We start from the raw sequence: 65,581 nt of genomic DNA on the forward strand, positions 1-65,581 counted from the left end.
TGGATTGCATTTTGGTTATTTTACCTTCTAGGCATTCCCCTACTGGAATATTAATGCAGAGGGAAGATATTATATTGGAATGGATATTTTTACCAAATAAACCAAATAAAAAATTAAAAACTTATGGGGAAAAAATCTCTGACTTGATTTGGAAAGGAAAATTGAGACTTCGTCAATTAGCAGGAATAGACCCAGCAGAAATTGTCGTACCTTTAACTAAGGAGGACATTGAAAAAATATGGACAGAAAGTGAACCTTGGCAAAGAGCTTGCAGTAATTTTTTGGGAGAAATTAACAGCAAATATCCCAAAAGCAACAGAATTGATTTTATAAAGAGAGCTGAATGGATCTTGCCTCGAATTGTACAGCAAAAACCCATATCTGGAGTTCGTACATTTTATACAGATGCCAATAAACAGAGAAAGGCAGGTTACAAATCAGAAAATTTAAGTAAAGTGGTACAAAGTCCTTATAATTCAGTGCAAAAATCAGAATTGTATGCTATTCTGTTGGTATTAATGGATTTTTCAGAACCTCTCAACATAGTAACTGACTCTCAGTATGCTGAAAGAGTGGTATTACATATTGAGACTGCAGAATTTATCCCTGATGCTTCAGAATTAACTTCACTATTTATTCAATTACAAGATACAATCAGGAAAAGGAGTCATCCTTTATATATAACTCACATCCGATCTCATACTGGTTACATCTACACATATGCATTGATGTTTTATCTGAATGTATGTGTGAAGGTGTTGAATCCCCTGGAACTGGAATTACAGACAGTTTGAGTTGCCATGTGGGTGCTGGGAATTGAACCTGGGTCCTCTGGAAAAGCAGCCAATGCTCTTAAATGCTGAGCCATCTCTCCAGTGCCCCCCCCAACTAGCATTCTTAAATATTGAAAACATAAGATACTCTATTATTAAAATCAAGGAAAATAAGCGCCATTAATTACAACTTATATTCCACATTGTACCATAGATTTTTCCTAGTTTGTAAAATAAGAACACCACAAGAAAATGGCCCACAGATTCAACTAACCAGGACTCACAGAGACTGAAGTGACAACCTTGGAACATGCATGGGTCAGATCCAGGTCCTCTGCATTTATGTTATGGTTGTGTAGCTTGATGTTCTTATGGAGCTCCTAACCGTGGGAGCAGGAGCTGTCTCTGACTCTTGCTGGCTTTGGGGACCCCTTTCTTCCTACTGGGTTGCCTCGTCCAGCCTTAATATGGCAGGATGTGCCTAGTCTTGTAACTTGATATGCCCTGTTTGGTTGATGTCCTTGGGAGGCCTGCCTTTTCTAAAGGACGAGGGGGAGTGGATCTGGGAGGAAAGGAGAGAAGAGGTATGGGGAGGGACTGGGAGGAAAGGAGAGAGGAGAAACTGTGGTTGGGATGTAATAGAGAATAAAAAAAAATGGAAAGAGTTAAAACCGACAGTATTCATTATCAATAACAAAAAATTCAAGTTAATACACAGATTAACCTATACAAGTTTGTACGTAGTTAGCTACATTCCTTTTGTGTATTTGTATGTATGGCATACTCAGGTCTGCACATGTGCAGACCATTCTGTACTGGCAATTCACACGATTCCAGTCAAGTAGAGCAACACCACTTTTAAATACTTGACAGGAAAAATGTTACTGGGTTCACCCATGCATCTGTGTGAATAACAACACTCCAAACGGTCCTGAGGTATCTAACCACACCTGGTACTGGCTTCTGCTGAACTGCCTGCAAAATTGAGAAACAGTTTAAGACTAGCTTCCTGGACCTAGAGGAACTAGGAAAAAATAATCGTGCATCATTTATTTTACAAAGGCAAAGAAGAAAACCACAAGGCAGTTAAGTCTCCAGCCAGTCCACTGGTGAAGCAGTCGGAATTCCAACATTTCCTGCCTGTTGGCATGTTATGGCATGATGTTTGTGGGCTGGTGGCGTGCCTCAGTGGGTAAGAGTACCTGCCACCAAGCCTGATGACCTGAGTTCTATTCCTGCAACCCATATGGTGGAGAAAGCCAGCTGCACAAAGTGGTCATCTGACCACTCCATGTGAAATAGCACACATTAAATAATAGTATTTATAAGACATGCTGAGGTAAGCTGGAGGAGACATAGTGAAAAATTCATTTTATTTCCTTTAAATTATGAAGTAAAACACAAAAATATCAAGGAAAATTACACATCAAATATTCAAAGGTACATACTTTTCTAACATTCTCTCAGTATATTTGATGTCTGAAATAGCAACTTACAGTTCTTAATCAAGTCTTATTGATATCTTCAGTTTCTTTTGTTTTTGAGACTAGGTCTCAACATAGCTCAGGTTGGCCTCAAACTAGCAATGTAGCTAAGGTTGCCTTTGAACTCCTGACCCTCCTAAGTACTGGGATTATAGATGTGCTATCAAACCTGGCCTTAACATTTTAGGCACTGTGAATAAATTTAGAAGCATAATCGGGTGGCAATATATAAAATTACATTTCTTGTGTGCCGGGGATGGCATATAAGATGGCTGACGTGCCACCAGCAAAGATTGGAGAAAAGGGGACCCGAGATTGTGGACCATCAAGCCACTGTGTATTCCCCTCCGGATCTTCTGCTTAGCATGCCTCTAGAGGACCAAGGCAGAAATGCCTACGTGTCCCAAGGTCATGCTTTATGGCATGCACATGTCATGTCCTCCTCCATATAATTACTTCTTGTAATACTAGTCTTTTTCTTCTGTCTGATCTTCATGTTCTGTGTTCCTAGATCAATGGTGATTTCTGTGATACAGGAAAGGAGTGAAGTAAATTTCACAGGAAATTAGAAATGATCACTCAGGCTGGTTGAGGCAGTTATGCAGTTCATGGAAAAGAACCTGCAGCCTGGAGAAGCTTTTTAGGCTTGGATAAACTGTACTGAATGTATGATCAACTATAGCATATAGATGATGTGTATCAACATACTGGATTTAAATTGGCCATAATTCAGTTTTTGAGGATATTCCAAGGACATTGTGTAAAACTTGAGATCCTAAGGGGTATTGGCTGAAGACTATGGATGGAGTAACATATAGATGGGATGACAAACTAAAGTGTGGGAACCTAGAATAGGAGGAAAATAGTGGCCTCCACCAAGAAAGGGAGATGGCAACTTTAATCCTGATATTTTTATTCCTCCTGAAGGAGTGTGGAGATAATGTGACAATCGATGGAGTGATTGCTACAAGCTTTATTGGGTTCCTAGGTTGAAAAGAGCTGCCAAGAAAGGTGAGCTTCCTTTCATGGAAGCTCTATAAATTAGATTAGGTCTTCCTTGGAATTGTTGGATATAGGACAGAAGTTGCTGACTTGCAGGGACAGATTTCTTGTCTGAGGTCATTGTGGCCCACCAGTCATGGACTTGGTGTTTGCAGAGGGCTGAAGAGGAACTTAAGCTGTTGCAGGGGTCCTGAGGTCGGAGCAGACTGTGTGAGAAGGAAATGACTGTCTGGTACACTGACCACTGTTCTTATTTTTACCTTTTTTGCGAAATTGCATGTTGCTAGCCTTTGGGTCAAGTGCTCAGAAGATTGTATAATCATTAATAATAAAAATAGATTATGCTTGCTTTGGTGTTAAGTCTGGGATAGTTCCCGTGCTTAGTAAAAGATGATGAAGAATATATTGGAGATTTTCTAAGAATAACCTTTGGAATCATGAGAATAGTTCGTATTGGGTGATTTCCTCTTTTTTTCTGTTCCCCCTTTTCTTAGGATAATAAAAGACTGAAGTCACCAGGGCAAAAGCAGAAACTAAAGAAGCTGTAGCAAAAGCTAAGAGAAGCTAACAGAAGCTTAGAGAAAGTAAGAGAAGCTAACAGAAGCTTAGAGAAAGTAAGAGAAGCTAAGAGAAACCAGGGAAGCAAAAGAAACTTAGCAACTGCAGAAGCACGAAGTGACCTGTCGGTTTGCACGAACATTGTCTCTGAGTTGTTATTGTGCCTTTCAGGTATCCCATCCTTCAGACCCCTGAAACTGCTGAGTCTGGGCCCCGGCAGTTTGTGTGTGTGTGTGTGTGTGTGTGTGTGTGTGTGTGTGTGTGTGTGTGTGTGTGTACACACCATAACACACATGGAAGTCAGAGGACAACTTCATGGAGTTGCTCTCTTCCTCTACCATATGAGTACCAGGGATTAAGCTAAAGCCATCAGGCATTAAGCCATTCAACTGTCTCTTGGTGTTGGGTAGTAATTTTTTCTTTAACTACCTTTATCTTGTGATGCCAAAGGTTGCATCTAAGACCTCACACATGCTAGGCAAATGCTTTACAAGTCAGCTATACTCCCAACCTATGTGATAAATTTAAGGTAATATTTTACAATCATTCAATAATTTTTCAGAAGCTAAAATTATGTGTGAAAATCAGTTCAGTGGCTTTTATTGATAAATGAAAACACTTAAATTCTTATTGATTACTAATAGTTATGCCCTACTGTGGACACATTTTTTGGAATAATCAGGGCCACCAGATTGGATGCCTCCATGTCAGCTGCAAAGGTTCTAGTTGTGGTGTGGAGCTGAATCTACTAGGATCCAATGCCTCTGCACCTCTCACTCACCTCTCAAAAGTGCTGTGTGCTGGGCTCCATGGTACCTGGAACCCAAATTCTTCTAGATGCTCCACTGGACTCTTTGTCACTTGGATAGTGAGGACATTTGCAGAAAGCCAGGTCCTCAGACATCTGCTGGGTGTTGCTCAGCCTTTCTAGGGAAGCAGTAGCTTCCAGGTGTCACCACTATCAATAAGAAAGAACCGGGACCACCAAGTCAGGTTGAGATCCTCAGGGGAAAAGGTATGGCTGAAAGCTAGATATGTTTATGTAGATTTCCACTATGCAAAGCCCTAGTTGGCTCAGGCCCCTTTGGTCAACAGGGAAAGTGATTTACATCAATTTTCTTCGTGTCTTGAATGCCACTCCTTCCCCAGTCTGCTGAGACCTTGAGGAAATGTAATATACATCATTCACTTTGACCTACCTTCAAAACAACCTTGAAGGAAGCAGCTCCAAGGGCTTACATGCCTGGGTCCTAGCCCAGCTGCTCTAAAAGGCTCAGTGATCAGCATCTCACAGACTATCTATAGCACATGTGTAACATGAGGTCATAAGAACCATGAATGGGCTAAGATCTTAGCCTGCTTGCAAGCTAACCATCTAGCCTAGCACACAGCCTAATAGTTGATGGCACTCCTGGTCAGAGGTAAGGACCTCTGTGTGTTTGCATCTGTTGCACTTGCCTCCCCTCCCAAGTCCCCCAAGGAGGTAATGGATAGGCCAAGTGGATGCTGTACTCCACGTGATCTCTATCATAACTGTGGCATCTCAAGGTTAGGAAACTACCAGAAATACATTAAGAGCTATTCTACTAGTCAGCTTGACCGACTATTGCCCTGTAGAAAAACAATAATCTTTATTATTCAAAGCAAATCCTGCCAAAGTCTGACGTAAAATCTTCACATGGTATGTAGAAATGCCGTGGAAAATTGCCCGAGCAATCCTGTCTGCTCTGTTGCAACTGGCTAGGCAGCCCTGCTTTCCCAGTCCAAGAGGGAGGGCATCCCCAAAGGCTGACAAGTTGTCTTGATGGCACAGGGCCAGCCACACCTCTGCACCTTGCTGGCAGGGCCAATGAACCGGATGAGGTAGTCTAGGACCTGCTGGCCACATCTAACACCCGCAATTCTAAGATAATGAATATTAGTAAATTTACATCAACTAATGAGGACTCACATGTTCTGTCACTACTGTAATAAGTACCTGGACTTTGCAATTCCGTAACTTAAACCTGAACTTGGTGTTTTTAATGTAGTGGTGTGTCTTTAATTCTAAATCCCCCAAATGAAGCACATTTGAGAATGTAGACGTGAAAATCATATGTCCTCTTAGCCAACAGGTTATCAACAGTTTCTGATCTCAAAAGGTCTTGGATCCCTATAGAACCTCAAGTGTTTTGCAAAGAACCAGCAGGCCAGGCGGTGGTGGCGCACGCCTTTAATCCCAGCACTGGGGAGGCAGAGACAGGCGGATCTCTGTGAGTTCGAGGCCAGCCTGGGCTACAGAGTAAGTTCCAGGACAGGCTCCAAAGCTACACAGAGAAAACAAAAAGAACCAGCAGAAGACAGAGTCAACGTGTCTGGGATACCTTAGCTTGGTGGCTTGGGACACAGGAACTCAAGCAGAGGCCTCCCACATCAGGCCTGTCTGTTGTGCTACTTGTAGTTATGAAATACAGTGTCATGATAAAAGCCCAAGAGTTGGACACCTCTGGCTCAAATCCCAGCTCCCATGTCTTCTGTTAGTGTAACTGAGCAACTCGGCCTTACTTTTATCACTGTCAAGTAGGCCTTCCAGCATAACGGGTTTGTTGAGAAAACAAGCTGCTGCATGCAGAGCTGTTTTCTGTTACAAAGCCTGACACACAGTGAGTTCGGGGTACGGGTTACCTGTTACAAAGGTGAGTTATGCTAGCGCTCTGCTTTTTTGTTTTGTTTTGTTTTTTTGAGACAGGGTTTCTCTGTGCAGCTTTGTGCCTTTCCTGGATCTCGCTCCATAGCCCAGGCTGGCCTCAAACTCACAAAGATCCGCCTGCCTCTGCCTCCCGAGTGCTGGGATTAAAGACGTGTGCCGCCACCGCCGCCGCTACCGCCACCGCCACCACCCGACTCCTCTACTTTAGTTTTTTTTTTTTTTAATATATTTTTTTTAAGATTTATGTATTTATTATGTATACAGCATATGTGACTGCAGGCCAGAAGAGGGCATCAGATCTCATTACAGATGGTTGTGAGCCACCATGTGGTTGCTGGGAATTGAACTCAGGACCTCTGGAAGAACAGCCAGTGCTCTTAACCTCTGAGCCATCTCTCCAGCCCCCTCTACTTTAGTTTTAAGAAAATATTATTTGTATGTGTTTGCCTGTTCATATGTATGTATGTGCGCTACATGGGAGACTGGTGCCCGTGGGAGCCAGAAGAGGCTGTTGGATCTCCTAAAACTGGAGTTGTTAAGACACCATTAGAGTGCTGGGTCATAAATCTGGGTACTCTGCAAGAGCAACAAGTACTCTTAATCATTCCACTATCTCTCCAACCTCCTCTTATTTTAATATATATATATATATATGTGTGTATATGTGTATATATATATATATATATATATATATATATATATATATATATTCGGGATTGAACCTAGGGCCTAATGCTTACTAGTTAAGTGTGGGACTCTATTTCAAATCATAATTCCCAAACCCAGTTTGATGGCTCATGCCTGAGTCTCAGCATTCTAGAGACTGAGGCAGGAGGATCACAAGTTTGAGGCTAGCCAGGGCTCCAAGACTTTGCCTTAAAAAAAAAAAATCATATTCCTAAATATTAAGCGGGTAGGTTCCTTTCTGAGTCTTAATAGCTCTGACCATTAACCAGGGGAAATAACTGTCAACATTTTGGCTAATCCCGTCTCAGCCTCGCTTTCTAGTCCAGCTATATAGTTGTGTGTAAGCACCTGTATAAACAAGCTTGGGGCCGGGCGTTGGTGGCGCACGCCTTTAATCCCAGCACTCGGGAGGCAGAGACAGGCAGATCTCTGTGAGTTCGAGGCCAGCCTGGGCTACCAAGTGAGCTCCAGGAAAGGCGCAAAGCTACACAGAGAAACCCTGTCTCGAAAAACCAAAAAAAAAAGCTTGGACCATACACTGTCTACAAACTGCTTCACCACTAAACAACACTACTAAAATTTTAATGCCACTTATTCCAAGTCATTGACATACTCCTTAAAGAAGCAGTCTGTAGCAATCAGAAGAATGTTGCACATTATTATGCTGTCAAGGCCTACTGCATATCATGGATCAGTTTTTAACCTCATTTCAGTCTTATGAGAGGGTCAAAATTGGAATCTTGTTTTTTTTTCCTCTAATTGAATCTTATTCCATTTTTATTATTTTGGTTTTCAGAGACTGTCCCGTGTATCCCTGGCTGGCCTTGAACTTCTGATTCCTCGGCTGACACCTCTCAACTTCGGATTATAGCCATGTACCACCACCGTGCCCACCTTGGAATCTTACTGTAATACAGATCCTCTCGCGAATCCCTGTCCCTTCTCTGAAACAGTCCTGGAGATGCTGGCGTTGCGGAAGCCATGTACTGTGTACAGTCTCCAGGGGAAAAGGTGCCTTTGCATACCTGCAAACTGGGTCGACGCTACTAGGTTAAGAGGTGAGGATTAGTCATGACAGATTGTGACCACTTAAGTCATATGTTTAGTAACCTCCTTGCATCACCCTTGTTGTTTAATCTCGATATTATGCTCTGCTTGTATCTCTTGATAATGACCCCCACCCTCCAAGCAACACAGGCACACACCCTGTCAGCATGCATGAGTGCTGACCTGACGGCCAGCCACTGTTTATTGAGCATCGTGATACAACAACCGACATGATACAAAATTAAATGGCTACCGTCTGGCACCAACAGCATACATTTCACTATCAACTGTGAAAGTTAGAAAGGTAAGTTCTGTTAGCATTTTTTATAAATAGATTGATTTCTGAAAAATATTGTTAACTATATTTATTGTATGAAAAGTTAAAAAAAAATATGTTGATTAGAAGGAAAAATGAAAAAAACTATTAAATGGGTTATACGTACAAGAATTTAAAATGATGAGTTTGTGCTGAGTTCTTGAACTCAAGGTTTTGAAGCTAGAAACTTCCTGGGGTTACTGGTAGACTAATTAGGAAAAAGAGAACACTTCTATTCTTTAAAAAAAACACTGTTTATATAATAATTATTTTGTAACCATCCCAAATACTATTTCCAGAATCAAAGGTCTATTTATTAAAATAAGTATCAATTGTCCATCTCAGAAACCCCAGCCAAGCACAGTGAAATCACACTGCTGTCACTAACAGCAAAGGTGAATGGCATGCTGATTTCAATCGAGGACCAGGAGAAAAATACTGGTAGATAGACAAATATAAACATGTTTATCAAAAAGAAAAGGTGAATGAACGCATACATTAATCACACAGGGCACTGGATTTAACACCAGCAAAGAACCTTGATATATTCCATAGAGGTCAGGGTTACCCCTTCCCTGATGTCAAAGTGAAATGAAGTGGCAAATTCTACATGGCGTGCGTCCCGTAAAGAATTTACCCGTAAAGAGCAGTGGTGGCCATCAAAACAACAGAAACAGTCTGTGAGCTGTGGACACAGTGAGGACAATCTCATGACGGAAAGATAACAGGCCTGTGGCAGGAGAGTAGACACGCCAGAGGAAACGTCTCCAGGCCTCAGTCTGTCCTGTAGGCCATGCCTGCTCACCAGCCTATACACGGGTCTGGACAGTCCCGCAGGTAGCTTTCATAATGACCTTTGGCAACATCGATCAAGGTTGTGAATACAGTGAGCTGAAAAGAAAAAGTTATTTTCATTTTAACGATATTTTCAAGTCTAAGATCTTGTACATATAGCATCTGTATCCCCCCAAGAATCTGCTTTCTAGTGATGTTTAATAGTAATCAATGAACCTTTAAGACTCACTCCACCCTCTCCCGTGTATAAGTGGCACAGGTACAAAGCCTGAGGGTACACTATGGCACAGAACAGCTTGGCTTTGGCCGTGCTTCCCCTCAATGCAGTCCCGTTGCAGTAAGGAAACTGTAGGCGCACGGAGGACCGAGCAGACACCCAAACCCTCCAGAGCATGCAGACCATGGCATGCACCCCACTGTGAAGCCACAAGGAGATACTGTGCAAAGGAGAAAGATGGTAGGTGGACTGAGACAAGTCAAGGAGGGCCGTCCCTGGTGAGTTCCAAACGCTAAAGGGAAGGAGGACTGTTCTGGCGCAGGTGATGCAGGCTGTTTATGTTAGGGAGGCTGGACAAAACCAGAGAAATGGGACAGTCGGGGGCAATAGATCCAGAATGTTCCTCTGTACATAGAAAGACTACACAAATGGGACGGGCAGGTTTCTTGGTTGTGGTGCAGGGTGGGGGTGAGGGGAGCTAAAGCTGAAACAACTTTGACGGTGTTGCCAAGTGAGCGACGCCCTTACTTCATTCTTAAAGTTGTGGTTTCAGGCACACAACAATAGTTTTCAAAAATGAGCACTTAAAGATGATTGGGCAGTGCCTGTCTGTAATCCCAGAACTCAGGGGGCTAAGGCAGAAGGACTGTGCCCACTTGACGCCAGCCTGGGCTACAAAGTGAGTTCCAGGCTTGCCTGGGACACAGACAGACACTGCCTCAAAAAAATGAATGAATGAATGAATGAATGAATGAATGAATGAACCTGAAGTTGGACATAACTAATATACTCAAAATGATGTAAGGTAACAGAGAAAGACAAAACACAGAAGCACATTCTTCCCCGAAAGCAGTACGTGTGTGTGTGTGTGTGTGTGTGTGTGTGTGTGTATAAATACCTTGTTGAGGACGGGTTTCGTTGATAGGACGTCATATATGGTTGCAAACGAGAGATTCTAGACACAAAAACAATTGTATTCAGTAGATGAAATACAGACCTTCAGTTGCATTTACCCATACAATGGGCCACCAAAAACTATTTGTCAGTCTTCCTAAGGCATCTTCCTTGGAGTCACCCCTGGTAACAAAGGTGACCGTTCTCACGTATCATTTCTTTCTCTCTCCTCCTCCCCTTTTGTAATTTATTCTTTCAAAATTTGTTTTTGAATTTGTTATTTAACTTTACAGAATTAGTGTAAGGAAGGAAAATCACAGCAAGAATTTGTTGCTTAAGTTCAATAGCAAAAGCTCCAAGAGGTGTGTCTAGAGATACTCAGTAGTAGGTTTACAAATTCTTCAAGGTCAAAGGGAAACACCAGAACTAAGATCACCCACAATGGGGACAGTGTCTTTCCGTAGGTGACAACGCAAACGTACCTTCTGTGTCGTGCGATTTAGACACATCTTGGCAGGCGTCCTGCGGTCATCAAGGAACAAGGTGTTTTTCCACCGGTCATAGTTGGTTTGGACCACATACCATCTGCCATGCTGAGGATCGAGTCTAGATACAAAAAGAGAGCTTCCCTCTTAGGGTTCCTGTTGGCTGGGCTCCTGTTCTCACTTATTTCACTCATCAAATGTACTCACTCGTATACATCCAAAGACCCTTTTCTCTCTCGTGTGATCACGCAGCCTTCTCCAGACTGGTTGCCTCCCAGGATAAAATACGCTGGGGCCATTATCTTGGTCTTGGTCAGTGTGTTCTTGGCTTCTTCATAACTGTATAGGGACATTTTTAAAAGAAGAATTTTCAGGTGACTTTGAATGATGGGTTTCAGTTGTGGGAACTAAAGGGAAACAGGTATCTTAATGGAGTTACTTAACTGGATGTGGACACACACAGTGGGCAACAGTGAAAGCTTTCTGAATGTGCAATGGCCACACATTCGTTCTAAACCCCACAACTGTGAACTGAGGCTGAGGCCTTGCTGGGGTGCTCTCCTGAGCGGCCTGGGCAACTTCGCTGCAGCCCTGCTTCTGAACGTGCGCTTCGCACTGCTCCGGCTGCCCGCCACACAAGGCCAATGGGTGCTGCCTCAAATACCTGTGCTCACACCCAGGGCGGCGGCTGGAATTAAAGCCCTGTTACAAACTGAAGTGTTTTACTACCCATCCTAGGTTTTCTGCTCACACAGAAACAATGGTTTAATTAAGGGAACAAAACCTTTTAATAATCTTCTGCTATTACTCCTCAGCTGTAAGTATAAAACTAATTCATTTTTTGGTGGAATTGTGTTAGAATGTTTAGGTTTTTTTTTTAAATATTTATTATCATGTGTGTGTGTGCCTGAATGTGTGTATGTGCACCACATGTGTGCATCAGAGCCCACGGAACTGGAGTGGCAGGTGGTTGTGAGCTGCCATTTGGGTGAAGGGAACATAAGTCAGGACCTCTGCAAGAACAGCAAGTTCTTTTAAACATTGAGCCATCTCTCCAGCCTTGAGAACATCTCATCTTAAATGCCCCTAAATATATTTCTGCCTTTTTATACAATGTCAAGTGGCATTCTGAATGTTGACAATCAACTCTGAAAAATGAAGATGCTTTACGTCCTGTGGTAACAAATATTCATCTTCATATAAACGAGTACATCCCATGTAGTTAGTAAGTACATTTGCTTGTCTTTAATGAATGGTAAAATCCTATCTATACCAAAGAATTGTTTTAAAGTTAATTTATTTACAGTAAATGTTTGATTTTTATACTACAGTAAAAGTTTGATCTGTATACATATTTTATATACCTATATCCTTGGCATCAAATAAGGCATTTTTAGACAAAAAGGAGCTGAATGGAAAAAGGTGAGGAAACCTCTGGTTAAGGAGCATGCTGTCTTGACATGGGTGGTGAGCCACCATCCTAGAGGACCAATGATCTTTACGTGGGAATTTTGGGAGAACCCCAAATCTGAAGGAGCTCTCAAGAGCCACCCTCTAGCCTTTCTCTTTATGTCTTTTGTTGAACAAAAGAAAGGGAAATATAACCACAGTGCTGGGGAGGGGCAGAGTCCTGGACAGCATGCACTCACAGCACCACAGAACTGGACACGGTGGTGCCTGTTACTCCTAGCACCAGAAAGTAGAGGCCAGAGCACCAGGAGTTCAAGGCTGTCGTTGGTTACATAGTGAATTTGAGACCAGCAAAAGCACACATACACACAAAACCCTACCAGACTTGGAGAACAGAAAGTAACTTTGACAATGAGGACTATTAAGAACGGGAGTTGATAATCAAGAAAGACAACCAACTTTTCTTCCCTGGAGAGTGTTAAATGGAAGATCGATGCTTGTTTTCTCCAAGTCATGTGGACAGAGTATGTGCTAAAGACAATTTGGTATTATTTCACCACTACAACAGACCATAACTTCTAGGTTAATATGATTACAACTTACGTATTTTTTTCTGTGGCAAGAAACTGAATGTATTGCCATTTATATAAAGATTTTACTGTCTAGCATTGCCTATACACATGGTATGGTTTTTTTGTATAACAAAAACTTAGATTTCTTTCCTAGTGTCAATATCTCTAATACTGCTACTAATAATTCAACTCATTGCTTTATATGACAACACAGAACACACAGAAAACAGGAATGATTCCACAGGAATGTCCAAGGATCACCTAAGAAATACAACAACAGTTCCTCAGTGGCTGTAAAGCTGGGGCTTGGCAAACATTTCTATATTTTAATATGAGTTATTTAACAGATATTTGATAATAAAGCAACAAACCTTGTACTATTTTCTAGAACTGATCTGGTGATAAACCCCACCCATTCGGCATCTTTTTTTCCCAACATCCATTCTAGGATACCTGGAAGAGATGAAATGTAGACAGTATCACAGGACCAAGAGGTTGGATTACTGCCCTCCCTTCCAAAGACAGATCCCCATTGCATCTCCAGACATTCCACTCACCCAGAAAACCACCGTTCAGACTGAAACGTTCATTTAGTGTAAGACTAAACAGTCCCTGAGAAAAAAACAAAACAATACCATCAGAAATGTCATCGTGCTCTTCAGGGCCCCATCTCTGTACCAGGACAATGGTATAGAAAGACCTGAACTGGGTACTGGAGGATTGCAAAGAGAAATCAAAACCACAGTAACACTACCAAGACTCTTCTTTTTTGTTTTTTTGTTGTTGTTTTTTCGAGACAGGGTTTCTCTGTGTAGTTTTGGTGCCTGTCCTGGACCTCGCTCTGTAGACCAGGCTGGCCTCAAACTCACAGAGACCCGCCTGGCTCTGTCTCCCAAGTGCTGGGATTAAAGTGGTGCGCCACTGCTGCCTGGCTACAAAGACTCTTCTAAGTTCAAAACATTTTCACACGCACTGTGTGAGGTGAGTTAAGTGGGAAATCACTGCTTGTAAATGAAGAGCAAAGAGTCCATGCCTTGAACGCGTCAAGAGACCCAGGGCTGACCCCCACTTTTACTTGGAGATTTTGACAGTCAGCCACATGCTCTTTATCTTCAACGGGCACAGAGACCATCCCCTTTCTTTTTTTGTGCTGTGGAGTCTCGTACTGACAAAAGTGATGAGGACAAAGGACTAAAATAGGGCTTCACATTCTTTTTGTCTGTCTATCTGAGACAGGGTGTCACTATGCGGTCCTGGCAGGTCTGGAATTTACTATATAGACCAGACTGGCCTTGAACTCACCAACATCTGCCTCCTTAGGATGGAAGGAGTGTGTCATCATGCCTACCTTCATATTCTTTATACATCCTCAGTTTCTTAGACTCCCAGACAGTAAAACCAGGACACAAAACTACTTAGAAAGTTGTATAACATATTTCTTACTGGTTTGAATCCTGTCAACATGCCCACATAGCCGACAAAGCTTGTAGCCTTGAAAACAGTCTTATTGTTTCTTTGGAAGTCCAAGTTCACTGATAAAGGCTTTAATTCTTCCGTAACAACCCAAGTGTTATTATTTATATTCCACCTAAAAAAGACAAATGTTGGTGACAGTCAAGACAGAGATGAAGGTGAGAGGCAGGCATTACACAGATGCTGTGTGTTTGTGGCTGCCTCTTGCTATGGAATCCAAGATAACTTCAAACTTGCAATCCTCCTGCCTCAACCTTCCAAGGGCTGGAATTACAGGCCTGAGATTTCATGTCTGGCTTACAGGTGCATTTTCTGCCTGATCACTTAGGATAAGCTTTAACAAGATCTCTATGAGTGTGCCATGGTTTGGATCTGAAGTGTCCCTCCAAGGCTCATGGGCTAACGGTCCCATCCCTAATAAACCGCTGTTCAGAGGTGAGGAGGCTTCGGGAAGTGATAAGAGTAATCCACTGATGGGGTAACAATCTGAGAGATTACTGGGAGATGATACAAACTCAGGAGGAAGCAGGACCCTGGAGGTACACCCCTGGGGGCTATATTTTGTCTTTAATGCATTCCTCATTTTAGGAGGTGAGCAGCCTCCTCTGATATCTGCTCCCACCAAGAGGATGCTCTGCCTTACCAGCCTTAAAAACAGAAGAGCCAGTTGACCAAGGATTGAAATTTCTGAACTGTGATCCAGAATAAACTTTTCTTCATCCAAAACAGGGCAGTTTCATCCCTTTTCCAGGTGGCAAACTGAGGCTCAGAAAAGTTGATTAACTCTGGTTATATAAATAGTGAGATCCAGACTCAAATAAAGACCTCTAATTACAAGGCCATTATTTTTCATAAAGGTCATGATGACAGATTTCTCTAAGCAATAGATGAAAATAAGCACTTGTGCCCTTCATGCATGGTCCCAACTTCTGCTCACTAGGTGCAGTTTCTGAGATACAACCCCTAAGCAACTGAGAGGCCACCCAGTGTGCCTGCCTTTCCACCACTAAAGAATCCAGTCATCTTCATTCATGGCCATCTTCTGCACAGAACAGGGGCTTACTTTTTTCATCAAGGTAAGACTATAGTCCACACTTCTTACAGAGTAAAAGTATGTCATTACTTACTCACCCAAGAAATATTCCAAAATCCATGTTTCTTCCATGTAGTAAGTGACCTATTAGGAAGTAAGTAAGAGACATGTATCCAGTTAAACTACAATGGTGTCTTAATCACTGATGTACAGAGAGATGTGAACATCTGTTCCCAACTGTATCACCTAGCAATATATAATAATTAAGAAGCCTGACAGTCAGAATAAGGCTTACCAAGTTCACACTAGTTTACTATCACATTGGGACATTATCTAACATCTGAGATCTGGGGCTCTGGATAAGATCAGCTATGGAAGCAAATCCTTATTTCTTGGACAACTACAGTTCTACCAGGACATAGATATCTTCACCTCTATTAACGTGACTTACCTAATTCCTTAATTACCACTTAGAGATGGCGATCTCAAGTATTAGATGTAGGTCAAAAGTCAGAGTGAATGAAGGGCAAGTCACCTTGTGCCATATATCTTGGGGACCAGCCAGGAAAACATTACAAAAGTAAAGGTCCCATACACAGTGCTTGTTGGCTGGGAAATTATGAGAGGATGTTAGTTCTGGGTCTCCAGGAAAACATCTGTCACTGCCTGTGGTGGTCTGAATAAAAATGGCCCCCATAGGCCCATATATTTGGATGCTTAGTCTTTAAGGAGTGGCACATGTCTGATTTACAGTTTAATACGCACTCTAGTTGTCTTAAGGCTAATTTCAGTGTGTTTATAAAAATTTACCAGGATATACTCAACTGTACACAGTATACACATAATTTAAATAGCAAGCCCCATTAATAAATGTTCTAATTCTCCTCTAAAAAAGCTTTATTCTATACTGTGTTCTGCACTGCCATGTTCCTTAGCAAAGCTTACCTTTATTGTCTTCAGTTATTATTGATGTACACATGGTGAACAATTCATAGAAAATGTTGAACGAAATAATCTCTCCTGTGAACAAAAGGAAATTTTTTGTTAATAACCATGGCAGCATAAAGAAAATGCCATTCCACTTTTAACCTAAAGATATGTAGCATGTTTTTCTCTGTCTTGTTAAATGCTGACATGCTGGGCTTAACATGCATTTTTACCCCAATATATTTTATTTTCAGTTAATTTATGTTAATACATTTTTCTCTAAAGATATTTATATTTGTTAATTACTTGTGAGAGCTCTTTTTATATTAAGACTTTCTTCTCATGTAAATGGTGAATATATATTTCCAGTATGTTATCTTTTTAAATTATTTTTCAGTTAGATTTTTTTTTTTGGAGACTTATTCTGTAGACCAGACTGGTCTTGAACTCAGAGACCCACCTGCCTCTGCCTCCTTAGTTGCTGTAATTAAAGGCATGCACCACTGCCGCCTGATAAAATATTTCTATATTTATTTATATGTGCATTTATTCACATGTGCATCTACATGATGTGTGCATAGGTTTGCCACTGTGTGTGTAAGCGTGCCATGGTGCACGTGTGGTGATGAGAAAACAATCTGGAAGTTGATTCTTCTCTCCTTCCACCATGTCAATCCCAGGAATCCAGAACACAGGTTGTCAGGCGCGGCCCCTTTACTTGCCGATCAGTATTACCGGCCCTTTAAAAATCATGTAGTGAAGGGAAAGAAACAAAAGCACGAGCCAGCTTCGTTGAGAAACTACAGAGATGTTCAATCAATTCTCTTGTGAAAAGTACCACCGGTTACATAAAATGGTGACTCCATGGCTTTGATTACTTCTCGGTTAATGAGAAAAATCTTTTTCAATAAATGATACAAACTGAAAGCTGAAACTAAAAACTTCAAAAGCTGGATAAGGCTGGATGGATTCCATGTCCAGAATCCCATCACCCTTCAGGGGGAGAAGGAGGACCCTGAAACTGGGGCCAGCATGGCTACATAGCAATGAATGTTTGTCTTAAAAAGGGAAAAACAAAAACAAGAAGACAGAAATTAGTTGCCCAAAATATCACTGCCTAAGAATAGTTTCATGAGTAATACATAAGACCCTTTCTGACCACTGTCAAGGTGGCAGGCTGATTATACAGCATATGGGGATGCAGAAGAACAACAGGGATAAGACAGTGCTGAAGGAAGGCACGGGGAAGGATTACACTGTTAAAATGTACCCACTGTAAAGCTTTAGTAACTGAGACAGCATGAGACCGATACAAGACCAAGACAATGAAACGAGAGAAAGTTCACAAACAGAACCGGATACAGAATCACCTGCCTTACATCCAAAACAAAGAGTCTCAATTTTAGTAAATGGTGCTTCATCTGTAGCAATGTATGAAGAGACCTTGACTAGTGCTTTGCCTTTCCCCAAAATAGAGGAATAAAGAAAAGTCAAACTGAAAAAAAAAAGTCAGTAACTCACCAGGGAAATGCAGTGTCAACGAGAGAAAATTAAATTTCTCATGCTATGCTTGTCAATAGGTCTGTTCATTGTAGGAATTGTCTTGCAGAATTTACAAGGCTAAGTACATTGGTAGCTACCCTATGACTCAAAAGTTCATTTAAAGAGAAATTAGTGTATATATCCACTAAAAAACATATGCAAGAATGCATGCAAACACATACATCAAATCTGAAAACAACCCAGATGGTCAACAACCTATATTGATAGGATTAAGAAAGAACAGCAATTCAAATGCTCAGTTTTATTTTTAACATAAAGGTGAAGGCAGAACAGGGTTATTGTATGTAAAGGGGCAAATGAAACATTTTGAAGGACTGGAATTCCTTCACCTTTTATGAGTGAGATGTGCATGCGTGGATACATACGTAGACCTTCAAAGAGCTGCTTAAACCTAGGATTTGTGTGCTTTGTTGTAATATAGTACATCAGATTTCAAATACATCGCAGTGTTTTATCAAATGTTTTAAGCATTGCAAGGTAAAATTTACCTAAAGGAATCCCAGTAACATCTGCAATTCCCTTCATTTCATCTTCAAAAGGGCCAGGCATCTTGCCAAGTAGACCAGGCTGAAAAGAAAGAAACTAATGACCATTGAACTTAAACCCATGCTTTGCGATCTGGTTTTCTGACTACAGCTCTTTCAGATACTGTTATTGCAATAGGAGATATGTTATTTTTAAAGCATTTAATATCATGCATTTCTAAAAGGTTCTATACAATGCTTGGTGTTGGACTCCTATGGAAACTGTGATTCTCAGATTCTGTTTTTCTATTGATATCTTTGGCCCGGTCCCATAGAGAAGGGCGCTGGAATCAGTTTACCTACATGACTATCTAGATCAACAGGAGCAAAACTCTGCTCATTCATTCTTTAGAGACTGGCAATACTCAGCAACTAACACATAGCTTTACCACTTCCCAAAACTGTCTGTCAGGGTTAATAGCTGGTCCTGACCTAAACTGCATCAGTGGCATTCAATTAGCAAACAACAGTTAAACAATTCAATGACGGACATTGTATCTTATTTTCAACCTCAGCTAAGCACAAATACAGAGAGCACAATTTATATCCCCCGGCTAAGACAGTGTGTTTAAACTTCACAAGTCCTGTATTTACTTTTGTTGTTGTTGTTGTTGTTGTTTTACTGCTTATTTATCTTGTGTACAGGGTATGTGCACAAACATGCCACAAGGCATGTGTGGAGGTCAAAGGGCAACTTGCAGGTGTTGGTTTGCTCCTTCAGCTGTGAAGGTTCTGGTGATGGAACTCAGGTCATCAGGCTTGGCCATCTCACTACCCCAACATCCTGTTTTCACCATCTGCATAAGGTGACCCTACTAAGCATAGTATTTGTTTCCCTGTGAATTCAAGGTATTGGGAATGAAATGTTCCAGCCAATTTAACAAATATGACCTAATGAACACGTGAGTGATATGCCATTTAGTCCTCACACTCACCATATGAAATATGTATTGTTAGTAAATGCTATCCTTCCAAATCAGAAAACTAAAGTTTCATAGGTGCGTGACAGCCTTAAAAGGCATAAGACCGGACTCCAAACCATGGCATCAATGCTGCCTCCCTATGGACATTCAGAACAGAGGCAGGAATTGGGTACTGGGGCATGTGAGGACTCATTCTGCTTTTGTTTCTACCAACTTTTATTCTGGGTACATCCAGTACGTTTACTATATGATAACTCTGGTGAAGAGGTGAGAACATACATGACCCCACAGGCTTGCTGGCTGGCGCGTGCAAGGGTCATATGGAAGGAGGAAGCGCTTTGATCATCCAGTCCCTAGGACTAGGGCAGTTCTGGAGGAGATGACAAGGTCTCCTTAAAGTTTTGGTTGTTAGAACTGAAGAAGAAAGCAGTGGGTAGCCGGGTATGGTGGCTCACACCCCTAATCCCAGCACCCAGGAGGCAGAGACAGGTGGTCTGTGAGTTTGAGGCCAGTCTGGTCTACACAGTGAGTTCTAGGACAGCCAGAGCTACATAGTGAGACCCTGTTTCAAACAACAACAAAGAAAGCAGTGGATAGAGGCCAGACTTGCAACTTAATACCCTAAAGTACCAGGCCAGCCCCCACGGCAAAAAGTATTTGATCCTAAAGTCATTAGTTCCCCAAATCTGCTCTAGAGCCTTCCAGCCTCGCCATGACCTGCACTTTGCAGCAGCATCTGAAAAATGATAAGGATACCTTGAGGGTCTGATTTGTGGGCAGTTAGGAAGCATATAGGAAAACACACAGATGGTGTTCTAGTCCCTAGATAATGAAGATACCTGGTTTGAGGGCCAGTCCCTAGATGATGAGGATACCCTGAGGATTTGGGGGGCCAGTCCCTAGATGATGAGGATACCCTGAGGATTTGGGGAGCCAGTCCCTAGATAATGAGGATACCCTGAGGATTTGGGGAGCCAGTCCCTAGATGATGAGGATACCCTGAGGATTTGGGGAGCCAGTCCCTAGATGATGAGGATACCATGGGGGTCCTGGGGGCCAGTCCCTAGATGATGAGAATACCTTGGGGTCCTGGGAGGCCAGTCGCTAGATGATGGGGATACCTTGGGGACTTGGGGGGGGCCAGTCCCTAGATGATGAGAATACCTTGGGGTCCTGGGGGGCCAGTCGCTAGATGATGAGGATACCTTGGGGACTTGGGGGGCCAGTCCCTAGATGATGAGGATACCATGGGGGTTCTGGGAACCAGTCCCTAGATGATGAGGATACCTTGGGGGTTCTGGGGACCAGTCCCTAGATGATGAGGATACCTTGGGGGTTGGGGGGGCCAGTCCCTAGATGATGAGGATACCTTGGGGGTTCTGGGGGACCAGTCCCTAGATGATGTTTCATTGGCACCACCTAAATTTAAAAGCATTGTGAAATCTTCCTGCATGGCTGGAGGTCAGGGAAGGAAGTAGTTCAGTGATTGCCTAGCCACAAGAAACATTCAATACAATGGAATTTCAAGGGTCAGAGGTACCAGTGGACTCCAGAGAATACACCGTTAGGATGAACATGCATGTCATTTTATCTTTATTTAGAGAAATCTCTTGAGTTTCTTATAGAAAGTGCTTCTAAAACATGAACTTTTTCTTTCTCATTTTGGGATCAAATCTGGGGCTTCCAACATGCTACCCATGGTGCTCTACCACTGAGCTGTTCTGGTGTGTGTGTGGGGGGGGGGGAGTTTAACTAGGTTTTCAGTAGCATACCTGTATACCTAACTATAAAAACAAGAAATCCCATACTCCTGATGAAATCTGTGTGTTTTCCTATATGCTTCCTAACTGCCCACAAATCAGGGAGCAGTTAAGTACTAAAACCTGCCATGCTTTGTATCCTGTGACTCTAATAATCCAATCTCAAGTTTGGCAGTGCTTAAAAATAAATGTAAATATCCCTAAAGTCCTTGAGAAAAGGTCAGTGAATTATTTCTTATTTAAACAAATCTCATGCACCATATTTTTCTTTTATTGAAAATAGATTCTTTTCTCATACAATATATCCTGATTACGGTTTCCCCTCCTTCTACTCCTCCCAGTTCCTCCCCACCTCTCCTCTCCTCCAGATGCACTCCCTTCTGTCTCTCCTTAGAAAAGAACAGGCTTCTAAGAGCTAACAGACAAAGATGACAGAAGGAAATATGGTAAGATGGAGCAAATACTACCGTACTAAAGACACGGCAGCTCAACAAGAAGAAAAGAGTCCCAAGAGCAGGCACAAGAGTGAGAGATCCACTCATTCTCACAGTCAGGAGTTCCCTAAAAATACTGAGCTAATAGCTATACTATATACACAGAGGACCTGGTGCAGACCCTTGTAGGCCCTGCGCTTGCTGCTTCAGTCTCTCTGCACCCAAGCACAACTTTTTAACTCTCTCTCTGTGTGTTTATATGTGTGTCCTTAAAATTAACTACAGGAAATATTTCTTACCAACTTTTGGTCCACCATCTGCATTATTTTTCCACTTGGCACAAATGCATTTACTAAATTCTTGAGGGAATTCACTATAGTCCTCACCTGAAAAAATAAATAAAAAGACATAAAGTAACTACTGAGATTTAAGATGAATATTGGTGTCATGAAAACCAACGTAGACCTTCTGACTTATTCAAAACAGATAACAAGCCGGGTGGTGGTGGTGGTGGCGGCGGCGGCGGTGGCGCACACCTTTAACCCCAGCACTCAGGAGGCAGAAGCAGGCAGATCTCTCTGAGTTCCAGGCCAGCCTGGTCTACAAGCTCCTGGAGAGTCAGAACTGTTACACAGAAAAACCCTGTCTTGAAAAACAACAACAACAACAAAAAGGTAACAAAGCAGTTCAATTTGGAAGTATTTTCGATGACTATGTAAACAGTTTTCTCTTTAAAGTAGCATTGCTTCTTAATCATTTAGATGGAGGGAGACAGTACAAAGGGAAGGAGAAACTTTTCCCCGCCAAAAGCTACAGGGAAATGACATATTTTCCTCTATCAATTACTATACATGGCAGAAGAGCATCAAAAAATATACCTTTAAACTTACTAATTTTATTCATGTGTATGAGTATTAGCATTTATGGATAGGTACCACATGTGTGCCTGGTGCCCACCAAGGCCAAGAGGGCATCAAAGTCCCTAGAACTAGAGTCACAGGTGATTGTGAGCCGCGCTGTGGTGCTGTGAACTGATCCTGAGTGCCCTGAGTGCTCTCAATTGATAAGCCCCTTTGGTAGTATTTTTGAGATAGGGTCTCACTATAGCCAAGACTGCCTTGGAACTCATCATGTGGACCAGGCTGGCCTCCACACCTCACACTTGTCCTGCCAGTCTCCCAGCTGCTTAAAGGATGGCTATGGGCTTCCATACCCAACTTATAAAGTACTTCTTAAACAGCAGAGTTATATTCTATAACATCAGAAGAAGATTTAAGATTTATAACATACCATTGGTGCCTTGTGAGCTGCTAATTCTTGCCATCTTTTGTAGGGTGGTAAATCAAGATTTATGGTATACCACGGAACTGGTCCTCTGTATCTGCAATGAGAAGGCATCATCTTGAAATTTGGAAAGTGACTTTCAGGAGGAGGTCATAGAGCTGAAAGGATGGACTAGACACATATCCATAGCAACAGTATAGAAGTTGGTTACTCAAGCAAAATCTCCAAAGGAAGTTGAGTTTGCACCCGGTGCCTCAGCCCTCTTTTGCATATACAATCTGAAGTAGACTCAGGGATCATAGAATAGATTTATACATTCTGAACCAGCCATAGTATTCCCAGTACTCAGGATGCTGGGCAACATCATGAGCCCTGGCTCAAAGAATAAATCATACAAATAAACAATTATACCTACTGGGTCTGGAAGGTTAATATGACTTGGTAATGTGTGAGTCAACTGTGGTTCAAGAGCTACAATTTCAAATACTTAAAATACTGCTGATAGAAAATGCCTGCTTTTGTTTTTTTCCTAACTATAACAATTTAGTCTAGGCCTGGGCCACTAGACCCTTCTAGACATTAGGACACTTCACCACTTGGTTTTCCAGTCTGGAATGCTTTGTCAGTCAGCCTAACACTATTGTCAAAGCACTGTCTCATATGATGGCTTCAGCGAGGTCACCTTATAAGCCCACAGTGGCAACAAACACAGGCCTCCCATGATCGACTCTCTGATTCTCCCTATGCCTGTGGACTCCTCTTATCTGCCTCGAGCAAGTCCAAGTCCAAGCACCATTCTGTCACACACATTCTCAATTTCCTGCTCTTACCCACGGCAATCTCTGCTATGAGGATATAGCAACGTCCACCCCTTATTAATGGAGCTGGGCCATTTTTCTGGTGGGCAAACTCTACAATTACTCCCACTCATACAGCAACTCCATTTTCTCACCCATTTGGGGACCGGGGATTGAGACAAGGTCTCATATATCTCAGGCTGGCCTTCATCTTGCTGTGTAGTTAAGGATGGCTTTGAATTCAGGCACCTGTACTCTTTCTGGCTCCCCCCACCACGCACTGGGATCCCTTCCATGTGTCACCACATTCCTGTCACCACACTAGCTCTTCTCTAGTAATTTTAAACAAATTGAAATAGCTTTCGAGGGTGTGGCATTCAACGATTTATCAGATTAAAACTAAACCTAAAAACATCCATCACTTGAGCCATGTATTACTGTAAGAAAAGGGTAGGGTACATACTGGTGTGTGTTGCAATGCTACCAGGCTCTTACCAGATCATCTAGCCTTATATTTACAGCCAGAAAGAGGTTATTTCCTGAAAGTCATTTACTGGGTCTGTGTGTAGACTTTATTACCATGAATATCTGGTTCTCTAAATGGTGCTGAGCTTGGGACCCAGGTATATGTACAAGATTTTATGGAACTGTTAGCCAGTACCCATTCATGTTGTGATACAGATGTGGAGAGAAGTGTACTCAATTTTAGAAATATACATTTAAACAAAATTACAATGACTTAATTATAATTTTGTTTAAATGTATATTTATTGTATGTATATTTATCATATGTATATAAAATATATAATTAATTTGTTGTTCTTTTCAAGTTCCTCAGTTCCTTAGAAGCTGATACCTACATGAATACTTTATACTTAATATTTGTATACTTAAATATCTGGGGGGAAACTCTTTTCATTATGAAAATTCTAATTCTCTTCCTCTTCTTTTTGACTAACCATGCTAAATCGTGTCCCGTGGTTTAGTAATCTGTTACCCCATTTATGGGCTGATGGTACTAAACCTTTCCTTCCTCCAGGCTGAGCATCTGGATTCCCATGGCTAGATGCAATAACCAAGTGTTGCACTCCTGGAGCTCAGCACATTGGTGGCTGGTGTTCTACCTGCGAATTCCAACCAGCTGCTCCCTCTGAGCATCAACAGAGTCAGCACAGCCCTAGCACCTTCCATAAATTCCTGAGTCTTCTTCAGCTGAGTCTCAGATAGGCCCAAGCATTTGACAGAGGAAATGGAGAGCAGAGAAGCTCACTATCAGAGAGGATCAGTGTTTTGTGGGAAGAGAGTGACCTGGGAAACCTTGATAATAAAACCTCACATTGTTTTCATAATTAAAGCTTAATTTAATCTGATATTTTATCTCACATTAAACATTTCTCTAAGGTTTTTTTTTTCAAGACAGGGTTTCTCTGTGTAGTTTTGGCGCCTGTCCTGGATCTCGCTCTGCTGGCCTTGAACTCACAGAGATCGCCTGCCTCTGCCTCCCGAGTGCTGGGATCAAAGGCGTGCACCACCACTACCAGGCTGGTATTCTTGAATTTAACAACTGCACCTACCTTATGAGGGTAGTGAAGCTTGCATGAAAGATGTAGAAAGCACTTAGCCTTAGTGATCAATAAATACTCCATAGTATGTTTTGCTACTCTACCTTCAACAGTGTAAATATCATGTGAGTTTTTGAGATTCAGCGTTTGCTATCCCAGTCACTGTACTATCAATCATAATATCTGAACCCAGCTGCCTTCCTAGGTGGCTTGCAAACTCACCCAAGTGACACAATGCATACATATACAAATAAGAGCAGGTGCAAAGCAGCTAATGAGCAGCAGAAAAGAAATGTTTAGAGGAATTCCAATGGATGTAGGGTGATGTGGCTGTCAGTCCCTTGATAGCTGCCTTGATGAGACTGGTCAGGCCAGACAAACAGGTGTCCCTTTCCTCCCTCACATTTGCTGGTGTATCCTACCTAGATTCATGCGCTTGATTGAAAAGGATGATCTCACAGGACTACGAAGACACTCATCAATTAAAGGTACGTGAGTGTCATCCTTAGCTCCCAAATGCCAAGAGCTATTGGTGTACAGTTCAGAAAAGAAAGGTTAAGAAAAGGGCAGAGGATTTCAGCGTTGAAGAGTGGGACAGTGAAACTGGACAAAATACAGCAGAAATAGCAAAGAGCAAGCCAGGAGAGAAAATACACACAGCATATAGGTATGGATGTAACACACACACACACACACACACACACACACACACACACACGCGGTAACAAGTTGTGTTATGTCTAATCGGGAAAGGTTTATAGTTTGTTAAAAAAAAATATATCCCCAGTTATATGTAAAATACATTCAAAAGAGGGTAGATTTAAAAAAAAAAAAAAAAAAGCCCTTTTATAGAAATTACTCGCTAAATTGTTCAGTGAATTGGGCAGTAAGACCAGTCAAGAGACACAATCAGGAAGGCAATGAAGGCCAAGATGGCACCAGTCATGATGGAAAAAAAAGACCTTCCCTGGGGTGAGCAGGAACAGCATTGGCTGGAGAATAATACTGCAGCTGGTTACTCAAATCTTTTCATAAAGGTGGGTGAATGAAGGCAAGGTGGGTTATCACAGTTCTTCTCAACCAACAGTAACTGATGCTCCATCAGCGGTAATGACCTTAGAGTATTCTTCCACTTTACTACAAACCTTTCATCCTTTGAAGCGGCATTCCCTATGCCCAGAACATTCCATAATCACACCCGCCAACGTGGCTCACGGTTGGTTTGCAATCTAATTCAAAGGACAGAACACCCTCAAGGACAAACAAGACACACAGATACTAAGGACTTCATGAGCAGCAGAAATGCTTAAAAGGGTGGACACAGGGTGACACTCCAGTGTCCCAAGGATACTGTGACAGAGTACAATCTAGGAAAGGGGCCGATTAGCCCTTATAATGTTACAAAAACTGAAAGTCTGAATTGTACTCTGCTTACCCATCCCCACCCCTCCAGTAGTCTACCGCATCTGGAGAGAAGGACCACTCCCTACACCGTTCCTTCACCCCGCATCCTGTTCCCTCCATGCCCCTCGCCTATACCTGCCTGTTCCTCAGGCTCATTTCATCACTAAGATCTGGAAAGACAAAAATGTAAACTAAAAAAAAGTTAGACTAAAATAAAACATGGCTTCTGTCCTTGTCTTACAGTTTTTTTTTAATCTTGTTTTGCCTGAAAGCTTTATCAAGTCAGGATTTATTTCTTGACTCTTTCAATGCAGTCTGAGGGCTTTCACCCAGGCACCACAGAATATATGGAGCTCAGGGGGTATACATGCCTCCATTCGTTAGCAGAAAAATGCTTGCTAGGGCATAGAGTAGTTTGGTGAGGGCAGGAATACTTCGCTTTCCTATTAGTTTCGTGGACAGGAAATGGACTTTTTTTTTTTTTTTTTTTTTTGGTTTTTCGAGACAGGGTTTCTTTGTGTAGCTTTGTGCCTTTCCTGGGACTCACTTGGTAGCCCAGGCTGGCCTCGAACTCACAGAGATCTGCCTGGCTCTGCCTTCCAAGTGCTGGGATTAAAGGTGTGCGCCACCACCACCTGGCGGAAATGGACATTTTAATCATATTATCTTCATATCTGCCTGAGTCATACACAAGAGGAAACCAAACTTTGTCTCCAGGTGGAAGACACGGCTTAGGTTTCCTTTACTACTGTTATTTCTAGAAGATCATTACAGATCTTTGCAGATCCGTACAGAGATCATTACAGGATCTGTGCACAGGACAATGGTTTGATCATCTGAGGTCACTCACGTTGGTCCAGAAGGAGGATAAGTTGATTTTCTGCAATCTTCTGTCCACTAAAAAACAAAGGAAATGAACATTTTAGAAAATTATAAATGCTTACCAGTTGAAGCAACCTTTTAAAAAGTATTATTTACTAAAACAAAACCATCTTTTTAGACCATTTCACTATCTTTGTTTGAGATTTATTATTATGTAGCTCACCCATGCTTACCTCAAATTCATAATCCTCCTGCCTGAACTGACTGAGCACTGAGATTATAGGAATGCACCACAACACTTGGAATTCAATACCTTTTTAAAAAAGATTTAGGGGCTGGAGAGATGGCTCAGAAGTTAAGAGCACCGGCTGCTCTTCCAGAGGTCCTGAGTTCAATTCCCAGCACCCACATGGTGGTTCACAACCATCTGTAATGAGATCTGACACCCTCTTCTGTGTACATAATAAATAAATAAATCTTTTAAAAAAAAGATTTAGGTTTTTATTTTATATATAGGCATTTTGCGCATGTGCACCACATGTGTGCTGATACCAGAAGGTGTCGGAATGGCCTGGAACTGGAGCTATCATTGGTTGTGAGTCACCATATGGTACTGAGAACTGAATCCAGATCTTCTGTGAGAGCAGTATGTACTTTTAGCCTCTGTACTATCCTTCCAGGACCAGCATTCAATCACTTTAAAGATAAAAGTCTTGCCTCTCAAATCCCCCAAACCATTAATGTTTCAATTCAGTTTACACAAAGACTAGGTATTACAATCTGGCTTTTTAAAATGATTATATTGGGTAAAGAAATGTAGAAAAGGAGATGGGAAATATTTCTATGTGTTGGGATAGCATGTCAATGGCTTAATAGGATGTAGCTTTACCTCAATCTTTGAGGCAACTCTATTGTATCTTGACCTGAGATTTGCATCTCAAACCAGATTTGCAGGGCACAATGCATACAGTATTTAATGATCTGGCCACAACCTACCATCCTAGTCTTGTTCCGGACACACCTCCGAAGAGCACGGGTACAAGCAAACACTTCCGAAACCTCCTACGCTTCCATTCTACACATGCCCTATGTCCTCTGCCCAGAATACCCACTCCCTGACCCGGGGAACTTCTAAAACCCAATCCAGACACTTCCTTCCCCCGCTTCCCCACCACCTCTCTCTGTGAAGTCCCATCTCCCTCCGGTATAAACACAGTCATCTCCTACTAGATATCCCATATTTGTGCACATCTCCACCACAATACCACATCGTGCTATAATTGGCTGTGTCTTCTCAATGCCATACTGTGTTCCCCGATAGGAAGGCAGTCCCAACACTGAGGTCACTGCTGGAGGCAAGGAATGAATAAGACTGCTTCAGGGGTAACTGTTCACACTCAGTGGCAAAACTGAATTTTCTCCTAACACAAAATCAGGCAAAAGAAGTTCATGTAGATTTATGACTCTTGTTACTTCTTCCATGTAGCAAGTATGTTTATCTCCTCACCCCCAGTGACCTAATACTGTTAAAGTAAAATAAAAAGCACAAATCTGCACTAAGAAGAGGTCGAGTAGGGAGGAAGCTACTGAAATTATATGGGGAGCTCAGACTAGCTGCTGAACTCGTGTAGGAATGGAAATCTCAAAATTAACTATTGATAGCATGGCGAGCAGTTAGAGTCATTTCACTCTTGACAAAATGGCCTTACCATTGGAGAGGTTTCTTGTTTAAGCATGTTGCAAGTGAACTCCTTAACACATAATATTAAGTCTATAGCAAAAAGTAGTTTGTGTTAAATACTATTGATCGTAAAAAGTTCTTGCTCAAAAATGCCTCAACCTCAGCTTGGACCGTAAAAAAGAAAACACTTTAGTGTTACCCAGCTGTTAGGTGCTGTCGTGTTGAAACGCCAGGCTCTCTGCTTCAGTGTCTAGCAAAAGTTCACAGAAACTCTGATGACTATGTCCAGGGGAGGCTCACAGTCTACAGGGCTGACAGTGAAAACGTAAGTAACAACTATAACTTTAGTTCAATACAACACAGTTTGTTTGAAACAGGATCTGATGGTGTGGCCATAGCTAATCTGTAGCTCACTATGGAGACCAGGGAGGCCTTGAACTCATGGAGCTTCCCCTATCTCTAAATGCTAGGACTGAAGGCATGCACCCCCATGCCCAGTGACACCCTGAATTTTTTAAAAGTTTTATAAATGTTCCTAAATAAACTTTTTTTGCTCAGAAATTTCTTTATTACATTTATTTATTGTTAGTGTGTATGTATGGGACATGTAAAAATGGCATTGAGAAATAAATGGTGCAAATATTAACCTGGTGATAATTCCAACAGGAATTCAGTAGATTTTTAGGAAGAATAAAAATATATGTTAAGAAAACAAACCAGGAACCTCAAAACATAGAGGGGATACAGGGGTGACATTAGCTTGGGTTCTTTTAGCATAAGAAAAAGGAAGAAACCAATTATAAATTCCAGGGGACAGGCCTACAAAGGTAAGGTACAAAATAAATATGAATAAAACTCAAGAGTTGCTGGGGATATAGAGCAGTGGCAGTAGCATGCTTATTTAGCTCTGGGTTCAATACCAATAATGCTACAAACAAACAAAACTGCATGATTTTGGACAACTGGTAGAGGACTTCAGAACTATAGGTAAATAAATAAAATCAAGGCATACTGGACAATGACCAATACTGACAAGTAAAACAGTTTACCATTTCCATTTTCACTGTTCTAAAATGAAACAGGTAACAACGTTCGGAAGGGGGTATTATTACCATTGCAATGATTCTATCAAAATTTACTAAGCAAGAGTAAAAACAAAACAAAAAAGTAGAACTGAAAAAGGAAGGAGAAGAACCCAGGGGAGACAATGATGTCTGGGATGCTAGCCAAGGCAATAAGGCAAGAAAAGAGCATCTGAAATGGAAAAGAGGTAATGTTTAATGTTGAATACAAAACTCCAAAGGAATCCATTAAAAACTTACTAGAAATATTAAGCATAAGTCTTCAAGACTCCAGATCAATTTACCAAATTAGCAATCATATATCTATAGAGTGAAAAGCTAAAATAAGGGAAAACTATCCCATTTACAAAAACATCCAAGGAATGCCTATGGACAAAGTACACATGTACAGTCCCATTCCATTACTGCATGCTGAGGCAGGAGGATCATAAGCTCAAGCCAGTCTGAGCTATAAGGGAGACTGTCTCAAACACAAACACAAAAAGGAGAGTATTTAGAAATAAACCTCGCCAAGGAAATTCAAAACCTGTACATCTAAAACTACAAAACACGGCCCAACAAAATTAAAGATAACATAGGTAAATAAAAGCTGTCAGGTTCATGGGGTGAAAGACTTAATTCTGTTAATGTGGCCAGATACCTAAAATCAATCCACAGGCTTCAGCAGTAAGAATGGCTAAAATAATCTTGGAAAAGAACAAAGTTGGAGGACTCGGTTTTAAAACTCCCTATAAGAAATGGGACTATGTGGGAAGGGAAGGGGTCTGCAGGAGGAGGGGGGCACAGGAGATGGAAGGGGAAAGAGAAAGGTAGGTATCGTGAGTCTCGTTGACCCCCACTATCACACACACACACACACACACACACACACACACACACACACACACACCACGAAAGCAGAAGGGGACTCTTTGGGGTACAAAGGGACCAGTGGAAGGGAGAAGGAAGACAAGGGACGGTACTGGAACACAAACACGAGAAAAGAAAAACGCTACACATGCACGAAAATGTCATAAGGAAACCTATTATTTTGTGGGCTTGCTAAAAACATTAATTAAAATGAAGCTAAAAATTTCCTACAATAGTAAGTGTAAGTTACTATATGATCTTCCCTCACTTAAACAAGAAAGTGGAAATCTTAGGGCAATCATATTAACAATAAGTCTTGACCACACTGGCTGACAGTGGGTGCTATCATGGGTATAAATACATAAAACAATGGAATAGAACCAGAAGTCCAGAAGTAAGTCCATATTTACAATGCTGCATATTGTATAGCTAACAATATACACCTATAACATTAAAAACATCTTACAACTTAGTAATAAAAAGGCAGCTTGATTTTTAAAACAGACAAAAGATCCGAGTAGACATTTTTTTCCAGGAGATATGCAAATGGCCCATAAGCACAGAAGAGACGCCCAGCATCATCTCCGCCTACTGTGATGAGAAACAGTAACAGCACATGTTGCTAAGGGCATGAAGAAACCGGGATCACTCAGGCTGAGAGCAAGATACAAACAGCAGCTGCTTTACCAAACCATCTGGTGGTTCCTCAGTCAGGTAAACAGTGCCATAAAAACCAGCAATCCTGATTCCAAGTCTATCCCAAGAGATAAGAAGACATAAGCTCCCACAAAAACATGTTTGTGATATCTACAGGAGTGTTACTCATACCAGCCAAAAAGTGGGAGAGCCCAAATGTCCAGCAACTGCAGGACAGACAAACAAAATGAGGTATGTCTTAGGATGGAATATTATTTGGCAAGAAGAAATGAAGAGCTGATACATGCTACAAGAAGGATGAGCCATAAACAACTATCCCATGTAGTAGATGCCAGTCACAAAAGACCATACACTGTATAGTGCCCTCCGAAATATACAGAACAGGCAAATCCATAGTGAGGTTGCTTAGGCCTGGGAGTTGGAAACTAATGGGTAAATGAGGAGGGCTCCCTCTTGGGGGGTAAATTGTCCTAAACTAAATGGCAACAATGACTGCACAATTCTGTGACGATGCTGAAGCTATTTTAGTGTGTGTGAGTGTGTGTAATACACACATGTGCATCTGTGCATCACACACACACACACACACACACACACACACACACACACACACACACACACTCATCTACTATGAAGGCCAGAGGAGGATACTATGTGTCCTGCCCTATCACCCTCTGCCTTATTCTTTTGAGAAAAGGTCTTTTTTAATGAACCTGGAAATCTGTGTTTTGGCTAGGCTGGCTTGGTTAGCCATCCCCAGCAATCCTCCTGTCTCTACCCTGATGGGATTGTGGGAGGACATGGTCACAATTGGCACATGTAGAGGCCTGAGGCAGATGTCTAGAATCACACTCATTGCTCTTCCACCTATTGACTGAGTCAGGGCTATTAATCAAACTCAGAGTTCACAGATATAGCTAATCTTGCTGGCCAGCTTGCTCTGGGGATCCCTTTTCTCCACCTTCTGAGCCTAAGAACTGCAGGCTGGTTATCTCACCCAATTGGCATTTACATGGATTTCTGGAGTCTTGAACTCTGGTCTTTGTAGCAGGCTTTCTTTGAGCAGCCAACCAGCTCCCAAGTCAAGACACGGAGATTTCTTGTTAGTTATGAACGGCCTTAGTGTAGCTTCGTTTCTTGCTAGCTCTTATAACTTAATTCAACCTGTTTCTCTTCATCTACGTTTTACCTAGGGGATTTTTACCCTTCTTTCATCTGTATGTCCTACTCTGTGTCTGTCTGTCTGGCCCTGGGAGTCTCCTTCTGTTTCTCACTTGTTCTCTCCCCTTCTCTCCTCCTTGAGCCTAAATTCCTCCTCCTATTTATTCCCTCTGCCCGCCAGCCCCGCCTATCCCTCTACTGCCTAGCTATTGGCCATTCAGCTTTTTATTGGACCAATCAGGTGCCTTAGGCAGGCAAGGGAAAACAACAACACATCCTTACATAATATAACAAATGCAGCATAAACAAATGTAACACATCTTTGCCTAGTTAAACAAATGCAACATAAACAAATGCAACACACCTTTACATGCCAAAGTAATATTCCACAACAGGTCCTCACAGTTGCATGGCAAGTGCTTACCCACTGAGCCATTGCCTCAGTCCTCCTAACTGTATATTTTTAATGGTGAACTGTACTGCATGAGCGCTATCTCCACAAAGCAATCAGAAGAGCAGAGACAGTGGGAAGGGTGTTTAAAATAAGCTCTCTATCCAGCATTGAGTACGATAGGCAACACCTGGACCTAATTAATTCTGCCATATATAGTACAACCACATCATCAGTATCAATATGTATAAAGATAACTTATTAATTTGTAGTGCCCCACATATCACAGCTGCAAACAATCAAAGAAGCTCAGCTGTAAAAACTTAGTGTGCCAGGAGACACCTGCTCTGGATGAACTGATACTGAGCAGGTAATTACCTGGTCAGCTAAGAAACGACTGAAGGTGGCTGTTCTCAGGAGTGGACTGGAGGAGAAGGAATGGGCCGGGAGACTAACTTTTCATAAGCCTGTCCATGTTATCCCACTCTCTTTACCCATGTACATCTGATATATATTTCCAAATATTAATTCTTTGACTTGTGTGGTTTTATTTTATATTATATGGGGAATTTTCAGAGAATTATTCTGACATTTTTAGATGTTTGAAACTATCGTTATCTGAAGTTATTGTAAAGCAATAAAAGCTCCCGCAAGCATGGCAAGGTGGTGCACCCAGTACTCCCAGCATTTGGGAGGCCTAGGCAGGAAGATCATGGGTTCAAGGTCATCTTTGGCACATACTGAGTTCAAAGCCAGCTGGCTATTTGAGTCCCTGTCTCAAATAACAGAAAGAAGGAAGGGGAGCCTGGGAGATACCTCGGTGAATAAAAGCACCAGCTGGGAAAAATAGCTGTGAGGACCTGAGTAAGAATTCTGAGAACCCTATAAAAGCATAGCACCGAGGACAAGAGGCTGTAACCCCAGCACTCCTACGGGGAGATGGGAGACAAAGACGGGAGAATGCCCAGAAGCTGGCGAGCTGCTAGCAAGGCATGTGAAAATAAAATGACCCTGTCTCACACAAGGTGTAAGGCGAAGACCAACAACCAAGGTTGTCCTCTGGCTTCCACATGAGTGGTGGCATGTATGTGCCTGCATTTAAACACACAAACGTGTGTACACACACACACACACACACACACACACACAGAGAGAGAGAGAGAGAGAGAGAGAGAGAGAGAGAGAGAGAGAAAGAGACAGAGAGACAGAGAGACACAGAGAGAGCCTAGTCCTTGTTTAATAAACTTTAGGATGGTCACCATAAAAGTAGTACTCTATTAAAGAAAGTCATTTTCAAAACATCATTTAGTGGGGGCTAGAGGGAGGGCTCAGTAGTGAAGAGCACTGGCTGCTTTTCTAGAGGACCCAACTTTCCAGCACCCACATGGTAGCTCACAACCATCCGTAACTTCAGTTCCAAGAGAACTGACACCCTCTTCTGGCTTCTTTGGGCACTGCACACATGTGGTACACAGACATATATACAGACAAACTACCCATACACATAAAATAATCAAACAAAAATAAAAGCTATTCTTTTAATAAGGTGAATAATTACTAACTTTATAAATGCAATTCTGATTTATATTAACATGAGCAACATAAAATTCTTCTAAGTATCCATACTTTTAGTTAGTGGACCTGAGAGCTAGATGGCTCAGGAGTTAAGCATGAACAATGCTCTTGTAAAAGACCCACATTTAGTTCTCAGGACCCATGCTAGATGGCTCACAACCACCTGTAGCTGGACCTCCAGGGAATCTGAGGCCCTCTTCTGGCTCCTGAGGGCATCCTCTCTTATATGGCACACACTCATACAAACACATAAATAAAAATAAGTATTAAGAAATCTGACTTGATTTACAAACATCCCATTTCTGCCCTTTCACTCAATTTCAGATGACTGGGGACTGTACAGTCATGTTCAGAGTGCTGGGCTCAGCTCCACTAGCCATGACACACTGGTGACAGATCAGAGCCCAGGGCTTCCCCTGCTCTACCACGGCTACCTACAGCATAGCAATAACATCAGTGCTTCCAGGATTGGGAAGACAGCTCAGGGAGTGGATAAAGTGCTTGCTGCTCAAGCATGAGTGCTGTGTTTAAATCTCCAGCTCACACAAAGAAAACCAGGCATTGGTGGCACACGCCCAAAGCCGAGGGTACATAGAAGCAGGACAGACCTAAGGACTTCCTGGCCAGCCAATACAGCTAAAATGGTTCAGGGTAAGAACTTGTCTCAAATAAGGTAGAGAACAATATAGATGAGGCATAATGTTACCCTTTGGCCTCCATATGTGCACACAGAGGAGTGAAACACACACACACACACACACACACACACACACACACACACACACACACACACACACTGCTTCAGTTTGATTCCTAACAGAGAATAAACTGCATATAGTCCAGATCTTTTCATGATAACCAGACTAAATTAAGCAAATAAATAATGAAACATACCATCCCTTCTTCATTATATTTGCATGCCATAGGATCTAAAGCTAATATAAAAATCAAATTACAGGCACATCTCTTATTGGACATCTGTGAGGGAAACTGAAAGTGGGCAGTCAGGTCTTTAGGAATTAAGCTGACCTGCCCAAGTGGTAAGAACTGAAAAACAGCTGGGTGTTGGTGGCACACACCTTTAATCCCAGCACCCAGGAGGCAGAGACAGGTGGATCTGAGTTTGAGACCAGACTGGTGTACAGAGCAAGATCCAGAATAGCCAGGTCTGCACAGAGAAACCTTATCTCAAAACACACACACACACACACATATGATCTGATGAAAATAACTAGAGAGACGTCTAGAAGATGAGCCAGGATATGGGGGTCTAGGAATAATAAGAACATTTGAATCCACTGGAGTATACAAGCTCTTCTACAGAGCATAAATGAGAAAAGGAGAAATAGTCAAAAGCCTAGTGAGCTTCCCATGTGTGTCAAGTAAAGAAGAGCCCAGCAAAGTTAACGCAGCAGCCCAAATGGGAGAGTTCAGTGTGACAGGACAGGCAAGGAAAGGGGAGGAGACGGGTTACCTCTTGTAAATACCATTGAGGATGAAATGCCCATTCTGCTTGGCGACTAGAGGTTATTGGTCATCTTATTCTGCATAGTATAGGGACAGAAAATAAATGACAGCAGGGTGAGGAGTGATTAGAAGGAAACGAACTGGAGTGAGAGAAATGACTGCTCTCAGTAATAAATCCGAGCAGATCTGGAAGATGTATGACAGTGAGCATAGGATTGTGTAATGAATTGCTAAAATGAGCTACAATTTTATGTGTGTGGTGAAACTGTTGGCATTAGCAATGATGATCACAAAGCTTCTATTAATCTCTTAAGCCCTAGATGGTTTTGTCCACGTTATTGTCCTACAAAGGAAAGAATACACAGGTATAATTTGTTCTCTTAGTGCTCTGCCAGAGTCCTTCCTGAACACTGGCATTGAGTCAGCCAACATGATAAACTAGGCTACTGCCCTCTTAAGTGGTTGATTCATCTACTGTTTATTTAAATATCAGTAGCTTACTAGGGTGCATTCAGTTAAAGCCCAGAAGACATGACAGCAACCACGTTTCTCTTCATCTGAATTATGTTTGTTAAGAAATATGCCCTTTTATTCTCCCGAGTGCTGGGATTAAAGGCGTATGCCACCACTGCCTGGCTCATCACATGTTATCTTAGTGGACTCTTCATAGATGCAATGGTGAAGAATAACTTAAGATGACCTTCAGTTACCTATACAGAAAAAAGCCTCAAACACAAAACTTTTAAAAAGCCCAGCTGATGTTCCAAACCAAATAACTCATTTGTCTTTTAAAACTAGCCCTCGCCGGGCGTGGTGGCACACGCCTTTAATCCCAGCACTCGGGAGGCAGAGGCAGGCGGATCTCTGTGAGTTCCAGGCCAGCCTGGGCTACCAAGTGAGCTCCAGGAAAGGCGCAAAGCTACACAGAGAAACCCTGTCTCGAAAAAACAAAAACAAAAAAACAAAAAAACAAAAAACAACAACAACAAAAAAAAAAAACTAGCCCTCATCCATATTCATATGTTTTGAAATATATTTAGTCATTTTGAAATATATTAGTGACCAGCCAAAATACATTTGGCTAGACTCTAATAGTTTATCATTTATATAATTATTCAAACTAAACAAACAAGACAACAAAACCTGAAAAGCAACTGCCTCCCATTCTGTCAGAGAATAAAGTTATCAATCTTCCAGGAAGCTCTGAAGGGCCTTTTGAAAACTGGGCCCTAATATCTTCAAGACCAGTGAAATTTTTTAATAGTGCCTCATCACAAAAAGCTCCCAATTTTTAATCTGTAAGTGAAGATTTTAAAACAAAATAAGTCCCCTCCACATAACACCTGTCTTTTTCTTATTTTAATGAGGAACAGTTCAATAATAAAATGGCCATAAACCAGACTACAAGGAAAATTACTGATTTTTGTTTTACACTTATTTTTCTTATACACAGAAGACCTGTGAAAACACTTCTCTAATCAGATCCCAGTAGACTGACTAAATTTTGATATTCATTATTCTGCATTGTGGGATATTTGTACACTGTGTGAAGGTGTATTATGGTGAATGGTGTAATAAAAATCTCAATGGCCAATAGCTAGGCAGGAAGTATAGGCAGGACTTCCAGGAAGAGAAAAGAAAAGGAGGAGGAATCTAGAGGGTGGAGTCACCAGACAGACAGAGAGGAAACAGGAGGTACAAGATGAAAAAGAGGTAATGCCATGTGACAGATGTAGGTGAAATAAACAGGTTAATTTAAGTTATAAGAGCTAGTTGAGAGACGCTTAAGCTAAAGGCCAAACTTTGAAAATTAATAAGACATCTCTGTGTCGTTATTTGTGAGCTGGCAGCCAAAATAAAAATCCACCTACAGTTGGCGCCCAATGTGGGGCATGTAAATCCACATTGGGCCTGAGAAAACTGGGGGGAAAAAAGTTCCAAGTAGGCTCTGTGCTTGCAGCATACACGGGCACAGCTCTTTTAAGAGGCCCCGCTACCAAGCACTTGAATGGCATTTATGAGCACCTAGCAGCACACTATTCGGTGGCAGGAGACTAGGCAGAAATGCCTACTGCAGCGTGGACCCAGAAACTTCCCAGAGCTTGGGTGGATAAGACCAGCTCCAGGCCGGGACCTGCAGGCGTGAGGTTCCACTCTCACCAACCAAAAGGGAGCAGAACCAGCTGCCAGGCCATGTGTTAAATGGAGCCATGTGCAGACAGCTTAGCTGCTGCTTAGCAGTTTAAGGTTTGGCTCACTTGGTCAGAGAACACTGTAGACACATAGAAAGTCAGGTCTAGACTGAGAAAACGTCTGAAGAGATACAGTATACTTTAAAATGTACTGAGATACTAAAGAAAAAAATGTATAGAAAGTTATAAAAAAAATAGCTTAAAAATAATAAAGTCTTTAAGGTAACATAATAGGAAAAAGCCACATAAAGATGGGAAAGACACAGGGCATCTGGATCCTGTATGGTGCTTTGTTGACTTTGAATTTTTTAAATGCTAGTGTACAAAAAAAAAAAATAGCTGCTGAGAACCAGTGGATTATAGAAACTGCTAAATTAAGCCAACATATATATTTTAAGAATGTCTTCACTACAGAATGGAAGTCAAAAAGTATGTTGCGTTGGTGGAGAGGTTATGGCTTTGTTCTCACAGGAAACAAAAAGTTATGGTTCTTTTCAAAATTAATGAAGATCAGATTTGACTGGGGGAGACCTCCTGAAAAACTTGACTACAGACATTAAAAAAAAAAAAAGAAAGAAAGAAACCAAGAAAGACTACAAGACAGGTTACCTATATGCTGATCCCTCTACACGGGAACATCTCTGAGACTGGATGAAACATGATAAATTGTGCTGGCTACAGAGTTCCCATGAATTATTATTACATGTCATCCTTTCATATGACACAGACACTGGTTTAGTTACACAGTCCAAATGGACTTATACGTTGGCAGATGCCTTTTGCCTGCTCAAACATAAAACAAAAAATCATCTTTAGCTGATTTGTACACACCACACATTCCATACTTGTGTTAATATAGACATATATGTTACCTTTAAATGTTCATGTGCTTTCAGATAAAAAAAAAAAAAAGGACCAGGCATCAATAAAGACAAGTAGCCCAGGTAATCTCAGAATGCCTCTGTTGCAGTTTCCTCAAAATTCTACATCTAGAACAACTTCAAAGCTGCTAGCTGAGATGGTCCAGCCTCAGACTATCCAGCCAGAACTTCAGATAAGCCCTGCACTTTCCCATCACACTGAGACTGGACAAAAGCTAGCTCTCCCAGGGCTTGACCATTATCTCAATTTTCTCAGGGTCTCCTAAAGATGCCGTCACTCCTAGACAACAGGCAGCAGTATAAAGAACATGACACCCACATTCCCAAGAGGTAGGGTGGGTGGGTTTTGGTAATTTGGTGAGTATGGATGTTTGTCATCATTTAGAGGTATTGGTTATAAGTTGTTATTGTTAATGGTCAGGAAAAAAAGGTGAACAAAGGAGATTAGATTCAGGGATCTCTTTATGAAGGGGAAAAAAGGGGGATATAGAATGCTGGGATAAAAGGTTAGATTGTTGAATCTACTTTTGAACACCCATTAGTGTCAAATATTTTATATTAGTATGGATTTTGTATATTAATACTCCTTTTTTCTACTCTTGTTTAAGGTATTGTACATATGCAGTTCATTTAAAAATGTAATGTAGCCGGGCGTTGGTGGCGCACGCCTTTAATCCCAGCACTCGGGAGGCAGAGCCAGGCGGATCTCTGTGAGTTCGAGGCCAGCCTGGGCTACCAAGTGAGCTCCAGGAAAGGCGCAAAGCTACACAGAGAAACCCTGTCTCGAAAAAACCAAAAAAAAAAAAAAAAAAAAAAAAAAAAAAATGTAATGTAAAGTTCTAATCCTTAAAAGGTATTATTATAAACCATTTAGGATAATTAAGAAACCAAGCTAATAGTTAGTCATCTCTAACAATTGCGGTCATGTTAGGTATCTTTTCAAGGCCATACAGAAATATATTTTAGATAGATAGTCTTCAAACACTTCAAAGACCTACAGATTATGTCATTTAAAATGTTTTAATAACACAAGGCTTTTCATGACAGTGAGACATGTTTGTTCCTGGCAGCACCAATATAATTGAAAAAAGGATGATGGACATCGAAGAACCTCCATATGGAGTTTCCTTTTATTGTGGCAAAGCTAGCCATTTAGGTTAAAAAAAAAAAAAAAACTGCCCTGGCCTTGACTACTGACAGTGTGCTCTACAAACTGGACAAGCAGGACACAAAAGAAAGCGACTACTGAACTTTGCCAAGACAAAGTAGGACAGTCCTTCAAAATTCCTGCTTCACAGAAAAGTCTGTCAGGTAGTCTAGGCCTATAGGCCAAAGATGGATGACCCAATGTTACAGAGGAACCTTGTATGACTATCCAGGCAGCCAGCTGTCTCTGTCATGTCTATAATTTTGGAAGTTGCTTATTCTGCACTCCCTGTTTACTCAGGTAATAGATCCTTCTCTAGTCTTTGATGGAGTAGAAGACCAGACAGTTAGAGTTACAGTGTTCCTTATTACAAAATTCAGAAAAAAAAAAAAACAACTTACATAAGAGATGTAAAGTTTATAATGTTGAGAAACAAAAGCTTACATTGTTTATCTAAGAAGATGTTTTAAGGTCTAAAAAGATAGAATAGAAAATAGTTTAGGTATAAAACTTTGGACTCACTATGATAGGCTAGATAATACAGTATTTTCTCTGAATTTGCCAAATACAAATGGACTGGACATTGTGAATGTAATTCTTGCCTGATAATTGTTCTTGTTATATATAGTTTTACCATGTTAGTTAGAGTTAAAAACTTTCCCTTTTTGTTTAGAAAGGGGGAAACGTTGTGGGATATTTGTACACTGTGTGAAGATGAATTGCTGTGGTTGGTGTAATAAAAAGCTCAATGGACAATAGCCAGGCAGGAGATATAGGTGGGACTTCTGGGGAGAGAAAGGAAGAGGAAGAGGAATCAAGGAGGGTGGAGTCAAAAGACAGAGAGGAAACAGGAGGTGCAAGATGGAAGAGAGGTAAAAAGCCATGTGACAGAATGTAGGTTAATATAAACAGGTTAATTTAAGTCATAAGAGCTAGTTGAGACAAGCCTAAGCTAAAGGCCAAGCTTTCATAGTTAATAAGTTTCCGTGTCATTATTTGTGTGCCGGCGGCCAAAAGAAAAATCTGCCTACAGTTTTGAGTAAAACGATTAAGTCAATTAAGTGCTATTGATTTTTCGATTTTGAAAACAACTAAATATTTTTCGTGGGCTAGGGATGTAGCTCAGTGTTAAGAGCTTGTCTGGTGTGTGCAAGGTCCTGGGTGAGCACTCTAGTACTAAAAGAGCAAATAAGGAAACAAACAATAAAATATCTTTGCTTAAAAACAAAGTATTAAGAAATAAAAATAATAACCAGAAACCAGTACATGAAACTACTCTGCGGTTCCCAACCAACACCAGTTAACACCAGACAGGCATGTAGGACCCGGGGAATTTCTGCTCTGTTCTTGGACAGAAACACACTCAGAGAATTAAGTTCCTCAGAGACATTAAAATGAGACAAGGCAAGCTTATGTCATGGTCATGATTTTGTCTACACATTGATAAAGAGCACCACATAGCTCAAAACACAACCCTTCTGCTGCCAAGAGAAAGAATGATACTTGTTACCCAATCTAGACAAATCCTGGATTAAGTTCAAATTCTCTAACAAGTTATTTTTTTTTAAAGTTGTTGTTGTTTAACCCCGTGGTTGGTTGAAAAGATTTTCTCAATCCTTCACTTCAACACTAAACCTAATTTGCTCAACTATTACTATGTCCCTTTGGTAATCTTTGGATAAAAGGCACTGGCTATCAAAATACCAAATCTTTTCACTATTCTCACAATCCCAACCTAGCTCAGAAAATTAATTCTCTATCTGCACTAGAGCAAACATTTGGTTCTTCCTTATGATATTTCAATCGTTTGTACATACTATGTTTTGGTCACTGAAATTACTCTGGACAGTTTTCTGCATTCATCTATCTGCTAAGTGTTTACTATGGTGACTGGATAATATCCTGCCTTTTCTTTTCTTTCTTTCTTTTTTTTTTAAACTCAGAAAGCATTTCTCCTTCTAGGAATAATAAACTCCTACTGTTCCCACTTTCGATGTCCTGCCGTTTCCACAAGTCATCTGGCTCAGGTAAGGTACATCCAGGTTCCTAGTTATCAAATATGCTGGCACCAAGACAAAGCAAAACAAACAGCCTTAGGTCTATACTTTGTTTTAAAAAAAGAAAAAGAAAAAGAAAAGAAAAGAAAGGGGGAAAAAGCAATTCATGAAGTGTCGGTGTCAGGCTGTGGCCAAGAGCCTGAATTTTAAAAATGTTCCTGTGAATAATGATGTGACCTCTGGCTAGATTTTCACTCTAGGGCTACTTCCTATTGTATTAAATGCAAGAGTCACGCTAGTCCCGCGCTGTCCCTTGCGGTTTTATAAAAATAAAGTCCCGTGGCCTTGCGACTTGGTCGCGCAGCACCACGGGACAGGCATTCCAAGACTGGGCGTGAAGGCCACAGCCAGTGCAGCTTGCTGGGGGCTGAGGAGTCGGGGGCGGGGGGGTCCCACTATCTGGACAAAGACTGCATGTGATCCACAGCTTCCTGCGTGGGCTTCTTCAGGAGAAAGCACTTGGTAACCGGGCAGAATATGCCGAAGTCAGCGGGCAATCGGTAGCTTTTCCTCTAGAGAGTTCTGCCTACAGCTGGTAGTTCAAATATTAACACCAAGACTGGAGAAGGATTGAATCCTACCCAGTCGTTCATGGAGGCTAGAACTTCCCTAAAACGTGCTCCCTTTCCAGAGGGCACCAAAGCGACTCCGCCCGGGTTTGCATCCAAGCTCCGCGGGACCAAACCTTAGGTCCCCGCCAGATGCAGAGGGCGAGCAGGTGTGTCCCTTGCTCCCCACCGCCCCGCCACAGCTGCGCACCCCTGCCTCCCCGCCTGTGCCTGCACCTGCACCCCCATCTGCGCCTCGGCTGGAGCTCACCCACCGGCGGCACTTGCTGTGCCTGGGCGCAGGTCACAGTCGCCGCCAGGAGGACCCAGGTGAAGAGACTCGGGCCCAGCATCTTCCCGGCTGCGGGCGCTGCTCCGAGGGACTCCCTCAGCAGCCGCCGCGGGGACCACCTCGGCCTGGAGCAGGCCGCGCCCCCGACGCGTGACCAGCTACCCCGAGCCACACCATCCACGGCGGGGGACACGCCTGGAGCCGCGGGCCCCTGAGTGTAGTCCACGCACAGGGCCAGAGTGGGGCTGCGCCCCCGGCACTCCGGGCAGTGGTTTCGTCCAGCCTTAGCCACGCCTCCCGGGGCGGGGCTTCCAGCTTTCCCCAGGACTTCACCCTCTTGGATTGCCGGGGCTGGGGCTGGGCCCGGGGTGCAGGAGGATCGATCCCTCCCGGCAGGACCCCACGGACTCGGGAGAGGTCGGCTCCTAGGTGTCGTGGTTCCTAAGCCCACCAAACGGTCCCAGAGTCTCAGAGCATAACGTCTGACCCAGTTTGTCCTCCGGGGAAGGCTGGCCCCAAGTGAGTCACCCTATATATCCTGCCCAAGGGGGATCACTGCCTTGAAGGGCGGGTGTCTGGGCCAGGACCGGGAAGTTTCATCACTCGGGGTGCTCTAGGCTGTGAATTACCAGCCTGGGATTTCACGACACTGCTAAATGCTAAGATTTGGACTTTGATTTCTTTTTTGCTCTTATGTCCGAGGTTGGAGAGGTCGAAGGGTGGGACCTTCATCGACGTATTTGTTGAGTTATTCAACTAAAGTGTTTTCATTCAGCTCATGAGACTTCAGGTTAGCCGACCTGACCTAAACCTAGGACAGGTATCTTCATAGTTTACTTCTGAAAAGCAGATCGACAGAAGTATAATACTTGCTTGGCTTTCGCACCATCCTTGGACAAGGCTCGCCGTAATAGGGTGAGTTACCTAGGATCCAACAGGAAAATTTGCCTTCTGGGTTTACATTTTCTGCTTCAACGACAGACATCTCACAAAGTTTTGGGGTTTTGTTTTGGCAGGAGTGGAGTGTGTGTGTGGGGGTTAATGCTGCTTTAAAACTCATTCAGAACCATTAAAATCTGATTTCATCCCCACCCCACCCCAGTGCTGGGGGAATCTGTGTATTTCTCCTTTTTTCGTGTGCGTGCGTGTGTGTGTGTGTGTGTGTGTGTGTGTGTGTCTGTCTGTCTGTCTGTCTGTCTCTGTGTGTTGTAATAGTTTTGCCAGTTATATTGCTTCCTTAGAAAATGCAAACAAGGCGGGGTGGCAGTGGTGCACGCCTTTGATCCCAGCACTCAGGGAGCGGGGGCGGGTGCCGGGCAGAGCCAGGCGAATCTCTGTGAGTTCGAGGCCAGCCTGGTCTACAGAGCAAGATCCAGAACAGGCACCAAAACTACACGGAGAAACCCTGTCTTGAAAAACAAAACAAAACAAACAAAAAAAAAAAAAAAAAAAGAGAAAGAGAAAGAAAGGAAGAAAGTAAGAAAGAAAGAAAGAAAGAAAGGAAGGAAGGAAGGAAGGAAGGAAGGAAGGAAGGAAGGAAGAAAGGAAGAAAAAGAAAGAAAGAAAGATGCAAACAGTCCTTGTTGAAGGTTGGGAAATGAGAAATTGATGTGGTTTTCACCACCCTAAATTCGGAGGCATATGATAAACAAGTTGTTTTCTTTGAGGAAGTTTAAGTGTTGAAACACAGCACAGGACTGACACCCACTTGGGTTCCTGCTTGGGTAAGCAAGATCGGGAAACACTTTTTGAAAGGGAACACTGTGGGCAGCTTAGGCCCCAAACTCAGGATCCCGAGGCAGCAGGCTACTTTCAGTCACTGACTGTGGTTTCAAACTGGTCTAGACCACACAGCAGGACTTCATCTCCAAAACAGAGAAAACAGAATACTGACACACACAGCCCTCTTCTGACACTAGATGTGAGGAAGCAACAAAGAGACACGAAGTTCTTCCCTTATGAAGCTTACTAGATGGGAAATAGTAAACACCATGCACATGAGCATAGTCCAGCCTTTTAATATAACATTTGGTTTAAAGAAATGTAATGCCCGGCGGTGGTGGTGCTCGCCTTTAATCCCAGCACTCAGGAGGCAGAGTCAGGCGGATCTCTGTGAGTTCAAGGCCAGCCGGGTCTACAGAGCAAGATCCAGGACAGGTACCAAAACTACACAGAGAAACTCTGTCTCGAAAAACAAAAAAACAAAAACAAAATTATAGTGCTAAGTTTAACTACTTCAGGACTTCCAAGCTCATTTCTTCACGCTAACCAAAACTGAGGAAATAATGTATATTCATATAAATGCTTTCAACATAAAGGCATTTTCAGGCGCCAGGCTGAGCTCTCTCATTCAATTGATGAGAGAGAGGAGGGATTCTGCAGGCAGAGGACTTCGAGATCATGATGGGAAGAAGTGCAGAGATGACCGGCCACACTAGTGGAAACCCATGAACTGTATGTAGACTGGTGTCTGTGAAGCCCCCGGGGGACTGGACTAGGCCCTCTGGATACGGAAGAAGGTTGTTTGGCTTGAACTGTTTGGGGAACACATAGGCAGGGGGTTCAGGATCCATCCCTGGAGCATGGGCAGGCTTTTGGGAATCTGGTACCTGTGGTGTGGCACCTTGTGCAGCCTTGGTGCAGTGGGAAGGGCCTTGGACCTGCCTAGGCTCAGTGTGCGGGGCTCTACTGACTCCCCATGGGAGACCTTGATTTGGGGGATGCGGGGATGTGGGGTGGCTTGGGAGGGAGGGCTGGGAGGAAGGAGGAGGTGGGATCTATGGGTGGTATGTAGAGTGAGTAGAAAATTTCTTAATAAAGAAAAAAAAAGTATGTAAAAAAAAATAAAGGCATTTTATGGAACAAAAACAAAACAAACAAAAACAAGGACATCAGGCAGAAACTGAAGAAATCTGGAGACATGATTGTTAGTTAATGTTTTTAAAGTGTCCAGCATATTCAGCCAGTGTGGCTTGAGCAGAGGAATGAGGGAGAAATAAATTAAGTCAGAGGTAAAAGAAAGAAAAACAGATCAAAGACAAGAGATATTAAAAAGACTGGCACTTCCCTCTGGGGATTTTTATAGTGCTGAATACACATGTTCAGTGTTGAATCTGCCTAATTACCATGAAGTTTAAAGTAAGTCTATCAGAAGTAGAGAATCCCGTTTTTAAGTAGCTATTACCAAACCAAATGGCTAGTTGATTAGTTCACCTTAATTACCACTGAGAGTAACTTCAGCATGTCACCAGACCTATCTTTTACGTACGAAATAGTATTTGGTAGTTAGGTGATCTAACGAACTTAAGATGCTTCATAAGGACAGTTCACATAAATTGACATGATAGTCATATGCACAATATTCATATAAATAATTTTCAAAATCTACCTTATACTATTGATTTTTCTTTTCAGATAAATTAAACTTAAATCTTCTTCCTTGAGAGTACATCATGTTATATATGTTTCCCCTCACCACACACACACACACACACACACACACACACACAGACACTAACATCTTTTTAGAGTGCGGTGCTGGGCCTTGAACCCAGGGTTTTGCAAATGCTAAATGAAGCTTGTATCACTGACTTCTATCCCTGGACCCCTTTTTACTTTTTGAGTCAAGGCTTCACCAGGCTGCATTAGAGAACTCAAGATTTTCAAGTCACTAATATTACAGGTGTCTAATCTTTTTTTAAAATCTCTGTTCCCAATGCTAAAAATGTACAGAAAGTCAGAGCAAAATATAGCTATAGGAAACTTTATAGTGATTTCAGCATACTGATGTACCTATAGAGATGATGTTGAAATGTATATGTGAATGTTTATGTGTGTAGAAAAGGTGATTCAAACTCTCCAGAGAAGTATCAAGTCTGAGAATTGCATAACCTGTTTAATATGCAAAAGTCAGTGTAAGTATTTAAATTGCTCATAGGAATAGCTGAAGTTCTTCGTAACCCATAGACAGCTGAATCTCCTAGGAAACATTCCTAGGCTCCCCAGGTGGAGCTTTGATTTAAAATAATTGTAACTTAATCTCCTCAACCTAAATGAAATACAGCACTTACCCAGGAAGTATGACTCGATTTAATAAATACTGAGTATATAGCAGTTTGTACTAGAAGGTAAGAAACATGGAGATAATATTTCAGTTTGAAAAATAAGTGTTTTAACAGAATAGTTTACCATATTTAAATATATGTTTTTACAAACAAAAGGAAAAAAAGCTTAGAGGGGCTGGGTATGTTTTTAGACACCTGTAACCTAGAACTTCAGTAAGCCTGTGAGATCTGCCACGATCACAAATAAACTATGTATATTTAATTTTTTTCTAGTTTTTAAAGACAGGGTTTCTCTGTGTAGCCCTGGCTATCCTGAAACTAACTCTGTAGACCAGGCTGGTTTTGAACTCACAAAGATCTGCCCGCCTCTGCCTCCCGAGTGCTGGGATTAAAGGCATGCTCCACCACCACTCAGCAATTATATTTAATTTTAAAAGGCCTGGTACATTTAAAATGTTATATGTGTTTTAAGAGAAGTTTTTGTCTGTCTTCCAGGAAAGAATACAGATGATAAAAGGTAAAAATAGAAAATCAGAGTCATATAAAATCAGTACATTTTCTTTCTTCTGGTTGCTTTATCATGCCATGGGTTACTTGTTTTTTCTATTCACTATTAGTTTTTTAAAAACATGAAATATTACCTCAGCTTGAGATAAAGTGATCCCTTTTTTTCTGTTATAAAGCTAACAATTTAGGGCTCACATTTAATTTAATTGTCCCTTTATAAATGTCAAAATAAAGGTTATAATGATTATCTTGCATTTGTCCTAAGTCCTTATTTCTTTGTGAAACATTGGGAAGTGTTATTGAATCAATGACAGTTTAAATGTGTTATATTTGAAGAGCCACTTTTTAAAAAATCCTGTCCTGTTTGACATTTTCCTTAGTGAGATTTACTTTTGACCAGGATGTTACTCATTTATTTTTTTCATATGTGCCAGAGCCTTGTACATTCTAAACATGGAATTCACCTATAATTGAGCTACAGCCCTGATCCTGAAGCTTATTTTCAACTTAAATCCTACAACAGCTAAACTGTTCTAACTTTATATATCTCCTACTTTACATAAATGATTATAATTAGCGATTTAATGCTTCAACAAATTGTTTCTAGTGTGTAATAAATTTGTTCTCTCAAAAAAGATTGAACACTTAATACTGGTGCTGGGAAAATTTAGTGAATAAATGATTATTGTCCTCTGGAGGTTTCAGCCTCCCAACAGAGAAAAGTAGAGATGGAAGGCAAAGTATAAATCCAAAGAATATCATGAAAAGTTTCAATATAACTAGCCCATTAGGCCAGAATCGACTCTCTGGCTTATACTGTGGATGTTTCACAGATCTAGATTCCAATCTTGTCATGTAGCAGCTACAGGATTGGAATGAGATGTAACCTTATCCCTCTTTTTTTTGGGGGGGGGGGGGGCGGGGGGCGGGGCAGGGGAAGTGGGCCCTGACTGGCCTACAACATTTAAAATCACTCTGCTCCTCTTGCCGAAATGCTTGGCTTAGGCCTTACTCTGATGCTTGTATCCAACAAACTGATTTGAAGCCAGGACTCGTGCTGGATAGTCAAAGCAGTTGCCGTCTCTCTTCTGGCAGAGAAGAGGAAGTTTGCAGTCCAAAGCGGCTGGCATTCGTGCCACAGACTTGAAGGGAGCCACTTAAGATGAAGGAGATACCGTGGACAGCGCAGTGGAACGATCCGAAGAAACTGGGTCATTGGTGACATTGTTAGGATGTTAGGTCAATCAGTCCCACAGCCTGTCTGACAGCTGGACTCTGTTTCCATGAGCACTGTACTGCTGAAGCCTTAGTATAAAGCACGTTGCTCCTTATTACAAACCTCAAGTTGCTTTGCTTGCCAGGGGAACTGTGGTGGAGAGCAACCTCCCTGATACACACAGAAAGCTGCCATCACCTTCTAAACAGCAGAAGAGGATGACTGTAAAACTGTGGGGCTTGCTCCTCCATTCCTTCACCAATTCGGGAACCTTGCTTGTCTTCTACTAAATTTTATGCTTCTAGTTTTGAGTTCTTTTCCTCAGAAAGAAACACCCAAATTATATGAGCTTCGGGCCTACCAAAACCAAGACCTACATCAGATACTTTGAGGAAGAGAACTTAACCTTTCTCTCTGAGTTCTTCCATTGATGTTTCTCTAAGGGAGGTGTGCCTTGCCTAATTGGTAGATAGCTGTAAGAGTCATAGCATGTGCACGACCTGGTCTTTCCTTGGCTCTCTCATTCACATCTGCCTTCCAGAGCAATATGCTCACTGCATAGAACCCTGGATGACAAGATCCGAAGTAGAAGTAGTTGCTGCCTTTGAACATGTTTTCCCAGATAGGCCGATCTCCGAGGAATCTGTAACACGATGATGGCTTGTAAATTCCAGAAAAAGCACCTTGAAAGGAGAGCTTCGGAAGACATGTGGAGAAAGCAGTCAGCTTTGGAAGACACAGAGTGAAAACACTCAAGGAGGGAAGAAGCTTTTCTAAGTCCTTGCCACCAGGCTGCTAGTGATGAAGGTACTGTCCCAGGCCCAGGGGCACCCTGCATGCATCATCCCCTCTCATCTTAGCAATCGGCTGTGTGCCCAGGATGCGATTTGTGTTTGTCAGTTAACTGGACGTACGGATCCACTCCAGAGGAAAAGATGAAATCTCATTTTGCTATGAGGTCTAAGCTGTTCTGTCTGCTCCCCTACAGTCAGCAACAAAGTTAATCTTTAATCCTATCTAATATCTGTGTATATTTCTCAGTTGTTTCTCAGAAAAGTGAGAAGTATGACGGCCTCCTTCAATGACAAGTGAAACCAGTTACAATTGTGGCACTGGTCTACGTATAAAAAGGTCTAACTGACTATATGTACAAGCTGGACAGTAGGTGCTATCAAAGCTACACACACCAGTAACACACTAATGCCCAACCCTCAAGTTTACAACTGAAGAGAAAATAATGCAGACTCAACTCCCACTCAGTATTTTATACATTTGGAGGTAGAGTCTTTAAGAGGTGATTTCAGGGTTGGGGATTTAGCTCAGTGGTAGAGTGCTTGCCTAGCAAGCGCAAGGTCCTGGGTTCAGTCCTCAGATCCAGAAAAAAAAAAAAGAGGTGATTTCACGGGGGTGTGGAGGGGGGGCTGTCCCTCATGTGTAGGATTGGAGCCTGAATAAAAGAGACTCTTCATGCCATCTTTGGCCTCTCCTGTCCTTTGCCTTCGGCTATGTGAGGGTCCAGGAAAGAGGCTTTTATCAGAAGCTTGAGCTCTGATAGTGGACTTTTCAGTTCTAAATGGGAGGCAATTTTTAAATTCATATATATGTATATATATTGTTATATATATTAAAACTTCAGTATACATATATTACTCTGTGTGCGTGTGCGTGTGCGTGTGTGTGTGTGTGTGTGTGTGTGTGTGTGTGTGTTGAGACGGGGTCTTGGACTGACCTAGAACTTGCTATAGAGAACAGGCATGACTTAACCTTGCGGTAGTTTACCCAGCTCTGCCTGTCTAGTGCTTGGATTACAGATCTGTGCCGCAATGCTGAGCTACATTAACCAGCCCTAAGCAGTTTTTGTTATTGCTGTTGCAGCACAAATAAACCAAGACATGACACACTATCACTGCTTCAGTTTTCTGTTAGCAAACAGCCATTCAATTTTTCCTCTTTTGCTTAGGACAAAAATCTTTTGGTCATCTTTGACTTTTATCTTTCTTGATACACACTCACTACACCAGCAAATCTTTCTAGATCTACCGTCAACCTGTATGGTATCCAGATTCTAACATTTCTGTACATTCCCATTGCCTTTGTCCATGTTACCCTTACCTGGATTATTCCTGCTGTCACCCCATCACCTGTATAATCTCTATAAAGACCATGCCTTTCTCTCCTCAAAACCACCCAATTACTTACCTGTTATTCAAAATAAAAGCCAGCGCTCTTACCATGGGCTATAAAACCATTCTGGTCTGACCAGCCCCCTGCTACTTCTCTGATCTCTCATCCTACCACTTTGTCCCTTTTTTCATGGTATCTCAGCCTTCTTTATGAGCTTCAGTCATGCTAGTGATGGCCCATATGAGGAACTTACACTTACTCTTCAGTCTTGAGGCATGTTCTCTCCTAGATATACATGTGGCTCACTCAAACATTTGAATAAACTCCTCTTAAAGGATTATCCTACCAAGACTCATGTATATGATAGCAGTCACCCTGTAGATAATCCTTAGGTTCCCAGCACTGATACCTAACTCTAAATGTTATCACCATCTACTATTTTCCTCTCTATTTGACCAATGTCTGTCTGCCACAAGCCAGAATGTAAGATCCATGAAGTCATAGACTTTTTTTAATTGTTATATTCTCAGTAACTAATACAATGTTTGGCATGGTTTATGAATAGTTATTTAATAAATGAATTCATTAAAATAATTGTAGCCAGGCGCTGGTGGCATACGCCTTTAATCCCAGCACTTGGGAGGCCCAGCCAGGCAGATCTCTGTGAGTTCGAGGCCAGCCTGGTCTACAGAGCAAGATCCAGGAAAGGCACCAAAATTACACAGAGAAATCCTGTCTCAAAAAAAAAAATAAATAAAATAATTGTATTCAGATTATATACCAAGTGATAGCTATGATAATATAAAGAATAATAGGTCACTAATAGATGGTATTCTAGATTTTAAGTTGGCTTGGAGATCAATATAGATATGAAATAAGTACTGTAGTCCCCATCTTTTTTTTTCTTTTTTCTTTTTCTTTTTTCTTTTTTTCTTTTTGGTTTTTTTGAGACAGGGTTTCTCTGTGGGACTTTCCCTGGCTGTCCTGGAACTCACTTTGTAGACCAGTCTGGCCTCGAACTGTAGTCTCCATCTTATGGGGAGAAATCTGTGTTGTAGACTGAGTAGTTTTGCCTAATTTTTCGAATTCTGAGGAATGTATCCTTATCTACTACACTAAATTGCCAGGCCAGATCACACAAAACTTACGTTTCATGTCGACTAGAGTCATTTGGATGAGGGCCTACAAATTGAGGCGATGTTTCCAGATTTGCCCGTAGTGAAGCCTATGGTGGATTTTCTCTGTGATATCTGTTGTGGGAGGGCCCAGCTCACTGTGGGCGATGCCAGTTCTGGGTTGGTGGTCCTTCAAGCTATAAGAAAGCAGGCTGAGCAAACCATGGGAAGCAAGCCAGTAAGCAGTGATTCTCTATGGCTTTCACATCAGTTCCTCCCTCTAGGTTATCTCATTGCTGGCCATCTCTCCTGTGTCCAGATTCTGTAACTATTCTCGCAAAATGCTATTTTTATCTAACTAACAACAAGGCAAAATTGAACCCATCAGTTTTTTTTCCACTTTCCAAATCTTCTTCTACTAAATCCAATGCTAATGCTGGGGATTTAGGAGTTGCCCTGACTCATGTTTCCTTGATCTCTTGTGTTTACTGCTAAGGATTAAGATAATTTGTCATATCTAGTCATTCCCATTGCTTCTCATTGCTGACACTGTAGTCCAGGCTGCCCTAATTTCCAGCCTCTACCACTGTGATGAATTCCTACATGGACTCATCATTTTTGACAATGAGATTGGGCACATCTGGGGCAGTATGCCGCAGACTCTAAAATGCAGTCAGAATAACTTCTCTTTTTGTGTTTGCTTACTTTCTTTCATGAGACAGGGTCTCACTATGTCACTCTGGCTGTCCTGGAACTCCCCATGTAGACCAGGCTGGCCTGGGACTCAGAGAGACCTGCTTGCCTTTGCTTTCCAGGTGCTGAGATTCTCTCCCTAATGCGCACCACTTCACCTGGTCAGAATAATCTTTTAAAAATGAAAATCTGATACCCCTTCCTGACTTTCAATAGTCTTCTAATAACATCACAGTCAAGTCCAAATTTTTCAGTGTGTCTGGGAAGACTCACATCAGAAGCTCCATTGCGCCTGCCTTGTCTTTTCACTGCCCCTGACTCCTTCTCTCCCAGTCAAAAAGCAATTCAATTAAAAACACTGCTCCATCCTATCTCAGTGTTCTGAAGGCTCACGAGGTTCCTCCTATGCATGGCATATTGTCTCCTGTGCCAGCCATTAGGTGTAATTTCTACTCATCCCTCGGAGTTCATCTTAACCTATGTCCTCATGGGAGGCTTCCCTGACCTACATCTCTCTACCTCTTGTCAATTCTCAAATATCCTGTACTTTTCCTTACTAGTACTTTGTACACTTTAATTATTGAATAATCACTTAATTATTTGTCTGATGGTTGCATCATATCTGCAACATCAGGCATAATGCCTGGCATAGTGAAGATGCATAGTAGCCACATGATTAATTGACTGACTACTTACAGAGCTGAGGAAACTCAACTGTCTAAACAACAAGGATTCGTGGGCAAATGAAGTCCAACTCTAACCTGGATTCTGCACACCTGTCCTTTTCACTCTCTTCAACCATACTTGTTTCGGTTTTTTTTTTACTTTTTCCCTTATAGGTAGACATGATAAAGACACTATTCAACCAACATTTGGAAACTTTTCAATTTGTATTAGACCTTGGGAGAACTATAGATTATGTATAATACCCTGGGCATCTCAGAATATAACTGATAAGTTTTTCTCTGTTCTCTATGCTCTAACATGAAGTTTTTAGGGGTTGTTTTTGGATTTCTAATAGATACATGAACATGACCAAACCAACCACAACTGTCTTGGTCAGAATCATGTCAGAAAACACAAAATCCATCCTTAGACACTGATGGTGAGTGGTATATCTTAAACACAACAACCTCAAGGAAGCAAATATACAAATTTTGAAATACTCCCATAGTTAGCCAAAGTGATTCCCTCTACTTCAAAAGCAGATAAAAGTTCCTATGGTTTGTGTTCTTGCTAACACGATGTTGAATTGGTTTTTAATTCTCATCAGTCTGCTGGCTGGAATGCTATTTCATGAACATTTTATTTTGCAGTTCTGTGGTTACAAATGTGGTGGGCCATTGGAATCTGCTCTCATGAGTCAGTTGTGTTCAATGGCATCACAGGGGTACCTTGATTAATCTGTGATATTTATCCTACAGAAATGAGCAAACACCACAAGCCAGAGCTTTCCTTCTGGGAGAGACAGTTGTTAAAAATTATCAGTCCACCATTGTTAGTAAGTCTGATGTACTTGTAGGCTTTTATATTTTCTTTTCTTTCTTTCATTCTTTTTATTTTTTTGGTTTTTCGAGACAGGATTTCTCTGTGTAGCTTTGCACCTTTCCTGGAACTCACTCTGTAGCCCATGCTTGCTGTGTTACTCTGATTGGTTAATAATTAAAGTGCTGATTGGCCAGTAGCCAGGCAGGAAGTATAGGCGGGATAAAGAGAGAGGAGAATTCTGGGAACAGGAAGACTGAGTCAGGAGTCGCCATCCAGACACAGAGGAAGCAAGATGTGAAGGCAGAACTGAGAAAAGGTACCATGCCACGTGGCTAAATGTGAATAACAATTATGGGTTAGTTTAAATATAAGAGCTAGTCAGTGGTAGGCCTGAGCTAATGGCCGAGCAGTTTTAATTAATATAAGCTTCTGAGTGATTATTTTATAAGTGGGCTGTGGGGTTGTGGGACTGTGGGGGCTTGGCGGGACTGGAGAGAAACTTTCTAGCTACACAGGCTGGCCTCAAACTCACAGAGATCCACCTGCCTCTGCCTCCACCTCCCAAGTGCTGGAATTAAAGGTGTGCACCACCACTGCCTGGCTATATTTTCTTTAAAATACTACTTTTTGTCTTTTGTCTGTTTAGTAAAAAATGAGCTTTTTGAAAACTTCTTGATTATTATTTTCTGTGTGTCATAAATGCTATTTCTTACCCATTGATATGTTGTTATGGTTGGCATATGGTTTGAGTGTGCCCTCCCCAAAGGGTTCATGGGAACTTTATATTATGATAATGTTCAGAGTTGTTAGGACATTTAAAGGATGGGTACCAGGTAGGAGGTCACTAGGTCATTAGGGACCTTCCCTGAGAAGGGATAACATAGCTGTCATGGTACTCCAGTCTCTGTGGCTTCTGGAATAACCACATGCTCTTCCCTCTTTGCACACACGCTTAACCACTGTGATGCCAAGCACATGTTTTCAAACCTTCCAGAACTCAAAGCTAAAGAGACTCCTTTTAAACTATCCAGCAGGAGATATTGCATTACAATTATAGAAAACTGACTGGTACCAATGTATCAAAAATGTGTTTCCCCAGAGAACACCTTGCATTTTTTGCTCTAATGTAGCTCATCTTTAAGAAAAATCCTTGGAATATTTTGTACATACACAGATGAATCTATAGATAATTGATAATATATACAACCTGGTGAGTTCAGAGATAAGCATAAGTGCATAAAATAACCACTGTCCCCTACATAATAAACCCATTTCTTGCTCCCAAGTCTCTTCCCTGAAGTTTTGTTTATTTTTTGTGATAAAAATAGTTAAATTTTACCTTCCTATCAAAAGTATATGGTAGAATATTTATTGTTAACTGTGGACATTGTATTTAGAGTAGACAAGATTTATTTACTCTATACAGTTGCAACTTTGCATATTTGATGAATACTTTCCCCAACCCTTGATGACTATCTTATCTTTCAACCTCTGGCAACTACCATTCTGCTTCTATTTCAGCCTTGACTTCTATTCATCATGTGAATGGCATCATTTATCATTTGTCCTTCAGTATATGGCTTATTTAACTTGGCATAAAAATCCTCCATGATATTAAAATAAGCAAAATTTCATTATTAGTAGCACTGTTGTTATCATTATAATTATTTTGAGATACAACCTTGTTGTGTTTTTTTGTATGACAGAGTTACAGGGATATGTTTTGCAGATAGATAACCAGTTTTCCCAAAACTATCTGTGAAGAAACTATCCCCTACAATTGTATAGTCAAAGATCACTTGGTTGTACATGAGTTTATTTCTGGACATGCTATTTATTTATATGTATCACGCTATTTTTCAATTGTAATCTGGAGAGATAACTCAGCATTTAAGAGCATGGCTGCTCTTCCAAAGGACTGGGGTTCAATTCCCAACAACCACATGGCAGCTCACAACCATCTATAACTCCAATTCCAGTGTATTGGATGTCCTCTTTTGGCCTCTATGGATAATAGACATGAACTGGTGCACAGATATACATGTAAGTGGAAGACCCACACATATAACAAAAATACTTAAAAATTTTTATTACATGTATTTATTTTGTGTGTGTGTGTGTGTGTGTGTGTGTGTGTGTGTGTGTGTGTGTGTGGTGTAGACACATATGAATGAAGATCAAAGGACAACTTATGGGAATTGGTTCTCTTCTGCTAACATGTAGGTCCCAAGTATCATGCTTAATGGGTCATTCTAGTCAGAAATCTGAGCCCAGGCAAAATGTGGCAGGGTCAAATTCCATAAAATGAGACCCTGGGAGAGCTATTTTGTAAAGCTGAGGAAGTGAAACACAAGTTATGGTATAGATCCCAAGATGTTGGAAATGCTAGGATTATGGGGCATCTGTTGGCAAAAGCTGTAAACATGAAGTAGAGCTGGCCTAAGAGTGAGGCTCTGCTTGTGGCAGACCTGGAGGGTCAGTGCTATTCAAGGCTGTTGGAGCCCAGATGATACCACCAAGATACCTAGGTACTAGACAGAGAGATGTAGAATTTGGTGTTTGCCTTGTTGGATTTTAGATTTAGCCCAATCTTTCCTTCCCAAGCCCCCATTACTCCTTTTGGCATGGAAATATGTATTCTGTGCCATTGTATGTTGGGAGTATATAAATTGCTATTTGATTTTATGGAATCTCATAATTAAGTGATTGCCCAAGTCTTAGTTGAGACTGTATTCTTGGACTTTTGAACAAGCTGGAACTATTATGACCATGGAAACTTTTAGAGATAGACTAACTGAATTTTTCAGTATGCCATGAACATGAAACTTAAGGGAACAGAGTAAAAGGTACATATATATTGATAGAAGATATAGTCTAATGAGAGAATGCTTGCCTGATATGTATAAGGTCCTGGATTCAACCCTTAGCACCATAAGTTATTGCTGTCCTAGAGTTCCAGCCTCCAGATAGTGCAGGGTTTGCAAAAAAATCTAGTGTTGGCATAAACTAGGCTTTTCTATCTGAGGGGTATAGGGAAAAGACACATTCACATTTATTCTGAGTGGTTTCTCTATTTTCTCATGCTGAATTCTGAATTCTGTTTGTTTTTCATAGCTATATATACCCAACAGAAATCCTTCAATATAGAAGTTACATTTAAGGTCACATGTCATTTGATAAGAAACAGTCATCCTGACAACACACTTGTAATAAATTTCAACTTCTTAATTGATGGGCTGTAATTTCACAGCTGCAGCTTCAAAGAGAGAAACAGTTATTTTTATTTATTTATAGAGCTAGACCTATCAAACTAAACTATTGAAGAGTCTAAGAAAAATAAAGAAATCGTGCCTATAACCTATATTTCTAAGTGTAGTAACATTTGAAACTAACACTTTGTGATTAATGTTTGTAAAAATGTAAGGCTCTCTCAAACTGGGAGTGTTTACAGAGAGCTTGTGTCATAAATGCTTTGGTTGGAACTCAATTTTACCTCAATTCTCTTAATATGAGCTCATTTTGGCACTCTTTAAGGCACAGTGACATTAAAAGCATTTTAAATCTTTTTTTCTTCTTTCTTTCTTTCTTTCTCTCTTTCTTTTTTTTTAGCTGAGGATCAAACCAGGGCCTTGTGCTTGCTAGGTAAGCTAACTCTACCACTGAGCTAAATCCCCAACCTGCATTTTAAATCTTAAATTTTTTTTTTTGTCCTGTGTGTAGCTTCTAATTATCTAAGAAGACGTGCATTCCTCATTTGGGGCAACAGAGTCAAGTTATTTTTGTATTCTTGACTAGTCAGAATATATTTTCACAAATTGAGGCCAGGAATGGGTGCAAGGACTAATCATTTGCCAGCTAGCAATAATTGGGATTTTTGTATTTATGACCTAGCCAGATAGCTCAGCATGTCCTTGTGAACTAAGATAGGAAATATTTATCTTAAAACCCATTAGCAAGGCACCTAGTCTAATTTAAAGTTACTCTGAAGCTTTCTATCAGCTAATAGTATGAAAGCTGTCTTAGAGCTGGAGAGACACAACTATTTTCCTATGTCAGCCTCAGCTGTGATATAAAACCACTCTTAGGGACTTACAATTCCTGACTTGTGTGACATACTTTGTATTCGATTATTCATCAAAACTTCATGTAAGCTAACATTATTGATATCAAATGAACAATACAGTTTAAGAAGGAGTCATCTTCACAGATAAAGATCCCAACAGATCAGGATGCAGACATGAGAAAAACACATGGCAATACAGGCAGTGGGAGATTCTCCACAGTAATTTAGGGACAAATTGCAGTAGCACACGTGAAAATCACAGACAGAAGCAAATGATAGTCTGAAGTCTGTGGCCCCTCAGCCATGCTTAACGAGGTTTCCCACCAGAAAATTATTCATCTGGTGGGTTGACACCTTGAATATTAGTTGGCATCTGCTGTATTATGCCATGGCCCTTAGCAATAAGTAAATAAATAAACCTCTTAAATTGACTGAGAACCTGAGACCTAGAAAAAGAACAGATAACTACTATTCTACTATAAGAATGCTACAAAAAAAAAGGACTCCTGAAAACATTCTGCTATATCCAGAGATCGGTCTCACTCTGCCATCATTAGAGAAGCTCCCTCCTGAAATAGATGGGAAAAATATAGAGAACCACAACTGGACAATATGCAGAGAGTAAGAGACCTTGGAACACTCAGTCCTAAATGGGAGGCCTCCATTGTGGTGACATATTGTGTACCCTAATAAAATTTGCATGAAGAGCCGGGCGATAGTGGCACACGCCTTTAATCCCAGCACTCAGGAGGCAGAGCCAGGCGGATCTCTGTGAGTTCGAGGCCAGCCTGGGCTACAGAGCGAGTTCCAGGAAAGGTGCAAAGCTACACAGAGAAACCCTGTCTCGAAAAAAAAAAAAAAAATTGCATGAAGATCAGAGAACAGAAAAAGTCACTAGATTAAACATAGATGCCAGGCAGTGGTGGCACACACCTTTAGTCCTAGCACTTGGGAAGCAGAGATCAGTCTGGATCTCTGTGAGTTCAAAGCCACCCTGGACTGCTTGAGATTGACTCAGTCTAGGAGAGAAACAGAGCCAGGTATTAGTGGCACACGCCTTTAATCCCAATACTTGGGAGTCACATGCCTTTAATCCCAGCACTTGAGATCTCATGCCTTTGCTTGGGAAGCACACACACCTTTAATCCCAGCCTTAAGAAGGAAGTGATGGCTGGGCAGAGAAATTTATATAAGTTGTGAGGAGATAGGAATTGAAGGCTTTTCGGGCTGGAGTCCTAGAGGTAAGATATGGCAGTGGCTTGTTCCTTTGCCTCTCTGATCTTTCAGCATTTACCCCAACATATGGCTCTGGGTTTTTGTTTGTTTGTTTGTTTGTTTATTAAAAGACCATTTAGCAATTCGTGTTACACTCCATCACATTCCTCCTCTCAGAGCTCAGGAAACTGTGGAAGCAGAGGGGAAAATATTGTAAAAGCCAGGGGGGATGAAGGACGCCAAAGGAACAAGACCTAAGCACAGCAGGACTGATGCATATAGGAACTCACAGAGATGGGGCACCATGCACAAGCCCTGCACAGGTCTGGGCCTAATGGGGTTCCAGTGCTGCGAGGGGAAGTGGACATATTCCCGCACTCCTAACCCAGAAGCTGTCTCCAACTGATAACTGATCACATGTGGAAAATTAGTTTTCTCCAAGGGAGTCTCACTGGATATACAAACTACTCTTAAGGGCAGGCCCCATGCCCAGCAGTAGATGGCCAACACAAAATGAACTCAATGGCACTTTTGGAGGTTCTTTGTCTCATAATGGTTTGTAAGAGCTTAGTTTGTATTACAGGTTCTTTGCATATAAATTACTTATTTTGAAACTATGTGTATATGAGTGTGGGTCTGTGCACCTGAGTGTAGTGTCTGCAGGGACCAAAAGAGGAGTGGAATCCCCTGAAGCTGGAGTTACAGGCAGTTTGCAAACTGCCTGATGTGGATTTTAGGAGCCAAACTGGGTTCCTGTGTAAAAGCAGCAACTGGTTTTTTTGTTTTGTTTTTTTCTTTGCTGTGGATATTGCTCTGTATGCTGTGAATGTGTTGCTCTGATTTGGTTGATAAGTAAAATGCTGATTGGCCAGTAGCCAGGCAGGAAGTATGGGCAGGATAAGCAGAGAGGAGAATTCTGGGAAGAGGAAGGCTGAGTCAGGCATTGCTAGCCAGACACAGAGAAAGCAAAATGTAAAGATACCGGTAAGCCATGAGCCACATGGCAAGGTATAGATTTATAGAAATGGGTTAATTTAAGATGTAAAATATAGCTAGCAAGAAGCCTGAGCCAATAGGCCATACAGTTTTAATTAATATAAGCCTATGTGTTTATTTGGGTCTGAGCGGCTGTAGGAGCCAGGTGGACACAGGAAAACTTCAGCTACATTTCTTTTTTTATTATTAAGAAATTTTCTCTTCATTTTATATACCAACCACCGATCCCCCTTTCCTTCTTTCTCCCAGCCCCCAGCCTTCCTTCCCAACCTACCTCCCCCCCACTCCCACCTCCTCCAAGACAAGGCCTCCCCTGGGGAGTCAGCAGAGCCTGGTACATTCAGTTGAGGCAGATCCAAGCCCCTCCCCCCCTGCACCAAGGCTGTGTAAGGTGTCCCACCATTGGCACTAGGCTCCAAAAAGCCAGCTCATGCACCAGGAACAGGTCCTGATCCCATTGCCTGGGGCCCCTTAAGCAGGTCAAGCTAAACAACTGTCTTGCTTATGCAGAGGGCTGAGTCCAGTAACATGGAGGCTCCACAGCTGTTGAGCCACAGTTCATGAGTTCCCACTAGTTTGGTTTGGTTGTCTCTCTCTGTTTCCCCATCATGATTTTAATGCCCCTTGCTCATAGAATCCTTCTTCTCTCTCTTCAACTGGATTCCTGGAGCGGGGCCTGATGTTTGGCTGTGGATCTCTGCATCTGCTTCCATCAGTTACTAGATGAACGCTCTATGATTGTGGCAAGTCACAAGAATATGTTATAAGGAGTCCAGCTGTGTATTAAAGCTATACCTTGACCAGGCTAAAGGTAAGTCAAGTGGGAAGCCATCTAGCATGGACTATTTGGTGTTACACAGCTTAATATTCAGCTGTGCCTTGTTATGAATTTCTTGTGCTCACAACTCCCATAGAATTGTGTGTGTGAACTTCCTGCTCAGGCTAGTATTTGGATAAGGTCGTGTAGGCAAAGCCAAGCCTATGGTAGATGCATAGCTTTGTTTCTTGTGCAAATGAAGTTCAGACCATCCCCCTTTCCTTGAGGCCTAGAGGCTCTCCAGAGCAATTAACTGAGAACAAAAGAGGTTTTTACATATCAAGGTGGAAGATAGGGTGGAGCAACATTCCTGAGGAGGCAGAGAATAGTGTGGCCAGGGGAAGAAGGAACAGGCATTTTCTCTAGAGGCAGACAGAATGGCATGACCAGGGAGAAGGGAAGAACACAGAGGTTTTGTAGACAGTAAGGCAGAACTCTTGAAGAGTTCATCAGAGCCAGGAGTAGAGAACAAGTAGAGATGGAGGGCAAAGAAACAGAGGATGAAGATGAGGCTGGAAGCATAAGAGCTTAGTGGTTAGCAGGACTATGGGGGGCAGTAAAAGAGGGGACAAAGAGGAACCAAGTGTCAGGATGGAACTGAAGCTATGTAGACAGGATTTCATCCCAGAGAAATAAAATAGACAGACAAAGAGCTTGGTGTATCTAGATTTATTCCTGCCCTGAATGCCTGATGGAGCTGTATCTGTATAGATAAAATTTTGTCTTAGAGGAATAAAGTTAACAGTCATAAGAGCATAGTGTATGTAGATTCTTTTTCCCTCAGATATTCCATGCCGGACATAGCGTCTTCCCCCGACACTGGGAAATCCATATCTGGTGCCTTAAACAGGATACTCATAGGGCCAAGGGAATAGTTAACCAAGTGCATCCAGGGAGAGATGTCGCTTGGCAGAGGCTGCACAGAGAGAGGCAGTTTCCTGTGGGGGGGGCATAGAGGTGATCCCCAAAGGTTTCAGCTACATTGCAGATCTAACCAAGGGTGCTACAGACCTGGGTATCTCCATACCTCGTGAGTGGTCAGTAAAACTGTGTAGATAGAATTGACTTAGAAGAACAAAGTGAATGTACTAAAGAACTCAGTGTATCTAGATTCATTCCTGCACCGCTGGTAGTGTCCCTTCTGGGCCCCCTGGGATAGTATAATATTAAGACTGGACCTATAATATTATACAAAACCTGGTGCCCTTGGGTGTAAGGATTCTGTCCTTAATTACATCACCAGCCTGTGATGGCAGTCCAGCCTAAAAAGAGGGTGGGCCCTCTGTGCGCCCCCTTCCTTTCTGCACCCTCTCCTTCCGTTCTCTTCCCTCCATGTGGTATTTCTCTCTCTCTCTCTCTCTCTCTCTCTCTCTCTCTCTCTCTCTCTCTCCCAATAAACCTCTAAAAAGGTAACCATGGCTTATGATTCTTTCCATCAGAACTCTCCTCTGCTGGCATGGCCACCACATAACCAACATTTGGTGCTGTTCAGACTTAGATAGACCACCGAGGACCTGCTGACTGCTGATGCTTGCCGCCCCCTCCCCCATCCAGTGAGACCAGGAGATCATGAGCGCGTGCATGTGTGCATCCCTCCCCTCTGCTGGACCCACACACAGCTACCACTATGATTCTTCACCACAGTGAGTCCGCCATTCTCGCGGCTGTAGTCTGAGCTATATTCTTTGCGATGGACACCCCGGGGGTTGTCCTCGGGCTGTGCTGGCAATGGCAGGCACATTTTCTGCTCCTGACAAGGCGGTCAATGCTGTCTAGGGTCCAACGGTGGACCAACTGCAGTGCAGCCACAGCCCTTCCCATCCCTTGACTAAGAGGATGGCGAACTTGAGCTGATACTTAGATCTCTCTTCACTCCCGGGGACGCCTGAGATTGGAGGCTGATCCCGGTTTGTTATTTTAATTTTTTATTCTTCTCTCAGCTACAGCCATGGGACAAAGGGGCAGATACATTTACCACCTACATTGGTGGATAGGGCCAGGTACCTGTAAACCTGGCCACTTAACAGTGTAAACCTGGTCTCATAACAGCGTCGCGGGAACTTCTGCCAGTGAACAGGCAAATAAAAGAGTTACTTTATCCCCAAACTTTCTGCTAAAGCTCTCAACCCTTCTCCCTCCCCATTTCTGCCTCTGCCATATGCAACCTTTTCTGTCTGACTTCCGCTGGCAGGGGGCGGGCTCAAATGGGCGGGCTTGGGCGGCTTCTACTGACTCTCGCCCTAACTCAACTCCACCCACTCATTCTCACACTGCCTTGAGAGACACAGACGGGTCTGGTAGGAGCTAAGATCCATACAAATAAGTTTACAGTAGTCAGGATGGCTCTTAAGCCAATAATCAACTTATAGCCTCAGACAAGTCTTCCAAAAGGATCGGTTTATAGTCTGCCTCCTGGCAGATCTTCCAAAAGCTGTCCTTAAGCCACCAATTTTCAGGGAAAAAAAAAAATTCAGGACACGGAATAAAATCTGTCTCTTGTTCCCCAGACCTCCCCGACTAAAACTTAAGCATCTGGAGAGCAAGGCTCCTGACCCCACAGGCAAAAGAGTCATCTGTGGCATTTAAGGTGTGCCAGGGAAGAGAAAAAAGCCCGAAAACAAAATTGCCAAGTGCTGGCACTCGCTGACTCCCAAAAGCTGTTCGGTTCCTGTTTTAAGTGAAAAAAAAAAAAAAAAAAAAGGCCATGGGCTAGCGAATGCCCTGCCAGGCCATCAACAGCCTTGTTAAAAGTGCCAACTAGAAAGACAACCAGTCAGTTGACTGCCCCCAGGTGCCAAGACCCATGGGTACATCAAGCTAAGACCTCCAGCAGACCCAGGCTTGGCTACAGACATGACAGGGAACCCAGAACGCAGCTGGGAAGCGATCCATTTCTTTCCTTCTGGACACCAGAGCCACAGTCCTGGGGAGTTTTGGGATGTCACCTCTCCTTTATTGTTGGGTACAGAGGACAGCCTTACCCACCTCACCAGATTTAACTGCACCTTTAGAATTACTGCCTGTGTTTCTCATGTGCATACAGACAGGGCCCTGATCTTTGCCTTGTCCCTAATTCCAAAAAATAACTTCTCATGCACCACAAGCTTCTCTCTTTCCAGTTTCCTGTTCTAACTCACTGTTCAGCTAATGATACAGGACGACCACAGAACCGGAGTCCAGAGATCATCAAGTAAAAAACTGTAACAGCTAAAAGGTGTATTTACACCCCCAGACCCAAAAGCATCTGGGCGCTACCAAAAGACTTTAATATAAACATCTATTACTGTGAGATGTTTTTAACAATTGATCACCTGTCTCCTAGATGCTGAACTAGTAAAGGAAACAGGTACTTTAAAATACTCTGTCACTGATAAAGCTTAACATGTTTCAAAATCCATCTGGACAGGCCGGATCTACCTCAGATAAATGTCAACATAAAATAATAATGGATTCTTTTCTCTCTAAGCTTTTTTCTGTGTCACCAGCATCTTGTCGAACAGAAAGTTCCCAGCTACAGCCAAGAGGGATACATGTCTCCAGAGCAAACGGGTGACAGACAGCATCCCACAAAACGCCTGTCTACCTCGGAAGACTCCTCTTCTCCATTCTCCCAAGAGCCAGCCAATGGACGTCCAAAAGTCAGCTGGAAGCAGTTTTTGAGAGGAACATTCCCATCTATCTGCTTTTATTATAATAAGCGAAAGTCTGGGATGTAAGGATTCTGTCCTGAATTACATCACCAGCCTGCGACTGCGTCCCAGCCTAAAAAGCGGGTGGGCCCTCTGTGTGCCCCCTCCTCTTTCTGCTCTCTCCTTCCATCTGTCCCCTCTCCCCGCCCCCATAAAGCTCTAAAAAGGTAGCCATGGCT

At 42.0% G+C, this 65,581-nt stretch overlaps 1 protein-coding gene across 1 annotated transcript; it reads right to left on the reverse strand.

Moving 5' to 3' along the window:
• Positions 1-8,402: 8,402 nt before the first annotated feature.
• Positions 8,403-43,585, reverse strand: Asah1 (N-acylsphingosine amidohydrolase 1). The gene is made up of 14 exons (XM_028872325.2): positions 43,399-43,585; positions 27,464-27,510; positions 22,857-22,947; positions 21,866-21,952; positions 18,414-18,492; positions 16,381-16,455; positions 15,534-15,579; positions 14,373-14,517; positions 13,487-13,541; positions 13,301-13,382; positions 11,155-11,286; positions 10,945-11,068; positions 10,467-10,523; positions 8,403-9,447 (listed from the first exon to the last, which is right to left on the reverse strand). The coding sequence occupies exons 1-14, from the start codon at positions 43,474-43,476 to the stop codon at positions 9,358-9,360; spliced, it is 1,188 nt and encodes a 395-aa protein (XP_028728158.1). The 5' UTR covers positions 43,477-43,585; the 3' UTR covers positions 8,403-9,357.
• Between the last annotated feature and the right edge of the window lie 21,996 nt (positions 43,586-65,581).

The sequence above is a fragment of the Peromyscus leucopus genome, chromosome 17 (assembly GCF_004664715.2).
Source record: "Peromyscus leucopus breed LL Stock chromosome 17, UCI_PerLeu_2.1, whole genome shotgun sequence".
In the NCBI taxonomy this organism is placed as follows: domain Eukaryota; kingdom Metazoa; phylum Chordata; class Mammalia; order Rodentia; family Cricetidae; genus Peromyscus; species Peromyscus leucopus.

Bases quoted from the DNA above. Each gene is read 5' to 3' on its own strand.
- Asah1 (XM_028872325.2), bottom strand. From the start codon at position 43,476: ATGCTGGGCCCGAGTCTCTTCACCTGGGTCCTCCTGGCGGCGACTGTG. The intron at 18,493-21,865 runs GTAAGAAATATT...CTTTCTTTTCAG, and splicing joins AGATGGTGGACCAAAAGTTG to CCTGGTCTACTTGGCAAGAT. The intron at 14,518-15,533 runs GTGAGTAAGTAA...TGTCTTTTTTAG, and splicing joins GATTTTGGAATATTTCTTGG to GTGGAATATAAATAATAACA.